The 71533-nt window shown below is 44.8% G+C and overlaps 3 protein-coding genes, 1 long non-coding RNA gene and 2 other non-coding genes across 6 annotated transcripts; 5 read left to right on the top strand and 1 right to left on the bottom strand.

The window, feature by feature from the left end:
- Positions 1–650: 650 nt before the first annotated feature.
- si:ch211-195b13.1 (STKc_SGK domain-containing protein) lies at positions 651–6589 on the bottom strand. The gene is made up of 13 exons (XM_036515841.1): positions 6407–6589; positions 5433–5508; positions 4115–4187; positions 3967–4010; positions 3807–3864; positions 3627–3710; positions 3087–3218; positions 2882–2994; positions 2463–2586; positions 2256–2351; positions 1719–1874; positions 1388–1477; positions 651–1247 (listed from the first exon to the last, which is right to left on the bottom strand). The coding sequence occupies exons 1-13, from the start codon at positions 6480–6482 to the stop codon at positions 1080–1082; spliced, it is 1290 nt and encodes a 429-aa protein (XP_036371734.1). The 5' UTR covers positions 6483–6589; the 3' UTR covers positions 651–1079.
- Positions 6590–29668: 23079 nt separating this feature from the next.
- On the top strand, positions 29669–31859 carry LOC118796262. The gene is made up of 4 exons (XR_005005880.1): positions 29669–29745; positions 30224–30285; positions 30646–30804; positions 31535–31859. It is a non-coding gene; the product is annotated as an uncharacterized LOC118796262 (long non-coding RNA).
- Positions 30393–30523, top strand: LOC118769321. The gene has a single exon (XR_005004491.1). It is a non-coding gene; the product is annotated as a small nucleolar RNA SNORA9 (small nucleolar RNA).
- LOC118769320 lies at positions 30847–30977 on the top strand. The gene has a single exon (XR_005004490.1). It is a non-coding gene; the product is annotated as a small nucleolar RNA SNORA9 (small nucleolar RNA).
- Positions 31860–32982: 1123 nt separating the features above from the next.
- Positions 32983–36274, top strand: si:dkey-154b15.1. Its single transcript, XM_036516146.1, has 4 exons — positions 32983–33056; positions 34098–34289; positions 34614–34702; positions 34829–36274. The coding sequence occupies exons 2-4, from the start codon at positions 34106–34108 to the stop codon at positions 36098–36100; spliced, it is 1545 nt and encodes a 514-aa protein (XP_036372039.1). The 5' UTR covers positions 32983–33056; positions 34098–34105; the 3' UTR covers positions 36101–36274.
- Positions 36275–40879: 4605 nt separating this feature from the next.
- Positions 40880–70310, top strand: myo1g (myosin IG). The gene is made up of 22 exons (XM_036555444.1): positions 40880–41010; positions 44975–45183; positions 45585–45678; positions 47224–47389; positions 47776–47829; positions 48118–48213; positions 48553–48669; positions 49006–49212; positions 49462–49607; positions 50172–50286; positions 50811–50981; positions 51546–51616; positions 53482–53556; positions 53967–54099; positions 54509–54675; positions 55808–56015; positions 56744–56967; positions 57598–57742; positions 59035–59139; positions 60116–60229; positions 62824–62981; positions 70136–70310. Exons 1-22 carry the CDS (start codon positions 40916–40918, stop codon positions 70296–70298), a joined length of 3033 nt encoding a protein of 1010 aa, XP_036411337.1. The 5' UTR covers positions 40880–40915; the 3' UTR covers positions 70299–70310.
- Positions 70311–71533: the final 1223 nt, after the last annotated feature.

Below are 71533 nucleotides of genomic sequence, written 5' to 3'. Positions count from 1 at the left end.
GCCTTTGTTCAGGATCACTGACCGAATTAAGAAAAAGGCACCAGGATTGGGCATTTTTCTCTCAGGACACGGTCTGACTGTTTCACATCAGATGGGTCATTCCCAGAATTATGTTACAATATATAATAAACAATGCAATATAATATATAAAATGCAAATGCTTTAAATACAGTCTGGCATTAGTTAAAGAGACTGCTGGTCAGAAAAATCCTGCAGCAACCCCTTCCACTGACAATACTTTTTTTTACAGTACTATTAATGCTGGTTAAAATTCTTACATGAATGATCCTATTTGCTGGTTACACAAATTTACTAATGATAGTTTATTAATACATATAATCATAACACATACAATACATTTATACACAAGCCGGAGTCCCATATCCATGTAAGACAGTGTCCTATATCATTATTCAAAGGAATGATTTCAACCAGTATGTGATGAAAAACAATAAGATCATGTAAGCGAAATAAATAACCCCGAAGGACAAGCATAGCTAAATGCAGAGTCAAGCAAATTATGAAAATGTGAAATATGATGTTCATTGATTTTTTTACAGAAAACTGAAGAATTTAGCATCCGCATGTCAGAGTGTGTAGCGACCCTTTCCTGAGCAAGACTGCGGTTGTGTTGTTAAGTGAAGGTAACTTGATGAGTGAAATTGTTCCCTGGATGGTGGTTTGTAAACGCTGGCCTTGCACGAGGAGGCTAGAGAGAGATTAACTTGTTGAAGGCTGGTGTTTCACTGAGCTGAATAGTCCTTTGCGTAATGTCCCTGCATGTCATGAAATGTCCCGATCTCCAAAGCTTGGCACGCTCTGCATCTCTTAGGCAGAGAAGTGTGAGTGGGTTTGAAATAAAGGAAGAACTCCCTTTTCACTCCCACATGGAAGGCCAACATGGAGATGTCCAGTTTTCTCTTAATTTTAGTGTGTCATCAGTCCTGATAACCTGTGCAGGGCCGGGTGCTCCCGGGCTGGACCCCTTCCCTTGGCTGCCCTCACTGTGCCTGCATGACTCTCCCTGGATGGAATGGCTGTAGGGGGCAGGGAAGGAGTCAGTATGGAGGTGGCAACCCCTAGTGGAAGCTGTGGTCAGTATGTGGCCCGTAGGAGAAGCCAGGGAAGGCGCCAGCTGCCTCACGCACACTGTTGGTCGCTGCGTAGGCGTCCGCGTTACACACGGAGGAAGTCACGGGGAGGTGGGTGAACTCAGGGTCAAAGTGCTGCAGGTCAGTGGGGCCATTCTGTGGGGTCAGAGAGGAGCTGAGTTAATACATACACCCGCACAGAAACTCATTCGAACATGCGCACTCACTCACACACATACACACAAGTATACATTCACTCACACACTCACGGATCCCTGAGCTGCCCCCAAACTCACCACGGATGGGACGAACATGGGGGTGATCTTCTTGGCCACGAGGTCATCCCAGTTAATGGGGGAGAAGAAGGAGTGACACTTTAGCTCCATCTGGAGGAAATACAACAACATGACATGAGCCAACCTGCTGACAAGGAGATATATATATATATATATATACGTATACGGAGATGGATGTGAGTCTGTATTTGTGATAAATACTGTTTATGCAGGCAAAGGTGGACACGTGTATTTGTGTGATAGATACGTGGAGCCTGTATGCATGCTTGCATGTGTGTAGGTATGCCAGCGTGCACGTCTGTGTGATTATGTGTCCTTATTCTGTACTCACAAAGTCCTCTCGGGCCCCAAGCCTCTGAGTGCGGTTCTTGTGCAGAAGTCCCTCCAGCAGCTCTCTCCCGGCGTTGGAGACGTTGGGCTGCAGCACGGGCTGCTTGTGCAGGATGTTGTTGTACATCTCTGCCGTGTTCCGGCTGTAAAACGGAGGCTACGGGGGCAAAAGGAGACATGCCAGTCAGACTTATGAGGGGGGGGGGCTGTCTCTTCTAACACAATCTGTGACCAGTCAACTGTGAGAGTCAGTGAGTAACTGATGATACAATATGTAAGAGGTATGGCACAAGTGCAAAATCAAAGAAAACATATACAAATACATACAATACATACATAATCATCTTTTCTTTAAGGTCTTAAACTGCACAAAGAATACTGAGCAGGAATATTTTCAGATGTGACTTACAAACTTTATTATCCTGTCTACACAACTATGTGCAGATGAGTAATTTAAATTACACGATAAAACACCAGAGTAATTTTGTGTATTTGTTTAAATAATCTGTATGCATGTTACAGGCATCAGCAGACTCACCAGGCCGTAGAGCATCTCGTAGAGCACACAGCCTAAGCACCACCAGTCCACAGTGTGGTCGTAGGCCTGCTTCTGCAGCACCTCTGGGGCCAGGTACTGTGGGGAACACAGGTCCAGTCAGAGCCATCAACAATGCCAAATAAACAGGAGAGGCGTTTCGAATGCCAGATCAGTCAGGGGTGCGGGAGACGGGGGGAGGGGGCATACCTCTGGGGTCCCGCAGAAGGTCGTGGTGGTCCCGTTGGGCTCCACCCCTTCCTTACAGAGGCCGAAGTCGGTCAGGACGATGTGACCCTGAGAGTCCAGGAGAATGTTCTCTGGCTTCAGGTCTCTGTCAGTCGGGAGAGGGAGAAAGGAAGAGGGAGGAAGGAGAGGAGGAAGTCACTCAGTGGCACTCAGACACATGCAACGACATAAAACGCAAAAGGCCCGGTGTTATCAGAGCACTGCTCCTCAAATTCGCTAGCCTTCAGCCCCACATCCAATAACGTCACGGCACCGAAAAACACTTGGTTGCAGACTAGCGCTTTCGGCTAAGGTGATGGATGAACGTGATTTGCTGGACTGTGAGCCCAATATGTTTCCCTGCCTCCCCCCCTCCCCTCCCACACCCCCGGAGGGCACACCTGTAAACGATGTGCAGAGAGTGGAGGTAGCCCAGGGCGCTGGCGATCTCGGCGGCGTAGAAGCGGGCGCGCGGCTCCAGGAAAACCCTCTCCCGCTGCAGGTGGTAGAACAGCTGCAGAGACAGAGGAATAATCAGCACAGGGTTCCCACACCCAACACGCACAGCCACACACACACACACACGTGCGCTCGTAAACGGCTTACCTCTCCACCGTTGATGTAGTCCAGCACGAAGTAGAGCTTGTCGGTGGTCTGGAAGGAGAAGTGCATCCCCACCAGAAATGGATGCTTCAGGTTCTTCAGAAGGACACTGCGCTCCGCCATGATGTGCCTTTGCTGGAGAGACGCCGTTTAACAACGTTAACAAATGCTGACATCACCAGGATGAGCCAATGAGTACATCATCAGAAGGTGGCAACAATGACGCAAGTAACACCAGGCACCACTTCAAGACTGCCATGACTTGAAATTTGCATATTCAGCTTTCAAATTTTACGGCAACAACATTCACAATACGAAAGCTATTGTGTCATTTAGCTTTTTCAGACTATATCATGTGTAAATTAACACAGTGCCCGGTTGTGGTATATGGCATCCATTTTAGGCAGTGCAATTCACCATGCCTTTATTAAATAGACAGAGCAATAAAAATATGAATAATTACGGAATTCAAGATTCACAGACAGTAGAGAACTTTTAAGGGGAGGGGGCATCTGAGGGAGCCGAGAAGCACCCAGGTCTCACCTCTTTCTTTTTCAGGACAGCCTTCTTCTGCAGGACCTTAATAGCATAATACTTGGAAGTCTCCTTGTGTCGTGCCAGCAGGACCTGAGACCAGCAGAGGAGAAGAGGTCAGTATCCAGACACACTAATCTGAATGAAGACATCAGCCTGTGGAGAACGGTGAAGCTCACAGTCTCTCACCTTCCCAAAGCTTCCTTTGCCGATAATCTTCAGGTAGTCAAAGTGACATGGTTTGATCCTAGCAAACAGAAGGAGGGGGAATTGTGAGTTTCCTGGTGAGGAGTGTCTTGGTAGAGCCAGGTATGCTTAAAGTAGAGGGACAGAGAACTAACTAACTTACTGTGTCTCCTCTGCCAGAGAGCTCCTGGGGCCATTCAGACAGAACTGCAAGGGGGCGAAAGAGGAAGTGTTCAGGTTCTGCCGTTTTACAAGAATAAAAGCAATGTGATAAAACAATATTTTTCATCTTTCTGAGAACCCACGCTTACCATGCTAGATTCAAATTCGTCAATCTCATCACAGATATTGTCCTCAATCTTCAGGAAGCCTTTGACATTGGAGCTGGGGAAGAGTCAGAGAGAGGGTGTTAGTGCCATATGAAATGCACCTAGCACCCCCTGTGGACAATATTATAACACTCCATGGAGGTTTCCCCAAGCATAAAAATGCAATACTTGTATTTACCACTAGATGGCTCACAACAAGGGCTGACAGTCAAATAGACTGATGATGATAAAGGACCAAATAAAACAGTTTTATCTTATTGGAATGCACCTTTAATCACAAAATATCACCTGGCATTTAAGAATTCAACTCAATGTAAAAATAAATGTTCAGAAAATTTCCGAACAGCATCGCTCTGTTGAAATTCCTTGCAAATAGAACCAAGAAATTGCTGAGTGTTCTTCTCCCAAAATTAACACGAAGGAGACTTGACATTGTATTTTCCAACAGAGGGGCTGACATGTCATGTCATGCACCAGCGTGAAACCTGGATCTTTTAAAGCCAGGCTGGGCAGGTGGACAAACTGCAGGGTCAGACTCAGAGTTTGACACACTTCTGTGCAGTTACAGTAGCACGGAATGACCAAATACGCAACAAATAGGACCAAACTCAGAGATCTGTTATCTCATTACCTTTGACTGGCTGACCCAGTGAGCCCAGCTGATATATGTACTGATCCGCTAGACATTCTTAGAGGACTCAACCTGGCTGGTAACTAGACTGGCTATCCTCTTGGTGAGGCTGGATACAAAAAAACCACAAGCTTCCCACAGGTTTGCCAGAACCCAGCCCAAATATTCGTTTTGACCCCCTTGCAGACCGGGGCACTGTTTTTGAGGCACAGTGTGGCGTGGTGTTTTAATGGACTTACTGCATTATCCCTGTCTACGGGTCAGAACAGATTTACCGCTATTCTTGCCCTGTACCGAGACAGCCTGGATTAGGCTTTTCACAGCCCATAGTCACCTATCCAAAGAACTATTACCCTGCAGAGCTAGGAGCTGACTGGACTGGAAGCTTACTGACCTGCCTTATGTCAAATCAGGTAGGCAGCTTCACAGATAGGTAACTCTATAGGCATCAAAATACTTAACTACAGAACATTTAAGACATCAGTGCATGTAGATTCCTACAGAAATATGATACATTTGTGTGTTTCAGGTCCTAAAATGTAAAGGCGCTGATGAAAATTTAAGCACCTAGATTCCGCCATATCGCAACCCACTAACCCATGACAGTCACCCCGGTCCCACCCGCTATATCGGCACACACCACGGTGTCTTGCCCTGTCAGATACTTACTGCTTGCAGATATGAGGGCAGGACACCAGTTTCTGCATGAAGTCGTTCACGCCCATCTTCCTCTCCTTTATGAAAGCTGAAAGATAGGACCAGGCATTTGCGTCACTCAGAAGCCCCTCGAGAGTGCCATCGTAGACTGCAGCTCTTCGTCCCCAAACGCTGTTGGCACTAACCTATATCTTATGCATTTATTCACCGATACGTTGGATTATTCGACAATTTTCTTTAAAATAATCTATTCTTATTCATACAACCAAGCCAAACGGCAGTAACGGCGCAATCAATATTGATTGCTACAATTAATACATTTCGCAGTCTCGTTAATACGGTTGTCGTAGGTGACACAAATGTTGATTTGACGTCACCTGTTAGTTTATCCTTCCAAACCAGCTTTTGGGTTCTCAGAACCTAAAATCATGTTACGCAACAAAAGACGTTTTGCATCACTTGCTAATGCCCGGAGGGAAAGCTATTGACATTGAGACCAATGTAAAAATCATCGGCAGTTTTAAAAGTATCCATTAAACACAAGTAGACCAAGACGTTCAATATATCGATAAAACTGCTCAGGGGCAGTCATTATTGATATTGGACTGTGAAGCCAAATGCATTGTAAAAGAACAGTATCGAACTGATCTGTTGCAATCAAGTTCGAGACAGTTTTTTCTGTTACCCACTTCACCGCTCCGGAAATCATTAGTCTCACAAACCTTGTCTGTCTGAAAACGATTCATGCATCTATCCATGATCCGTGATCTGTTCGTAACTTTAATTATTTAAAGAAAATTATATGTCAACGTGATCCCTAAACGGGTAGAAAAGTCAGTTTAGACCTCGTCTTGGTCGTAAACCTTACAGATGTTCATGACGTTAAGGTGAGCAACATTACTCCTGTTGCAATATGTGAGAGGCAAACGTCACACCATTATGTGCTAAGCGATATTTAATATGGACACATGTATCCAATAACTCACCAGTGAGAATGGACATAATTCCTCTCATTCTGCAATATGTAAAGTCGCATCCGGTCTCAGCCATCAGAGCAGTCATAAATCCAGCAGTAAAAGCGCTAACAGAATGGCAAATATCGTTTGTAAGAAATGATTTCAAAATTAACCAACTAGCCCGTGCAAGAAGTACACCCTCCTACTCGCCTGCACAGCTATTCAGCACTGAGCGGTCGGGGACGGGTTACTTTATATAGCACGCGTCGTTCTACGGCGTGGTACTGACGTCGCTATTCCATGTCTCCAAGGTAACGGGCTGCCTAAATGACGACCAGTGATGTCATGGGCACCGCATCTCCCTGCCCACTCCCTGCTAGGCAGGCGGAAAAGGAATGTACTGGAGCACTCGCACCCCTCCCCTCCCTGTCCTTTTCTGTGAATGGAATGACTGTAATCTCTTTAGGGACCGGTGGATTAACTCTTTTCTCGGACTCTGTTGAATGAATGGAAATGAATGTAATCATGGGTGCACTAATGACCCCAGAACCATTGATATTCTTCTGGCCATAAATTTTACGCAGTGTGGACATTGTAGCCTTTTCCACTTCGCATGTAAAAGGAGATCTATACAGGGAGAGAGCATGAAACCTAAACCTATCATCTATGTTTGTCACACCCCTACTCAGCAACTGTATGTGAAATGATCCCTCACTGTGTGTGTGTATGCATCTGTGTGCGTGGGGGTAGCAGAAGACAGTCCTGAAGAAGTGTAAGAAGGTCTCAGGACAAGGCACTTGCTCAATTCAATGGGAGCTACAATGAACAAATATAAATTCTGTCAGGAAAGGCTGAAACCAGCAAATCAATAAGACAGGAAAGCGCACACTGTGAACAATGGCACACTGCAAGTGGTAACAAAAGAACATGGCGGGGGTTATAGTCACTCTGTCTCCTTATATAAACCTAACAGAGACCTCAATTTAGGAATATCTAATTCTGAAACCCATCTTTGCCTCTTCTGAGGCCGACACTTTGAAATGCTCAGGAGAGATACTCTATTATGTCATACCAGTCAGATTGGGTCATTGGAATGAGCGTGATTACACTAGAGGGGGGTGTGAGGAGGTGGTGGTACAAGGTCAGGCAAACTGATGTAACGAACATCATCGTGTTCCTTTAAAGCCCATTCCCCCACCAGCTGTCACGCATGTGATCTACCAACCATGCGAGTTACACAACTGCATTACATATATCAGACGGCAACATGACAATTCCGTCTCCGCCACGCACTGAGCATGGTTCGAGTCAGGTTGCCATGGGTTACAGGCACAGATGGTGCTGAAAGCACTGTACCGAGGTTTCAAAGGTCAACATTGGTGGCACAGCTGTTTTCCTGGAGGGTCATTCAATTTGGAATGTTCTTCACCGGATAATGCATGAAAGTGCTTTCAGATGTGAGACATCTTAAGCTGTCATTCAGCTTCTGAGCTACCTAAGCCAAAATATGCACTATACCTGAGACACCCAGTCACACACTGTAAACACCAGACCCAAGTAGGTCATACCCTTGATAAACTGAATGTTTTAAAAAATGATAATTCAGAGTCTGTTTCCATATATAATGTCATGTCATATTATAACAAATACACAAGCATAAAATGATATTTATTTTATATAATATATTTTGACATACAACGTGCCCCTTTTCCATTGTGGGGGGTGGTGAGGGTGTTGGTGACAGGGCACCAGTGAGAGACAATATGAGGTGGGTGTAATGAGGTCACAGGGAGAGGCGTAACATGTGGGTCTATTTCCACACAGATGAGGCCGGTGTTTCCGATCATAATGTCAGCGGAGAGTGGCCAACCTCAAACAAGGCTCATGTCCTAAAATGCCAAGGCTCATGTCCAAAAAAGTGTTGGCATTGTAAACATCACAAACAGAAGCTCATTATATAACATTTCCTTATGATTGCATCGTTTAGAAAAGATGGCTCCAAGACTCTTACCAAACACACAGAGAAATGACTGAAGAGAATTAAGTTCATATAGCTGAAAGGACACAAGGTGGCTATGAGTCAGATGAGTCAGCAAAGATGTGAGTATGGATAGAGCAATACAGCACAGACTGAGGAAAGTAAAAGAGATAGGAAAAATTATGAAGAGCACTTTAGCTGTGGGTATTTTTGCTTCAGCTCAGCCTTTTTTTGTGTTTATGGTGGCTTTTTGTGAGTGGAAACTGACCCACCTTCGTTGCTGTATCTGATGTGCACAGCACGTATGTTTGACCGTGTGTGAAGCGTGGTATGTGTGGATGGAGGTGATGCCGTGTGTAGGTACAGAGGACAGATTTCTGAAGAAAACCAGTGACCGTATACAACCTGAGATGAATCAACATCTCATGGGGCGGTGGTGAAAGGGGTCTTCAAGTATTTTTCCAATCCTGGCTCTTGACTTGCACAATCTTCTCTTGAAAAAATGTTGGATGATCCATTTTGTTTTAATACTGATGACATACGCCAGATATAAATACAACACCTGTAACTAAGTTGATCTGAATGAGACACAGCCATCACTAGACTGGAGACCAGCCAGTTCACAATCTGACATATATGTTTTTATTTGGATCTAAGGGGATTGTCAGAAGGTCCAGGAGTACTCATACTATTGGCAGGAGTGGAGGAGGCAAGTTGCACCACTCAAACACCTCCTCTCTTCCAGCTCTGGCACTGCATGACGTTCACAAAGACCTGGAGCCAAGGACCCTAATTATTAAGAATCAGAACCAGAAGCAGAATCAGAATCAGAATCAGAATCAGAATCAGAATCAGAATCAGAATCAGAATCAGAATCAGAATCTATTGGCCAAACATGCTTGTACACATACAAGGAATGGTAAGGTATTTCAGATACGCTTTCAAAGGTGTGGGTTAGTGTAGTGCTTCAGGAAATGAGCTTGTAATTGAAAGGCTGCAGGCACTATTCCCATTTCGGGCAATGCTATTGTTACTTTGAGCAAAGTACCTAACCTAACAAACCTTGGTAAATACCTGGCCTTACAAAAGGGTAAAATGAAGATGCAAACATGTTTTGTATTTTTGTCTCAACCAGCGCAATAAACCTTTGTTGTCCATATACAAAGATGAAACACGGCACTACACACGTGAGAAATGCCAGAATGTTTGGACAAAATAGATTAAACCTGATTAGGTCTGCAGCGGTACATGCGGTAATCCATGTTGTGATACGGGAACAGAGAGATGTCTTGATTAATCCCCTAGAGGTTGTCTGGCGGCTGTTCTGTCTACTCATCACAGGATCACATTGGATGAATGATGCTAATGCCCCCAAGAGCCAGACTGTGCCTGGGAAACTGCTGGTCTGAGATCAGTCATAGACAGAGCCGGGAGACTCATCGGTCAGGAAACCGTTGTTCAGAGATGGGTCTTCTGCACCACAGACAGCGTGCTCAAATCCGTCCCACATGAATGAATATCAATCAATGCCATTACACGAATGGGCTTGTTTCCCCTCTAGGAAATTGCAGAGCCCATCAGGGAAGAAGTTGCATTTGATTAGGCCTTCATCCGCAGTAGAAGTAAATAGGGACAGAGGGAACAGAGGAAGAAATTGAGAGTGAGAGAAAGAGGAGAGACAAAGAGGGAGAAAAAAGAGAGAAAGAAGGAGAGGGAGAGACAGAGAGAGAGAGAAAGGCGGAGAGGGAAAGAGGAAAAGAGAGAGACAGTCTAACACACAATCTGTCCACAGAAAGAACAATTCCTTTTAAAACTACCCTGGGTGTCATAGTACGTATTTCCTATTGATAACATGTGAAATGTGCTGACACTTGCCTGCACAGAGGTATATTTTGAAGTCATGTGTGTTCATGTAAAATGCATGTATTTAAGATACGTTTGGCCCTTGCAAGGCAACAGCATGACCACTTGGCACAAGACCCTACAACAAAGGCCTAACTAACTGTGAGACCCTGGCACCAGTGAGCAAGGCTGTGGGTGTGGGATTGGCACTGAAATCTGCAGACTCATCTCCTCTCAGCTGAGAGGAGTCTCAGCTGAGCAGAATCCTTGTGGAGTGGAGTTATCGGTGAGAGAAGTCAGAGCCAGGTCATGGTTTGTGAACAGCTTGTACAGTCGAACATTCTGTAAATAGCAACACGTGCCATATTTAGACAGATTATCCCATAAGATGGAAGCTCTGCCGAATGTGGCGTCTCGCCTCGCTGACTTGGCCTTCTTGGCTCGGTGCACAGGTGTAATATCACAGCCACTCTCCCTCACACCTTGTCCATCTGTCTCAGGTGCTCCCAGCCAGCTAAGCGTGGCCACTGACACCCCCCCCCCCCACCTCCTACACCAGCAGAGCACAGGCCCTGTGCACAAGCTTCATGTCCTCTGTCCTCCATGGATTCTTGGCCCTCTGAGTGCTGTGGCCCTGAAGCTTGGATCCCATGAATCATAAAAACTGAATCAAAGGGCTTTGTAATGAGGGGAGGCTTATGGTAAATAAGCCTAGTGAAGGCTGCCTGTCAAATTGACAGTTATAAAATTGTCTTACAAAAACCACTGGAGATATAGTGCCCGTCAAAGGTTTGCACACACCTACTCATAGAAGGGTTTATCTTTATTTTTGCTATTTTCCACATTTTAGAATAACAGTAAAGACATTAAAACTATGAAATAACACAAATGTAATTATGCAGTAATCAAAAAAGTGTTAAACAAATCAAAACATGTATATTTTAGATTCTTAAAATTAAAGTTTTTTTAAACAAATTCATACATAGGCATCAGCCTCACTATTTCTATTTGTCTAAGGAACAAATTTCAAGCATTTAAGCATAGGTCTTTAGATCAAAATGTCTTTGACTGCATGTTTCCCATCATCTTAATCAGGTGTGTCCAAACTTTTGCCCGGTACTGTAGTTCAGTGCAAATTATTACACTATTCTGAAGGGTTTAGACACGTTTCTGAAGTACTAATGGAAATATGGGGGCTGCATCTTTGTGATATTCTAATAGTGGGAGGGGGGACAAATGATACATGCCTTGCCCAGTCAGATATCTCAGACATCCGTCAGCTGACTGCTTCAGCCTGAAAAAGATCTCTTGTAGCATTCTGGTTTTACAAGGCGTAGTACTTTCGTGCTGGCATAAACCTTTTCAGATGCATCACCCAAAACAGACATCAGATTTTGATTATTATTTTAGTGTAATATAGTCTCATCTGCCCTTTTAAAGCTGGATTGCGTAGCCAGCTGTTTGCTCCGTATTTAGTCTGAACAGGAGAGGAGAATGTAGATTGACTTCACTGTGCATCTTGCATCTCTGCTCCCCTGCATTCCAGTGATCTTGGCTAAAATAACTTGTAATCAAGATTAGCCTTTCACATCCTGTCCAGACCAACATCATTAGCCAATTGGCCCAGAGGAAAATAGCACAGAATTAGATCTGGGTAGGTTATCACACAATCACTTGACTGAGATCTTGTCGCTCTATGCAGTTTTGTGGACGCAAGTTTATAAAATGCATATTATACGTCACCACCGAAGACAGATGAGATCGAGCCCTTGTCAAGGTGACACACCCCTCTATAACTCGGGAACACTGGATTATAGTTACACGACACCCAGAAAACACAGAGAACTCTGTGTTCTCTCTGAGTTTTGGGTCAGACGATGTTTCTCCTCATTCACACAGCTTTGTATCTCACACACTCCCTCCAGATGCCTGCCTCCTGGTTCTGATTGGGTGAAGAAACCACAAAGGGAGTGTGTGTTTGGTTGCCATCTGGGATGCTGGCCATCAACAGCTCCACTGTGTAAATGCCAACCTCATGTAAATTCAGCACAACGTGCATATACAGTACCAGCAAAAAGTTTGTACACACCTGAATAAGATAAGACTTTTGCTTAAATGCTTTAAATCTGTTTCTTAGACATATATAAATATACATTTTATTGTGCATGAAATACTCTTGTTGAGGAATTTTAAAGCCCGTCCCTGGAGGCAGATGGTTTATAGTACAGAGTTCTCCTACAACAGCACCAAAGCCAGGGCAGCCCACTGTGTTTCCGACCAAAGACATTCAATCCAAGACAACATAAAAGGCATAGCTGTAGATAGGCCTGGCGCTATGGGGGTGCTTAGGGGTGCATTACACCCCCAGATGGACCTCACTGCACCCCCAGATGTCTCCTTTTATCCCGATGTCTACATAGTATTTATGACTTCTCGTGCACCCCTGTGGATTACAGTTGCACTCCTCTGCATTTTCTCCTGATGCCGAGCCTGGCTGTGGACCAGAAGCAAGGGTGATGGAGCGAGGGAGGGATGGGACAAGGGATAGAGAGAGTGAGGGAGAGAGAGGAATGAATGTAAAAGGGATAGACAAAGAGGGAAGGAGGGATTGAAAAAGGAGACTAGTTTTGCTGCATGTATGTGGCAGATTAGTTCTAGCTGGGAGGTCATTACATGAGGGGGTGAGGGAACTGGGTTTGTAACCAGAATGTTGCCAGTTCAATTCCCAATGGTGGCTACCCCTGTGGAATGCTTCAACAAGGGTCCACTGTGTCACTCACTGATCAAACGAGACAGAGTCGTAGAAGGAGGGGAAAGTAGGCCATGGCTGTTACATTCTCAACAATGAAAGAGAGTAGGGGGTGAAACAAAGTGAGTGAGAAAGAGAAAGAACCCTCACATCATCCAGCTCTCTCTATCATCCCTGTCTCATTTCTGCTGAATTCCCAGATTCCCACTGACGTCAGTGTGTTTGAGTGCTGCTCCTGTTTTTCATATGAACCTTGATACTGCAGCAGATATCAAAGGAAATTAAAAAAGGCTTTTAAACATAAGCTCCTTTTAGCAGCTGCAGGATGAGGGTTCTCACACAAACCCTGATGTTTGTCTGCGCTGCCTCTCAGCCCACGCACGAATGAAATTCACTCTGCTTCGAGACCAGATCTGGGTTAATGCAACACCCTGGGGGACTCAAACTCTGCTGATCCATAGCATAGATGGAAAGTTGCCAATCGGCCACAGTAAGTATAAAATACAGAAAGTACAACAATACAATGTGCAACTTCAAAATTTTGTACCACAATGTAGAGAATGAAAAAAAAAATAGCTAGAGCCTCAATAAGTATTACAAAGTATATCTGAGATTATTTTATCTAACATTTAATGACCTAAGGCAGTATGAGGTCTAACTGTCCATGGCGTGGGCTGCAATGATTGGTCGTGACTCTGGCTGACTTGGATGCTCTCGCCAGCTGACTGAGGCTCAAAATAGCAGCGATTCAATGGCCCCCTGCCCTCTTTCTTAACAGAGTAGAGTTAAAAAAAAGCGTTCATCATTTTATTGCTGTCACACCCTCAATAGATATGGCCCTGGAGCAACTGTGGGTTTTAGGATGGCCTGCTTGCCCCCCTGCAGATTTAGGATTGGTTACTTCTCCACTTTGAGTTTATGGCTTGATGTATCTCCACTGTGAGTTTAAGACAGCACAGATCCAGACAGTGAAGTCTTTTCCTACAGATTTCTGGTTATCACATTGCACCTCATCTAAAACTGCTTTAGTGGGATGTTAGATGTTTTCTTGTTTCTTATTTTTTCTCGATTATACTGTAATTACCCGCAACAATCCCATAAAGTGAATTGGAAAGCAAGCAATGAAACAAAGGAATGAGCAGACATGATGAGATTGGACAACTCTCATTCTGACACATTAATTGTGAAATGTAGTGTATAGTGGATGCTGGTGTGTGCAATGTGCATGATCAATGGCTGACTGGTGATCTGCCCCTCTTGCAGAAAACAATTACCACTGATGGGCTGGACAAATGGGAACAATCTAGAAGCCAGTGGAGTTCAGTGCCAGATGAAGGTCTGCAACACTGATGCCCGTAAGAAACAACACGTCCAAAATTGGAGGTTACCTTCAACGATCTTTCCAAGATGCCTCTCCCGTCGCCTTTCTTATTCAAACCCTTGTACCTGCCTGCAGTCTTGTGCACAACAGAGTGATTTAGCTTCATCAGCTACCCGTGGAATTTCACTGATATGTGCACGTGCAACAGTGCACACTAAATATTACAGGGTAAAAGCATTCAGAGCGCTGCTGTCAGGAAGTGTTGCTGTTGAGGCCTGTCGGTGACACAGGCTTCCTTTAAATGGGGGTGTCCATGTTGGCCCGTGGGCCACAGTCTGGGCTCTTACTGTGAGATCGTCCTCACATTTAAAAAAAAAATGCATATGATTCATCCTCTGCCTGATGCAGGGATTTAAGCTCCCTTTAGTGGGAGGAAATGAAAGCATGCAAGAGCTGCATAAGAGGTTTTAAATATTAGGTAAGCCTGCAACGGAAAAAAGGACCGGATTAGCACTGCGGTTCCTCTTTAGCACTCTCTCAGGCCGATTTAATGTCACTGCACACAACTCTGTGGAGGCAGCAAGATCTCAACACGTCTCATCATTTTGATTTCTTCACACCTTGCACCCCCCCCCCCCTTCCCCCCTCCAATGATGACACCTTGTCCATGTTGATACTTGAATTGGGTCACTGTGACCTGCCTGTCGGGTGGGTTCAGAGCCAAGCTCCCACATGGCTGTTTAACAGGAGCACTGTCCCACATTCTGCCCTCCCCCCCATCTAACTCTCTTTTGCTGAGACATATTTAGACTGACAGGGGTGTGGCACTGGAGTAGAAGAATTGGTGGGAGCTAGAATAGAGGTGGCACAGCGCTATGGCAGGACTGCTGCAAGCTTGCTCTAAACGCATGCACCACGTGGGTCATTGACGTGGTAATGAAAGAGCAGAGATCAAGTCCTGCTCTCTTCCCAGTGACCTTGCATGCCCGCCCTCAAGGTACTTCTCGATGATACCTCCAGCTGTGTTCCTCTTGCTGTGCATTCTAAAGCGGATTAATATGGAGCAGAATGAACTTTCCATCTGGCCGGAACAGCTAGTCATGCAGACGAGGGCTATTGTGGGATTGATGGTGTTCTGCCTCACACGCTAAATAAATAAATGTAAGCCCATGAACATGGGCTCAGTGATTTTCGGGAGGGTCAAAGTGTCAGGGGTATCGCAGGCTTGGGGGCCAATGTGTGGAATGTGGCCAGTGGACCCAGTGCTGCCCCCTATCTGTAAGAAAATAAAAACGTAAAAGCCTCACTACATGCTCACCCCAAACATCTGTTCACCACAATCAGCCATCTCTCAAACTCCAAATCTGCCACAGTCTACCCCCCATCCTTTCCTCTTCGCACCTGTAGCCGAACTGTCCCATGCAACCCTATCTCAGCACTAGGACTTCAGTCTCCCAGGGGACTGAGGGCCACTGTGGAACTGCTATGTCAGGGAAGTGAGCCTTACTTACACAGTTTGGCTATGGACAGATTTACACTTCCTTTTTATTTTTAGAAGCCTACCCCCCAAATGTGTTTTTGAGTGCATTCTTCTGAGGCAATATTTGTATTAGAGAATGCGTGGAGAAACCCAAAGCCCAAAGGGCTAGCTGTGGGATAACATAGCGGGGATTCCAGGGAGTGTTGGTGGGTGTAATTCAGGGCAGTAGGACATGTTCCACTTTGAGGGGACAGGGGAGAGGGGCAGTAGAAATGCAATAAGTTACTTTAGAATGGGATGGACTCGCAGCCCACTGATTGGTTGAGGAACTCCCTCTTTTCCAGGGTTTCCATCTTGTTGGGAACACAATGGCAATGATGATAGCTATGATGGCTAGGATATGACAACAGAGATTCAACTTTGAACTTGCCTGTGCACTTCAGAGTGGCAGTTATAAAGTACTGGGCCCAGAGAGGCAGTCCGGCCAAAGAGGACATATAGACCATGCCCATGTCACTTGGAGTATCAGATCTCAGCCAGTTCACCATTCTCATCTTTCACACCATGGCTATAGTAGGTTTTCCAAGCTTGTATTGGAATGCAATGGGTCAAAGGGGGTTTTGCTGTTTGACACTGAGCCATTCCTCCCCTCATTCGAGACATTTCTACTGCATCTTAGAGGCACAGTCTTTTCCAGTGACAGCCAGCAAGACGGGCTGTGGTGATATGCTAACTGTGGTGCAGAATTGGGACGGCTTCAGATTCAAAGAGACACGTGCAGAAATTCGCAGATCCTGCCCCGAACACTGAGGCCTCTGTTCACAATCAGTTCACTGCTTGAAGAAGAAGGTTTGCTCCATAGCTTGTGTTTATTAGAGAGTTTTCAGAGGGAACATCGCTGGGAGAGAGTACAAAGGGGCCTTGGTGAGCGGTGCCACCCGTACCATCTCAGAGAGAAGTGGGATCCGATCCAATGGGAGAACAGAAACGCTGTGGGCTGTCTGTGAGGAGCAGTTTCTGGACCAATGGGAGCACAGGAAGGCTAGAGACTGTCAGAATGACCTCACAGGAGTGCTACTCAGCTCTCCAGCTCTAACTGCCACCCCCCCACCAAACATTTCACACAGCTGGTTTATGTTTCATATCACGTACCTGTCAGATGAAACATCTCGATGTTTTATTTATGAGTGGAAAATCTGGTTTGTGCAAGCTGTTTTATGCCTGGTGTTGTTTTAGGCACGTCCTTCCTTTGTAGTCCTTACAGCTGATTGGATCAGAGTCAAGAAAAGACGTGATGGAGATGAAAGAAAGGGAAGCGCTGTTCTTTTTTACATACACTTACGATATGAACCGTGACACCTACTCCTTATGGGCGCTGGGAAAACTGCCCAATTTCTTTATTCAGTGCCTTGGAAAAGAACAGTGAAAAGCCCCTCAAAATCAGCCAATAAATTTCAATCTCTCACTTGCCACCCATCACAGTAAACTATAAATGCCAAATTATTATAGACCACATGTGTCAAAATATGACATATTCAGAGTATAATATATGCAAAAGTTGCATATATATGCAAATTTTAGCATATATTTTACAATACATTGTACATCCTGTCACATTAAAATGTCCATATTTTGCACAAGGCATGCAGACTGCAAAATAAGTGGCTTCTGAGTGATGCAAATGCTTGGTCCTATCTTTCAGCTTTCATAAAGGAGAAAGATGGGTGTGAACAACTTCATGCAAACAGTGGTGTCCTGCCATCATATCTGCAAGCAGTAAGTATTTGGCTGGCTGTACCATCAGGCAGTACAGAGCATAATCTTTTCATTGCAGGAATTTGTTTGGCTGGTACATCAATGTTCACTGACCCAAGGCTGTTACAGACAGCTGTGTACTTCACTGCCAGCATAACACAGCTTAGCTTTTTACATCTTCGTCAAATCTGGGAAGAACAGATTGATTGAATCAATATGGTCTCAAAACTCAAAATAGCATGCATCACACACAAACACACACACAAACATACACACACACACACACAGATTTGTAAATACACAGATTTGTAAATACACAAGGACACACAGATGCACATTTCCGTGAGCACTTAGTGCTATTTTTAAGACTGGTATGTCTGTTTTCTGGGGCAAATGAATTTCATTTAAATTAAATTTGCTTCAAAAAAGGCTTGTGTAACCAGCTGAAAACATCAGCTGTTGCTGATGTAATAGGCTTTTGATGCAACACTTTTAACAACTAGATCTACAGTATTTATATTTTGCTTCACCCAGATGGATTTCCATAAGGTGACTTTGATCATGAGGACCTTTGGAGATTTTTATGGAGGATAACTTTTTCCACATTCTCTAAAATTCATACTTTTTTTCCTTCTGAAAACCTTTGGGTTTTCACAATCCTCTCCCTTTCCTTAATGAACAGAAGGTTGCAGTTTCATATCCAAAAATGTGGCCCTGGGACCCCATCTGACTTTGGAAACTTTATGGGTCACATGAAAGTGCACCATGCAGGAAAGTGTCAGTGGAATGTACCTGGGCCACTAGACCATAGGATACCATTTGTAGTTTTATTTTAAGTTATACACTGCATGTTTGAGAAGGTCAAACCAATGCTTGGCACACTGTTTTATGTAGCAAATAACTTGCTGTTATCATAATAAAGGTACTGCCTTTTTCATACCAGTAATCACTGTTTTTTTCCTAGTGCGTGAAGATCAAGTCTGTCATCTACACATGACTTGGCTGGATGGGCTTCCAGCCACATCAATGATATGTGGGTAAAAGCTGTGGGAGTTTCCCTAGCCTGCAAGATGATCAAATGATGTGATGCCTTAAAGAATGAAATGAAATGAAAAATGCTAGATTAAAAATATATATTATTATATATTATATGGGGTGAGATGGGGATAACTCCTTCTGCAGAGTTCCTTTCAGCTGCTGAAGATGAAAGGAAGCCACAGCCAATCAGAATCCTGCCTCGTACAACACTGTGCCAATCAGGTGCTTCCATCACAGACAGGATGTGGCCTGCAGGCCCGAGAGGGCGATGCGGAGGTGACGTTGCTCAATATCACCGGATGCCAAAATCTTGAAATACCACACATGTCCCTGAGTGTGGAGGTGAGGTGGGGGTGTCATGGAAACTGAGCTCCATCACCACAATGTCTCACTGCATTCTCCCCAGCTGGAGGCTGATAACCATGCCAACGACACAGCTAATTGGTCCAGGTTTGGATGTAAGAAATCCACTTCAGATGGCAAACTCGTTATGAAACTGGAGCCATGGGGAGCCCAAAGATGAAAAAGTCCATCAAAGAGATACGAAGACGGAGGCAGGCAGAAAGAGAGCGAGAGACACACGGATGTACAGAAGGAGAGGAAATGGACTTAAACCGCTGTAGGAGTCTCCCTGACCGTGCGTGGTCAGTTCACAGTAATAATCGTTTCCTCATGAAATGGCCTTGGTGTGCAGGTGCATTTTTTTAAAAAAATTTACTCCATAGTCATTTAGGACCCACTGAGTTAGTACTGCCTATTTAAACACGAAAGCACGGCTCAGGGGAATGCTAGGACGGGGCAGGTGTAGCTGATGGCTTCAGAGCTGAATAATAATTTTGAGGCCATGAACTGAATTAGTGTCAGATGTTTTGTCACCACCTGATGCCTAAATTAAAAACTCTAAGCTGCCAGTTTGGCAATCTGTATAATTTCAGACAAACACATGACTCTGGCTATCCTCCTGAACTCTTAAACTAAATTATAGTCAGCAAACTTGCACAAGAGCCGCAGTTTCAAAAAGAGCATTTGAGGACACAGGAGTACACAGGAAACACAGAAGCTGGTACAGTGGCTGCAGAGATTACATTACATTTACTTAGCAGACACTGTGACTCAGAGCAGCTTTCATTGCTCACAATTTCCACTTTATCCATTTATACAGCTGGACATTTACTGTTGTAATTTGGGTTAAGTACAACAGCAGCAGTCCACCTGGGAAACAGACTGGCAACCTTTGGGTTACAAGCCCTGCTCCTTACCACTACAGCACACTGCTGCACAGATGCCGGAGATTCATTTAAGCATATTAAGGTCATGTACAGGCCTGATGCTGACCATGTAAAAGAGGTGTAAAGGAGATGCTAAGTATGCTAAGTGTAAGTGCATGAAAGTAATATGTGTGTACATGTTGGTCCATGCATGTCCATGTATGAGAGAAATAGTAAATGTGTGTGAGTGTTTAGGTGCATGTCTGTATGTGCAAGTGTGTGTTTGTAAGAAAGAGTATGTGCGTGCCCCTGTGGTATGTATGCGTGTATGTGTGTGTGAGCTTGTGTGTGTGTGTGTGTGTGTGTGTGTGTGTGTGTGTGTGCATGTACATGTGTATGAGCATGTGTGGATATGTGCCTGCGTGTGTATCTGGTGGTGAGGAATCCATGTGTCTTAACACAGTTGTTTATCACTGTAAATGTCTTCATTCCACAACAATAGATACTGAGGCCAGATATTCTGCTGTAATGATTTACCCTACATCAATGAACTCTCCTCTAAATATTACCAATAATGTTACTCTTATGCCTTACCTGACATCAGTGAGCTCTCTGCTAAGTGTCACCGGCAATGTTCTGCTATGTAGCTCATGCAAAACTGTGACATTCTGAAATAAATGTGGTCTGATGGATTTCAAAACGAAGGGCAAGCCTTTTATTTTTATTTCCCATAAGTGATATTCAGTACCTCTCTGTTACCCTCGAACCTGGATGATCCTCCAGCTATGAATGGAAATTCGTGATCATTCCTGTTCCTGTTTCAGTCTGAAGGTGAAACAGCAAGTTCCTTCCATTTTCTTAATCTGACCTGTGTGGCCTGTCTGTGCGTCAGGCGGCTAGGTCTTCAGTCCCAGGGAACATCCCTTCGGTACAGTGAGTCTATTAGACAAGGATCGGGACTCCAGAAATAACCTGGATTTAAGAGGCGCTCACGGCAGGACAGGAAGGAGGAAGTAGAGGAGAGTCAGGAGAGCGAGGGAGGGGGGAGAGAGGGTGATTGAATTTAGGTCGCGTTCACCTATGCATGATTAATTCAAAGGGAATTTGATTTGTCTGTCTCTTGTCTTCCAGCTCAGTGGCACGCTTGGACAACAGTCTTACTTCGAGGAGAAAACAGAGAAAATGCCCCCGTTCAAAATCTGGTTTAAAATTTGAAATAAATTGCAACGGAATGGTTGGACATTGTTTGTGCTAGGTATACTTAAACAACATGAATTAAATTTTAAAAAAAATCAAATACAGCTTCAGTTATGTTGGTCACAAGTATGATTTTACAAATGTACATTTTTAATATAAAAACTGATGGAAAAATAAAATATTGTATCTGTGCTATGGACTACCAATTCTGGTATGGTGACATATGCTATTGACCTTTATAAATTCTTAAACAACACAAATGCCATATATGTGAACAAACATGAGCCTGCAATAACTTTGAACTGGAGGCGAATGTATAGCCCATATACTGTAACGGCTTTAGTGTTTAGTGCAAAGAGACTTGCCTTGTGATTGGGAGCTAAGACTGATAATTGTTTACTTTAGTACAAGTAAGTTTCCTGCAATGGGCAGCTGGCTGGCAGTGATACTGTAGGCTTGCTTATCTTGGTGGCCAGAGAGGATCCCTGAGATACTGTTGGTCCAGAGGAACCATGTTTCTGGTAGTGTTCTGGGGATCCAGGCAAGAGGAACTGGGTTAAATCTAACCTCCTGGTGCATCTCAGTGTTCCAGCAGTGTCTGATATGAGATCGAGAACCTTTAGGGGACTTCTGGCTCCCTCTGGTGGACTATTGGGTAAAGTTTTTAGTGACAACAACCGCAGATTTAGAAATCAGATATGGTTCTAGGAATCCTTGATAAATATCTGCAGAGCTGTACCCCATGTCTCGCCCCTTAGCACGCTCCTATCTTCCTGCCTCTCCACATCTCAGTGAGTCTGTATATGCATGTGTGTGTGCATGCGTGTATGTGTATGTTTGGGAGTGTGTGTCCATGTGTGCATGCGTGTAGATGCATGTACATGCATATGCACATGTGTGTTTGTGTGTGTGTGTGTGTGTCTGCTCCTGTGCTAGAGAAGAATAAAGAACATAAGCCAGGAAACCACAGCAAGCTCACTACCTAATGTAGAAATGAACCAATCAGAAAACATAATCAGATAACAATCAACACAATACAGATAATCAAAGTTAAGATAATCAGGCTTGCGACTTAGGTCCAGCCCCACTGAAAAAAGAGATAAAGGACAGCATACAATACCTGCTATCAACAAATACCTTCTACCAACAGTATGTGTGCTGTTTACATAACTAAAATCATGAATCATTAACATCAGATACTAGTTTACTGGAAAATATTGGTTCATATTCGAAGCTACAGTAAATTTCAGTAAATTATTGTTCAGTATGCACAATTTACAGAGCTGCTCTAAGTAAATAAATGAATAAATATGTAAATACAACTCCAGACAAGCAGTGGCACAACCTCAACATCCTATAGCCAGGCAGGGAAATGCATTAGAGCTGTTAGAAGCAGACAGGGACTTTGTATAAGATTACAATCTGTCTCTACAGTTATGTGAAAAAAGAGAGTCTGATTTCTGGCCTAGAATGTCATGCAAGTGATTAAAGGCAACCATGTGGCAACTTGACTATCCCATCCGCTCCTCTCAAACACGATCCCTGTCTGTACTGGTCCCTCGGTGGTGGAATCACTGGCCATCATCTGACACAGACTGAGGACCCACCTCTACAGACTGCGTCTCAGTTCCGTCTCAACACAGTCAGTCACGCTGTCCATCAACTGCTGTGGCTTTTTTTTCTTGCCTTTTGTGATAGCGTTAAGATGAGGCGTATAACCTCATCCGTGATCATGCAGGCATACAGAGCGGTTGCATTGCTGAGTGAGTGACACAAAATCTTTTACACTTGGATCATCTCATTAACTTTGTTTTCTGTCATATTTTACTGTATTGTAGTCTGTTGCATTGTATTTCTTTTACATTTCTACAAAAAAAAAACATTGATTTGAGTTGAAATTGTTAACTGTTTGTTGGGGTGAATCAAAAATCAGTGTTTATGGCGTTGTGAAAAAATATATGTTCAGGTTAATGGCACACAAATTCATGCAAATTATTAGATAATAAATTCAATTTAATTCAGGTACAGTGCAGGAAATCTTAATAATAACTTATGGCTAAATAGACCATTCCTCTTTTGACCATTTTACTGTACAAAAATAACAGCATCAGAGTTTTGTTTGTCAAAACAAATATAACACCAATAAAATTTTATTTTGCTGACTGTAAAAACGTTGTATACAAAAAAAAGTTCTGTCATCTATATGCACATTTATATATACATTGTGTGTGTGTGTATTTGTATTCAGAAATGCACAACAGTAAATGAGTGGCTGAGTGAAACAATTTGTGATGGCTTGTTCATTAGATACTTAACCTTTTTTTTTTTACTATACTTCCAGTCTTTCATTAATTTATTTATGTTACTTTTTGTTGACTTTAATGTTTTTAGTTTGGTGTTACATTTATTTCTCCTTGTGTTTCAGTACTGAGTCTCATGACCAGATCTGGACAGTGTCAAATACGTAAGTATATTACAGGCAAAGGGCAAAGAAAAGCGGCAACAAAATGTCTTTGGGTGAATCCTGGGATAAATATGATAATATGTTACCAATTCCAATTGTGTTGATGCTGAGAGAAGTGTGTCTTTGTACGTGCAAATTTTGACATAGTATCATCAATCTTTAAAAGATGAGACCATAAACCAGCAATTCCACTAGTTTTTATTTGCAAGTCCAGGATAACATTTTGTCCCTGCACTAACTCCAAAAGTTAAAATTTTCCCATACAAGTTCCTGGTGAACATTTTGATTTATTTCTGCATTGTCTGTGTTGCCAAAGAATAAGACTAAATCCAACATGCGATAGTGGCAACAAATCCATCACTACCAGCCTTCAGACCTACATGTTCCATTTGTGAAAATGAAATGATTAACTGAGGTACCACTGAGATACTATGATGGGATAATTATTTAACAATTACCTTAGCATGAGACTATATTGACTTCTTGGTTGGGGGTGACTTAAATACATGCCAGAAAACAAATGCAGAAAAACTCGAGGTTTGGCTAGCTGATTAACTGATCGATTGAACTGATTACTAATCTTCATGTTGTCATAATAGCTTTGTGACTAAACTGGTGTGGCTCAGCAGTTCATAAAATCAGAACACGTTACATTTTGAGATTACCAATGGGTAACACCATTTCACATTTTCCCCAAAATAGGTGCTGTAAATCTTGGATTGTATCTATAAAGTTCTCTCTTCTCTTCTCTTCTCTTCTCTTCTCTTCTCTTCTCTTCTCTTCTCTTCTCTTCTCTTCTCTTGTTACAGGGAGAACTGGGCCTGTCCTGACTGTGTCTCCACATGGGCAGGTATATGAAGGTGAACCTGTCGGTCTGATCTGTAAGGTTGCTCTCAGCTCGGCTGGTTTGGAGTATTACTGGTACAAGACTACACAGAGCAGTAATGGAGATTCTTACACGCCCCTCTTTGGCAGTGGACGTAAAGACTCCTATGCTCTCGGCCCCGCTGCTCTGACACACTCAGGGGAATACAGGTGCCGAGCTGGAAAACAAAACGTGGGCTGGTTCACAAAGTACAGTGCCCCAGTCCAGATACACGTATCAGGTGTGTGCTGATTGATTCAAATATACCTTGAACAAACACTTTCCATGCCCCAGAATGCATTGGGGATTGACAATAGCACCACTTTATTCATGGCATAACGAAGCTTTGATCTGATTGGTTTTTGTGTTATACTGTGTAATACTGACATTACCCCTGTGGGTAGAAGAAGGTTTACATTGTCGTGTGCAGATAACATAATGAGCTGTAACTGTCTGTATTCACAGCAATTCCCGGTGCCACTCTGACTGTAGAGCCGCAATGGCAACCCCTGTACACAGGACAGACCATCACCTTGAAGTGTGGGGCTGACACAAACAGTAACTGGTCATATTTTTGGTATAAAGACCAGTGCCTGATGGCTGTGTCCCAAACTGCTGGTCACATTATACTTGGGGACAGGTACACTATCACTGCAGCTGCTGAGACTGATCAGGGGCAATACTGGTGTGAGGGGAGGCTGGAGGGGAGAAATGTGACATCACAGCGCAGTGCTCCTGTCACTCTGACTGTGGAAGGTGAGTGATGAACAATACAACCCTGACATTATGCAAAATTGTGTCTTTTACATAGAAGAAAATGAGATTCTATTTAGCAGTGTTGACCTTACCTAAATTTAGCTAAACCTTTTTTGGTTCATACTTTTGATGAGGCCATTTTTTGCGAAGATGGGGGACACATCTCGATCTGTCCTCGTTGTTACAGCCAGGCCCCGAACTGTCCTGACTGTGTCTCCGCACAGTCTGCTATATGAAGGAGAATCAGTCACACTGTACTGTGCGGTTACAGTGACCTCTACTGGTTGGAGGTATTACTGGTACAAGACTGAACAAAATGGGAATGTGCCATTTTCCCGTGTCCTCTCTGGCAGTGGAGCTAAAGGCACCTACACGCTCAGCCCTGCATCTGGAAATTATTCAGGGGAGTACAGCTGTGGAGCTCAGAGGAGAAATCCCATTTATTACACAAGGTTCAGTATCCCAGTACAGATACAGGTTGCAGGTGAGTTCTGATTATCTTCAAGGAATAACAATGCAATGATCCAAAATATGCTGGAGTTGACAGCAGGAAAACCACACTGTTTCTGGCACAGCAATGCTTAGACCCTGTTGCAATGGCATTACCCCAATCAAATTCTAGATTATTTTGTCAGCAGAATTCAGTCTTACATACATGGCACTGACAAAAAGTGGTGTGACTGAGTCTGTTTGCGTCCACAGCACTGCCCAGGGCCACTCTGACTGTAGAGCCACAACAGCGCCCCCTATACACTGGAGAGACCATCACTCTGGAGTGTGGGGTTGACACCAACAGTAACTGGTCATATTTTTGGTATAAAGACCAGTCCCTGATGGCTGTGTCCCAAACTGCTGGTCACATTATACTTGGGGACAGGTACACTATCACTGCAGCTGCTGAGACTGATCAGGGGCAATACTGGTGTGAGGGGCAGCTGGAGGGGAGAAATGTGACATCACAGCGCAGTGCTCCTGTAACTCTAACTGTGGAAGGTGAGAGTTTGAGGTGCATTTCAGTTCATTCTCTTGAGCAGTTGTCCTTCATTTAACATTCTTTTTTTTTTTTGCATCTGTTGCTTTTTAACCCCTTACTTTGGAATTTGCAATTGCGCATTAGCATTGACTCGCCACAACATCCTTTGCACTGGAGAGCTCCGGTGCAGTCACTGCTGAGATGGAGAGATGGCGTTACAGAACACTTTTCTTACCTTTTTCTCTGTCATTCCTTAGCCCTCCCCATCACTCTTCTCATTGCCCTGGGGGCAGGAGTCTCTGTGATTATGCTGGCTTTGATTCTGCTGCTCTTCCTGAAACACCGCAGGAACCGAGGTACAAGACCGTTGTGTCGTTGGGCTCCTCCGTTCACATCCACTTATTTTCATTTATATCAGTTTATAGTGTGGGTGTATGCCCAACCCCCCTTCATTGGCCTCTCTTTCCGTCTCTTCTACAGGGTTACGATGGCATCCCTCTGGACAATCAGAGTAAGTCAGTGTTGCATGTAAAATACCCTACCCTGAAGATGGACTTTATATAGAAGAAAAAAAAAAAACAGTGGTAGAACCAGTGTAGTTTGTGAGCACTTTAAACTATGTGTCAGGAGGTCAGATGTCTTGTTCATACTGGATATATGCAGGTTATATTCCTGAGTTTCTGAACCAGTAGGTGAAGATGGGTGGAGCTGAAAGCATTCGAAAAGTAACTTTAAATCTAACTGTATTCATGAACAGTAAAGTTTTATCATTGGTCAGTCTAAATATGTGGCTCTTTCTCTCATCTCTCCTGTATCTCTTTCTCTATCTTTCTCTCATCCTCCCCTTTTCCCCATCTGTCTCCCTCTCTCATTCTCTCTCTCAGTACCTCTTTGAGGCAGACCCAGACCAGTCAAGCATTTGAGCTGCAGCTCTCTCGACAGTCAGCTGGTCAGTTATGTTCTCTTCCTCAATGTTTTTAGCTCAATAATGCTATTCCACTAAGGAGAACCTGTCCTTCAGAGACCTGAATGACTTGTACAAACTCCACAAGGTTGCTATCTCTGCTTTCCTATTTAACAGTCAGACTACAGACTACAATATCTGAGGCCATCTTCCTCTCTTATGTGTCTCGGTTTCAGACCAGCCTGTAGCGTCCAGCTCTGAGGTCCTGTACTCTGTGGTTGGTGTGATTAATCAGAGGCGTAGCAGAGGTGAGTCCATCCTTCCCTCGCTGATATCCACTTCTGATTCTAAATCTGAACATATCTCCATGATCCCCACAATTGATTTCTTTCATGTGATACTAGAACCATGCATGTGCGCGTCATACTTTGGAAAAATTATAAGATGTCATTTAGATGTTATGAAAAAAACAGCAGACGATTTTTTAGTAGTTGTGTTCATATTAATTTCAATTTCACTCTTATATTGTGATTAGATTACTTAAATTATTTCTGCTGTGGAAGCTACAGAAACATCTGGAAGTAGAGCAATAGAATACACAGTGTTCAAAGAGGTGTGTTTCTTAAAGGAATTCTTACAATCTAGTGGTGAATTGTTTCATTTCTGTATGATTTACAGAATATTTTGGATTTTAGAGATTAAGATCAAAGCCATTGAGACTGCCTTTGAGAAGACAGTGTTTTCCTGTTTCTACCTTGTCTTAATATTCCTGACAGAGGGAGCTTTGACACAGTCCATCTGTATCCATAACACTTTGGCCCTTTGCCACTCTCATTCTAGAATACGTCCCATTGTTGCATATTTCAAAGCACTGCATTTAAATGCGTGAGAATCTGCACACATGTATGTTAGTCTGTGAATCTAAATGAAAATGTCTCCTCCATCCCTGTTCTTCTCTTTATTTCTCTCCCTTTTTTCTTACAAAGGTGAAATGTCTCATATTGAATTTGAGCATAAGAGAGTATGGCAGGCGTTAGTGTCTGGGGGTTGCTGCGTATGACAGTGTGTGAGGGAGGTATCCATGTGTGTATAAGTATATACAGTACATGCATTCTTGGAGTAAGAAAAGCATGCAGATGTGTATGTGAGTGAGAAAGCGGTGTGTGTGCGTGTGTGGGGGGTGTGAATATGACGCGTGAGAGTACTTGAGCTCTTCACCTCTTTTAGACAGTGACTCTTCAGACGTGGTCTACTCCACAGTCAGGACTACATAAAGAAATGAACGGTAAGTCTCTGCTCCAAATTAAACCCCACCTCCTCCAATACAAACCCTCAATCAAGCCAGGGTTTATTTCACTCTGACGACAATTTGCATTCAAAGGTAGGCTAAAGGGTTCAGGTTTTAGATCGTATGATTTGTATGGTTATAGAATTAACTTGAAATTGGAATGAAAACCTGATTCATATCAAAGCCCTAGCACTAATCAGCTCTATCACTGGTACAGGAGGGGATGTAAATGTTTCTCTCCCTCTCTCTCTCTCTCTCTCTCTCTCTCTCTCTCTCTCCAGGAGGCTCCTATCAAGCACAGCACAGCTTTCTCTTCTTTACCGTAGTGTATACGTGTCTTTACAGTACATTCATTGCTTATATACAACCATATGAAACTTTACATCTTCATATCTCTTAAATCTAAAACGCAAGTATTTGCCACTCATTTCTTCACTGAGAAAACTCAGGTTAAGTAATTTGCTAGAGGATAAAGCAGCTGTGTGCTGCCAGAGAGTCTGACATGCAACCTTCTTAGACCTGGCTGGGTATGCCACGTTGCTGTCATTTCTCTCCTTGACTGTAAAAGTGCTTTTGTAACACACAGAGGAATGCAGTAATTTTCCTTTGTGTGCATGTACCATGTACCCTTTTTTGCTCTGCATAGCTCACATGGCAGTCGATAATGTTTGCAGGAAACGGTATATTGAAATTACCACTGAAGTGCATGTGTCATCCAGTATGTTCTGCACCACTATTTCCACAATCTACAATGATTTTTCTGTAAAAGCTGGTTAGTTGGTTATGTGTTTCAAACCTAACTGTACATCAAAGAAAGTTGTCTGCAAATCTGCAATTTTGTAAATAAACTATTTTGCAATTGTGTTCATTAAATTTAGCTGATATCTATATCTTATCTTACCTATATCTTTTTAAGAAGGGGAATATCACTGCCAAACAACCATATAAACCACACAATTTTGTTTCCACAAGATTTTAGTTTTGTTCCCGCTCCCTGCCACTAATCCAACTGTGTCCCATCCCTCCGCATTCCTGGAGGATGTGACCCACATATACACAACACAAGGCTGTATAACACCTGCTACTGCAGTTTTATCTGTCTTCGTGAGAACCGCAGCACATTTTGGCGAGAGGGAAAAGACTAAAGAAATTTTAGTGGATATTTCTGGAACTAATCAGCTTTTATGGTCAGCATCAAATAACACATAACAAATATTTCTGGACTTGTAGAACTTGATATGTCTAAAGCAGACGGTTTTTCACTGATTAACACTGCAATAAAGGCATTCTGTTCATTGTTTTTTCAATTCACATCCTTCATGGAAATGTTTCTTCTCACTCTATAGCTATGTCTTTAATCTATTCTCACGTGGTCTTTGACGCAAATAACATTTCTAGCCATTTGTGCTTCGGAAGCGTCTGCGCATGCGTCCAAAGCAACTTAAATCTCGCGCAAAGCACCGCGGTAGCTTCTGTTTGACCAAGGGAACCGGCAAGGGTGCAGCAATGGCAAGAAAAGTGCAAACCTGTCCGTCCTGTGCACGTACAACGGTAAGATCATATTCTCTAGTTGGTTTTGATACTCCATCAGAATGTAAAACAAAGTGGCTAATCGCTTTTCCCCCACGAAAGTTAGTTTCGTTTAGCGAGCAGCCTATCTAGCCATGGATAGCTAGTCTAGCTAGCTAACGTGGCGTAACCTTAGTTCAAAATAGTTCAATACTTATTATATCTGAGTGTGTTTTTCCGCCACGAAGGTGAAAGTACGCTTTTGGGCTCCTAACATTTTGCAGATAGGGTACTTCTGACTAGCTAAATAGCTCTTGATGCACGGAGACCCACACCACGTGGTGATTTATGTAGCTACAGTAGCTGGATAGTCGCTAGACATTTTATTTTATGTGACGGGCAAGATGACCAGTTTTGGTTGGTCTCAACATAGCACTGTTTTAGTGTAAAACAAACTAAATGGTGAATTTGTAGTCGTGCCAGTATTCCGTTTCATAGCCACCTCTGAATCGTTTTTCAGATGCACGTGTTGACAGACGCGAAAGCAAAATGGAACTGAGGGAACGGTCCTTCCCGCTGTTGGTAAGATTCTGGCGTTTGATCATTTAGTCTATGGAAAGCACGGTGGCATTTTAACATGCATTTTCACATGCTCACGACACAGCCGGTGCTTCAGTGTAACAGGAGTTGTGCAGGCCGTTCAGCGAGGCTGGGCCTGCCGTGGTTCTGTCCTTTCCTGTTGTGCTTGCTAGAGCGAGTGGGTTGGTTTGAGGCCTTGCCGTGATCCCCTACGGCAAGGTTGTATAGACCTCATACATTTAACATTGCGAAATACGTAACACTATCAATATTATAAGGCAACTGTACAACTACTGAACCTGTGGCGTAACTTTTGAAATGATTTTCTGAAATTGCAAATTTTGTTTTAAAATTCCGTTTTAGGACTTCCACTGCTGCCATGATTTCTAGGTAGCTGAAGCCCACCAAGGGGGGAAGGTGGGATCCCTTACCTCTATGGGAGGTTTTGGAGAGAGGCTGCTGTTCTTCAGGGAGGTAGATGCTGATGGGACATTCCAGGCCTTCGGGTTGGTTGACAATGTGGTACGTATGTCAAAGTGCAGTCCGTCCCCTTTCTGGTGGTCCGTGCAGGCCGTTCAGCGAGGCTGGACCTGGCGTGGTCCTGTCCTTTCCTGTTGTGCCTGCTAGAGAGACTGGGGTGGTTTGAGGCCCTGCCGTGACTCTCCACGGCAAGGTTATAGAAACCTCACACAAATGACGCTTGGTGCATGCCACTGGCGTGGAGATCAGTGGTCCTCCTTGAGGACTTGCAAGCTCAAGGTTTAGCCCAAAACAAGTTACATTTACACTTAATTTGGCAGATGCTTTTATCCAAAGCGGTTTACAAGTGAGGCAGAGTGCAACACGAGCAGAAAAGCTATTTTAGGAATGATTCAAAGTTGTCTCCTGCTTTACTTTTTTATATTGATGGCATGAAGAAACTGCTTAAATATGCCATATTTATTGTCCCTTGGAAATTTTGTTCCATCAACCTATTTGTAGTAGGTGTAAGACATGAACTGTATATACAATGTGAAAAACACACCTGTAATACAGCAAGATGCAACAGACAAGGTTGTAAATGCAAAAATGAGCCTAGCCTGCTGGTTCACTGCTAATGTGTAATGAATAAATGAGATGAAATGCGTAGAAAGAATGCTAGAAAATTCACTAGAATTTCCTATCACTACTTGCACGAATTGCATGTCTAATGCATTTAAAACAAAATCCAATGTAATTCGATCTTTCAAACAAGTCCTGTTTTCACTTCCAGGTGGCAGCATGAGGTTGGGAGCCCAAGGAGCTGATGCAAGACGGATGCTCTGGAGCTGTGTTGAGGAGCATCCTGAAGCATTAGAACTAAAATGATCAATATGCTCGTTTAACTTGCAACTGTTGTATTACACCAAGACTTCTGCTCAGCTTCTGCACACAGCAGGCTGTGCGAATTATGTGAATTTCTATGCCGTTGCACCCTTGCTACATGTGAGGTGCTTGCTCTCTTCCTGAGGGGCCTGGGGAGAAACCTGTCATGTTTCTGTGCAAGGATGATGGTGCTCAATTGGGCAAGGAGTTGGAGTCGATAAATAAAAAATACTTTTGCCAATAAATGGATGTTAGCCTGTTGTATACTTGTTCAGTGGTTTCTGTGATTGTTGTCTTCACCCTGGTGCCAGTTTCAGGCACCAGGGTGAAGAGTGTGCTGGCTATAAATGGAACTTTAAAATGTTAAATCTTGGGCTATTTGTGGTGTGTGGTTTTTTTTTTTTTTTTTAAATCCTGATCACTCCAGACCTGTTAATGACTGGATCAAACCTGATGTCCTTCGATCAAAACGCTTCATTCAGTGTCTTGCAAGACCAGAGTTGTGTAGCCGTTGTGCTTTGTCGTTCTGAGCGTCTTCTCTAAAACTGAAAAGTGCTCGCTCATTTTGAGTTTTTGCAGATGCGTAGCTCTATGGAATAAGAGAAATCATGATTGTGTCTACACACAAAGTAAAAAGTGAGGTCTGTCAAGATCATCAACTTGCATGTGATAAGCACCAAAAATGACAAGGTGAAAGTGACATTTAAACTCCAGAGACTGGCACACATCTATTGCAATGTGACAATTTTCAAAAATTATGTCCATGTTCGCACACACACGAGTTGTATACCGCCCTCTACTCTTGCCATAATTCGAATGCATGTCATCTGAAAAAAGTTAGATGGTTTAATGATGGGATGTGAAGACTTCAGTAATGATTCTTTGGACCTGTTGTAAACTGCAAAACTCCCCGAGGTAAGTGTGTGTGATGCTGATGCTGTATGGCTTTTATAACTGCCTGCAGTTTCTTTTCAAAATGGAAGCGATACATTTGACAGACCCCAGTGTTAGGGCTGTGTTCCAGGTTTTGGCGAATGTTTAGAAAGTGAATTGTATTTGGAGCTCAAGTTACTGCCGGCATTATGTGCTGATTTTTCGTGAATGGTCACTTTAGTCAAAGTGACACAAAAAATAAAAAATTCAAAAAATAAATATTCTTAAAATCGTTTCATTAAGTGTTCTTACAGATATGTGCTAACGAAGTCCGACAGATCTATTAAAATATTCGCGGAAGAACGTAGAATTTGGTGCAGCTGGAAACATGAACGAGCCGCTGGAAGCTGATTTCTGCAGCTGCATGAAAGGATCATAGTGACGTCCATGAAGAGTGCTTTTACTTTCGATTCGCCAGAACCATGACGGTTATAAACAAGTATCGAGAGTAACCAAACTGTCTTAAACTGACCAGGAATTGTGTTGGAACCAAACAAGTAGGTTATTATTGTTCCTACTTTTAACGATATTGAAATGGTAAGCAAGCAAAGTAGCCAGCTACACTTAACCCGAGCTGGTCGAACGTAAACTCTTGCAAGATTGAACGAACTGGCCAGCGACCTTTCAACCTGTTCACATGTATCACATCGCGAAATTGTTAATATTGTTGATGTCGTTTATTGTTGAAGATTATATCGTTAATTTAGAGGTGAGGGTATTTTTATCCTTGCTAACAGATCAGCTGTAGGCTAATGCTGTTAGTTTCATCATTAGGAACTCGACGGAGCGTTTGGGGCTGCTCTCAGATGATGTAGATCAGGTTTTATGCGAGTTTATGCATGTTTCCTTTCGTGGGGGGAAAATCATGGGGTCGGTGTTTTTTTTTTTTTTCCTTTTTTTTTCTCGGTGACTGTTGTAAACTGTCGGAGTTGTAAATCTAAAGTGAATTAGCCCACTGCACTGTCTCATCTTATAGTAGAATACAAAGTCGCGCAGACACACTTTCACTTTTATTATGAGACAAGATTTTGCTTTTTGAAAATGTTATTATTGTTCACGTAATCACGTCCGCACGTCAGCAGAAACTTCCTTGTGTCTTTACAAATTACACCGTATAATTGTGCAAGTGTACAACCACTGGGTTTATTTGGGTTTATTTATTTTCACTCAGTTTCCAGCAGCTGCTCTTGGTAAATCGTTACCATTCATGTTGTAATCCAATGCAGTTCTTATGAAGAATGATAAAAAACAAACCGAGTAATCTATTCAGCTGCCTTTTGGTTATGAGCTCTGCTCCTTACCACGATGTTACACTGCCGCTGCACCCAAAACAAATGCGGGGAATGTGTAGGCCGAAAGGTAACAGAATGACCCTAGAATGTCAGTGGTGTAGGCTACATGATTACTGGACTCAGCTGAGATATGGACTTTTTAGGTCCAGATCTGATGAAGGCCTTGATTTGTTCTCTAGAAATCTGTTCTGGGTGTGCTACTGCACTTGCGGGTGTAGTTCACAAGTGTTAATTTTTTCAATGCAGGCATCACCATGGACACAGACTCCACCGTCATAGAAGTCCTTGGGGTTCCAAGTATACTCTCAGTGGATCAGATGATTGACAAGCTGACGATCCACTTCCTTCGGCCGCGGAATGGGGGCGGTGAGGTGGAGAGAGTCGTATACCCCGCTAGGAATAGTGACAAGGCGTTTATCAGCTTTGAGCTTCCAGAAGGTAATATGGATTGCTTTGAGGCCAAGAGCACTGCCTAAGTGCTTAGTAGGGGTGAACACAAATGAATGATTGGCTGGGGGTAATTGAAATGAGCGCAGTAGTATAAAGGTCTCAGATATAAACTGGATCAAATTGGTCAGTATGTGCATGTGCTGATCATAAATTCAGTCTTTCCTATCAGATAACTGGGTTCATATAAGCCTGCTGTTGAATCTCTGGAATCTGTAATATGGAATCTCTCTGTCGCCCCACCCTCTGTCTGTTTCTGTTTCTCTTTATCTTCTCCTGTGTGATTGTCTCTCGCTCCACTTCCTTCTCTCTCAGTGGCCACCCGTGTCCTGGAGCAGTCCCATGTGCTGGAGGTGGAGGGTGGACGTTTTCCTCTGAAGGTCAGGCGGATCCATTGCCCTGAGGTAGAGCTAGCAAGTCCTTCTCGTGGAACTTTATTTATCTGTTCTTTCACAGTCTTGTTACGATCTGCTTTACTCTGTGAATGCATCTCTGAATGTGTGTGTGCACGTTTGTGTGTGTGTGTGTAGGTGGACATGCCTGTGAGTACCACCCTGGACCTGGGGAAGTTTCGGAGTCAGACGGCTGTCAAAGACATTCTCACAAGACACAAGTTTGAGATATCCTATTTGCGTTCTGGGCAGCTTCTCCTCGTGGGGACCTTCCTCAACCTAAAAGCTGCCAGGGTAAAACTGGGAGAACTGCTGCTGTCTAGGGAGGCCCAGTCACAGAGCTCACTCCTGGGGCCCCACTTCAGTGCCCACACTGCAGGGCCAGTGTCCAAAACAAAAGTCTCACCAGACTCTGCTGTGCTGAGCTACCAAAATGGGGTTGCAGTGCATGCTGGGAGAAAAGGTGTGGAAGAGACTCGGGCAGCTGCAGCTTCTTGGTCCTCCTCCAATTCCACTTCAAGTCAGGAGTCGGGAGCTCCATACAGCCCGCCCAGTTACCTAGGTGACACCCCATCAAACTCCTCACACAGAAGACAGTACATGGCCAGCCACTACCGTGATAAGGTGTCCTTTGTCATAGATGCTAATGCGCTCAGGTATGCCCAGTGTTTTTATGGAGATGTGATACAAGAGACCCTGCAGACTAACCGAGTAGAGATGAAGTTGAAAGATGCTGAGAATTTAGAAGTCAGCACCATTGTGCTTGTGGGTAGTAACCCTGAGATTGCCAAAGATCGGCTGGCAGCTTTTCTCATGGAAGTCCATAGACTTCTCCGCGTGCAGGAAATCCCTCTGGCCTCACTGACCCAGGAGCAGCGTGTACAATTGGACAGGCGCATTCGGATACACAGAGACGTATATAAGGTGCTGGTACAACAAGTAGGGGACACCCTCCAGCTGTTGGGCCCCTCCAGTGACAGTTATGAACTGAAGCAGAGGATTCTGGGAGAAGAGGTGAGTTTGCCCACATCCAGGCGAGAGGGGAGGGCTCTAGAGCGAAGCAGAGTGGTCAGAAGGAGTTCCTCGTTGCCCCGGCAACTCAGCAAGGCAGGCAGCATAGACTCTGAGCCCAGATCTACGGTGGATCAGGGGCATTCTTGGGTGGGGCGCGGGGAAAGAACCCCCAAGCCCGCCTCACCCGTGATGCGCAGGACGAGAACCAACTCTGAATCTAACACCAAGGTGAAGGACGACAGATCTGTGCAAGGACAAGCGCATTATGACAAATTGCACTCTAGTGGGACTCCCAGGGCAGATGAGAAGCCCAAATCAAAAGAAGGTATCCCATCAATTACCCAACCACTCTTACTTTTGAAGAATAAGCTGTCACTTAAGAAACCAACCAAGTAATACCTTGAGAGCAGATAGAGCTGTATGTGCACAGAGGTTAGAAATGATCAGATCAATATAACTTCCTTCAATGTCAGCAGAATTTCAGGCACTGTAAAGCAAAACAAATGAATCCTGTGGAGCTATTATGTCATAAATTGACCATCTTTTAACCAGCTTACTCATTGATGCATGTCTGGGCCAAACACATATAGGCAGGTGCGTGCACAAAGATTGCACGCATTTAACAATATGACTTAATTTTGAAATAAATATTCTTAATGAAACGATATGTAAGGACCTTGGGTGGTGTAGGAAACTAAATTCGTAGATATGACTGTGTCAGTGTCAATCTAATTTAATGTGCTTTGCTGTTTTTAAATGACTATATATGTATATAAATTGTACATAATCCTCTCAGAGGGGTACTAGCAAAAAAATCAAGTTTGATGGTGATGGAGTTGATTCATAAGAACACACAATCCTTTAAACAATTCAGGCTTTTTTAAAGCACAGTGGCTGTATAATTGTGTCAGCTGTCAAGGTATTTGTCCAGCAGGGCTCATCTTGACCTACAATGCTATCCATAGGTCATATAATTTTGCTAACAAGTCTACTATAGTACCCATGTTTGACTTTACTAAAAAAATCAATTAATCCGCCATAAAGTGGACACATCAATGGTTTTTTGCTAGTTGATTACAAACTGGTGTTCCGCACTCTCTGACTGACAAATTAAGCTTCTAGGTAATGTACATTGTAATGTTGTCAGAGAAGGTTATTCTACTGTGTGATCATAATTTTTCTGCAATAAATAATATTTCTCACAGGAGATGGCTGCTTTTGTTGTTGTTTTATTAGTATTAGTAGAGGTATTATAAATTTGAATAAGGTGAAGGTGTAATTGCATGAGTTATCCTAAGGGTGGGAGCCTTGAGTTTTTTTCCTACCTTACCAAATATGTGCCACTGATATAACAGTGCCTTGGAGATTACTGCATACAGAGGTTATTACTGTAGGCATGTCCTGATGAAAAAAAAAAAATCATTTTCCTTTTTTCAAAGTAGCTCTGTCATGACATCATAGGCCCCATGCCCTCCTACTGAGTTTTCATGACTCACCAGTAGAGGTAAAACTGAAAATGTGACAAATGAAATTCTTTATCACACAAAGACCCATTGCTCTTGGTCAGTGTCTGTCTGTTTCTCGGTGTCAGTCATTGCGTCCCTCTTTGTGTCGCTCTGCCTGTCTTAAGTACTTGAGCTGCCTGAGGGGGAGGAGCCACAGAGCAGAGGAGTCAGTGTTGTCATGGCTGCCACAATGCACACATTGCCTGCAGGAAGTGGGAGGGGCCTGTGCTGGGCATATGGGGAGAGTAGAAGGCCTGAATGACCAGCGGGCAGGGGATGGAGGGGTGTAGGGGCTAGGCATGGGCACGGTGGGATACAGATGGGGGAGGAAGAAGGTGGACAGAGGGGGAGTGGGATAGAAAGGGGGAAGGGGCTGGGGGGAGGGAGGAGATGATAAAGGGGAAAAAAGGGTCCAAGCGTTGGTGTGGGATACGGGTTTGAATCCTGGACAGAGAACTGCTTTTGTACTTTCGACAGGGTACGTTTCCTGTGTAGGTCCAGCTGTACACAGCTCAAAAGCACTGGAAGTCTGTGAAGTACGCTCACCTGCTGTGAATTCCACACAACACACCCAGTGCTTCAGATTAACCTTCTGAACAGCTATAATGAGAGACAGATGAATGACCTCCGACAAAATAATTAAATCAATTACTGAATTTATTTAAGCAGAAATACACCAAAACAAGTTTGCTTTACTTGAGACATGTCTTGAATGCTTTTTCTGAACATTTAACAATGCATTAATAATTTATTTAAACATTTATAATTATTAATTATTAATAATTATCATTAACAGTTCAATTCAATTGCACCACTATTATTCATAACGTTTATGAATTCTCCATATCTTCTTATGACAAAAACCATAAAAGGGCATGGTGTAAATGCCTAACCAAGCTATGTAAGGTGGTGTCTGTTTACAAATATAGTATTATTGAATTGTGTTAGAGCTGCTGAATATACTATGTAGATTAGAAAAATCCCACATAATACAACACTTACTGTTCTCTCTCTCTTGTGACATTCATGTCCTCAGAACTGGTGCTGTTTGTCTCATACAGCACTAATCCTAGGGATTTGGAGTTGTAAAAGCACATTGCTTCATTCTATTTCTCAATCAGTGTGTTAATTGCCTTGCCATAACAGAACCTGTCCACTGTGTGAGAAAACTACACTAGGTTACTTCTGATTACAGTTCTGACTGAGCTTCTTTTCTTCAAAAAACACACAAAAAACAAATAATAATAATGATAAGAAGAAGAGATTGCATTTACAGGACCAGTCAAAAATGGGAACCATGCATTCAAAGACATTTTGATCTAAAGACTTATGCTTAAATGTTGAATTTTGTTTCTTAGACAAATATGAATAGTGAAGTTGATGCCTATGTATGAATTTCTTAAAATATATATACATATATTTGGCTAATTTGAAGAATCTAAAATATAAAGTAATTTTGATTTGTTTAACACTTTTTTGGTAACTGCATAATTTCATAATAGTAAAAATAGCAAAAAATAAATTAAAGAAAAACCCTTCTTAAGAGTAGGTGTGTGCAAAGTTTTGATTGTTAGTGTATATAGCTGTATAAGTATATGATGTGTAGCACCCACCTGGATAACTCACAGCAGTCATTTTGGGCCTGAAGGCACATTTAAAGATAAGGCGAGGGAGGGGGGAGTGGATTATTTAGCCAATTAAACATGGGGGTGATTACATGGTCATATTTAAAGAACCTGATTTACAATGTGGTCAGAGTACTGGGACAACCCCTACTTTTTCAGTAAGTACCATGAGACCTTTAATGACCACAGTGAGTCAGTACCTTGAATTAATGCGTCATCTGAAAAATGTTCGAAAATCCCTGTGCTGAAGGGGGGTGGCAGGTGTATGTCTAATGGTGTAAACCATTTTGATTAAGTCTGTGTGTAGAGTTTCATTAACCCTCAAACAGAACAGCTCCACAGTTCTATCACCTTTAAGCCTTAATATTACACCTTGCCTGGCCCTCTGCCCACTATTCCTGTTATGGGAGGGCGGCAGTGTAGCATAGTGCTAAGGAGCAGAACTCCTAATCGAAAGGTTGTCGGTTTGATTCTCTACTCCAGTGCTGCTGTTATACCTTTGGGCAAGGTAATTAACCCAGAGGTGCCTCAGTAAATATCCAGCTGTATAAATAGGTAATGTCAAAAATTGTAACCTATCTAAGTTTCTCTGGATGAGAGTGTCTGCTAAATGCCAATGATCTAATATAATGTAATGGGAGGTGGTCCCCCAAAAGCACTCGATGGAGAGTACATACAGTATCTGCAGCTCCAGTCATGACCGTGGCCTTCCCCTGCTCTGAGGTTGAGAAATTCCTCTCTGAGGTTAGGAAACCCCATCCTGAGCTGTGAAACCCCTTGCGTTGAAGCTGAACTCATCCTCCCTTTGTGTAACAAAAGCAAGATCTCAGAGACCTGCACAGCCTATAATCTTACACATCAACATTTCGCCAAGCTGTTTTTCCACGGTTTTTATTTCTTGGCCAGTTCAAGGCAGTGCCCACATAACAACCCTGCAAGTTCCTTTGTGGTGGTTCCCTGCTCTCCTGTTGCGCCTCTGCCTAGTTGCGACAAAAGACTGAATTCTTGCCACTTGTGGTAAAAATGGGCTGCTGTTCTGGGTCAGCTCAGTCTTGAAGTTAAATCTTCAACTCCACGGAGCAGCTAATGACATGAGGGAGACGTGTACCAGCCGGAATGAAGGGCGGAAATGGCATTTTTATGTTGGGGAGATAAGGTTCCTCTTTATCCACCCTATTTCCTGAAGTGGTTTGGCGGTGATGGAGCTGGTTCCCAGTGAAAATGGTGCCTACCCCTATTGCCATCTGGATTGCCCCCCAAGTTTGGAATTACCCTGCAAAAAGAATGAAGTCATTCTTTTCAAGGGGGCGAGGCATCAGGAGGGACCTTACGGGAGACGCCTCTCTCTCTCTCTCTTCGTTCGCTGCGGTCGCCCTCAGAGACAGAGGCAGGAGGTAGCGAGTCCTTGACAGGAAGAGAGAGGAGGAGGAAGCAGACACCCGTTTAATGACAGCTCTTTGCTGTCCAGCAAAGACAGACACACACACACACACACACACACACACACACAAAACCATTCAAGTAAAAGTACTCATGAACACTTGTTCACACACGCAAACATACACACAGACACACACATTCACACACAGGCACTTGTACGAACTTATACAAGGGCAACATACTCATCCATTCACAAAAAAGACTTCATACACCGACACAAAAACAATACACACACACACTCTCAAACACTCATACTCATCACACACACACACACACACACGGGCGCGCGTGCACGCACACAGACACACTCACACGCATGTACACACATACACATGTACAAGCACATTCACGCCGGCTCTCAAGATACACACCCAAACACTCATACACACTCATAGGCGCGCACACACACACACACTCACACAGGCGCACACACGCGCTCTCCCCACAATGACGTGCCACAGCCTGTAGACCGCTGCTTCTTGACTTAGCACAGCCCAGAATCCACTAAAGTGCCTAGTTACGCCACACCTACTGCAGACTGCCTGCTACTCTTAGGTCCTGCCGAGTCTTCTCTGCCTCCTGTCTTTCTTCTCTTCCCCTTCTCTTTCTCTCCCTCCGCTGGTCTATCTGCTCTCTTCACCATGGCAGAACTGGAGGGCCTGGAGTTTGGGAAGTCGGACTTTGTCCTCCTGGACGAGGTAACCATGGAGCAGTTCATGGAGAACCTGAAACTGAGGTAAGTGTGCGCATGTGTGTATGTGAGAGAGAGAGATGGAGGAGGGTAGAGCGGGTGAAGTGCTCTCAGGGGAAGCAGACTCGGTTTTCTTTCACAGCTTTTACCGTTTACCGGCAACTGTTAAAAGTCTCAGTTTTGTCCGCATGGTGACAGGTCCACAAAAGATGGATGTGAGTCTAGGGCTGACAAGCTCTGTTGATCTTTTTTGGTCTAACTACCGGTGGATTTTACTGTGAAGCAAATGTATTAAACCACTAAACACGTCTTTGTCATAAAAAAAAAACAAAAACAAAAATCAGCAAACAACATTAGTAGCCTTATTTGCTTCAGTAACTCTACCTATTCCCTCCCGCTGCCCATTAGAATATGAGCAAAGACCATTGGATGAGTGAGAGGGAGGCTGACCGGAGAGGAGTGGAAGGAACGATGAGTCATATGTAGTTTTGACTTTGCCGCTGCTAACGGTGCCGATACGCGCTCAAACAGAACAGCTGGCCGCATGGCGGAGAGGGAGGCTGTGGTTAATACAAGGGCAGATGATTTTAAAAATAAGCTGCGGCCTTCCCCGGCCGGAATGAGTTGGCACGCAGCATAGTGTTTGTCCAAAGATAGGCTATTTACTAAGAACCCTGAAAAGTCTGAGTTTCTGTTTGAGTTGAGCTTCTGGTTTTCTTTGTGACGCCATGTGTTTGACAAGGATCAGGTGACCCCCCCCCTGCCTATTTTTGAATTGTGATGTCTTCACTTCTGTAAAAGACACTGCCCACACCTCTGCTTTTCTCACTGAACACCCTCAAAAGGCTCCAAAATTACACTCACATCCTTCCCATGACAGCATAGGTTCTTTTTCTCTCCCTGTCCATCAGTTCAATTTAGTTTAGTTCAGACATGCCTTTATTGTCGTGACTTGCACTTGGAAGTATTGCTAAAGCAAAAAAAAAAAAAAACAGTGAAATGGTGAAAATATGAGAAATGGCATGATAAAATAGCCTGTCAATTACATAAATTGTGCCAATAATCAATAATCAGAATCAGTTACAATGACAAAAAGCTAAGGTAGTGGCAATTACAGAATGAACTGAAGTGAAACTTGAGCGTTAGTCTTTATGATTCATATACAAATAATAAATAAAATTCTATTTAATGTATTATTTAATGATATTATAATAATAATATATGTGTATTTAATGTTTGAGGTTCATGTTATATGGTGTCACGTGCATTCTATATACGCTATTTACACCACTAATTGAGGTGTCTGTCGTGATATTTGTCACAAATAACACATCTACAATTAATACAGCGCTGTCATGCATTTTTTTCATTTTTAATGTTAATCTTTGAACTGATACTGTAACTACAAAGTGTTCATATTATGCCATACAAAGACCTATAATTTATGTATTTGTACGATAGGGGCATACGTTATTCCTCTTATAATCCAAAAAGTGATCATTTATATTTCAGTAAATACGTATCTTATCCTTAAATCTTAAATCTTAAATACGTATCCTGCTTATTAGAGGAAGAATACATGGCAGTCAGACCACTGCTGAAACCATAGGAAATCCACAGTGTTGTGGTAATTGGGATTATTGTGCAGTGTAATATGAAGTATACAGCGTGTTATGGATATTATAATTATTTTGCTTTGTAAAGTGAAAGTTGTGTTGTGTTGTCTATAGCTGTGATTAATGTGGAGAGCTGATACAGTCGGTCTGTGTGTTTAGTGTCCCTATTGGGTGTGTCATTGTGGTGAGGGTTTATGGTATGTCAGTTACTCAAGCAAACTCCTGTGTTTTCTCAAAGAGACCTGGTTTTTGTCCCATTCTACTGATCATGTCTGTAACAGTCTCTGAGATGCTTCAGTGAAGATGCCTCAGTACATGTAGATTCTTGCCTTCAAAGAGCATGTTCAGTCATCTGGCAGATTTTTATGACAAGGCAATAATATTCATAATTATCAGTGTACCAGAGAATGTAATGCATATACACAGAAATGCATTTAATACATACATACACATATATACACACACACGTATTCCTGTGTTACATTTTGTAACACATGTTCTTCTACCATAAACTTTTCATAATAAATTATTGCGGCTCATGATGAACACATATCACAACTCCCAGGGATTCGCAAAACATGATTCGCTGACTAAGTCCCCATCTTGGGGAACCAATTGCAGTCTTGCACTCAAGAGAGGTGACATCACCCTGTGTGGCAGACTCAGTTTGCTTTAGGCAAAGTCAGGGTCTCACTCAATGATCTCTTTTCTTCGGGGGGGGAACAGTCATCTACAGTGAGATTTTACACAGGTAACACCAACATCGCAACAACATTGCAAGAATGCTATGTATTTGCCGGGTTTGTGCCAAATGCTGTCATAGCGTGAATGGTAATAGCAACACTTGGAGGAAGCAACAGTGTTACACTCACCAGGACTGGAGACCAGAGTCAAAGGTCAAAGGTTGCCAGTTTTCTCTGAGATGGGTGGGACTACACTATACTCTGTGTGCAGTGCCAGCTCAAAGTTATTCTCTATATTTTTGTGTAATTATCTGTAGACTGTGATGATGTCTATAATTAGGGGTTTTTTTTAAAAGGAAATATGCATTCAGTAAGCTGTGTTTTAGTGGTATGCGGCTGTCACTGGCACATTTTGAACGCCGTTGCAGTAGGAGATCTTATGAGGGCCCTCTTAGTGTTGTGTTCTGTGCAGCAGTATGTCTAATTTAAAAAAAAACCCTAGATACCGAAGATAGTCTCCGGATGAGTGAGGGGATGTCTGTTCTGCGTGTGGTGGGGTATGTGAGAGCGGAGGGGCTCAACAGCAGTAACTAAAAGTGAATCCTAGATCACTCTAGGCGGAGGAAGTGCCACAAGATGAACTTCCTGTTCTCACTTCCCACCCCTCTTCACTTCCTGTTGCTGCTGGGCGGGGGCAAGAAAGAGAGAGAGAGAGAGAGCAAGAGAGAGCGAGAGACAAAGAGAGAGAGAAAGAGTGAGATGGAGAGGAGACTCGAATGGGTCGCTGTCCCGCATCAGACAGATACAGGGTGGAGTTTGACACGCACGCCACCCAGTTTCCGTGGCTGTATTATGTTCCAGCCGTGTGAAAAGGGGCTCACACCTCGCTGTGAGTCAACATCCTGTCAGCATGACAACATAGCTCGCCTGCGTCATGGTGCGCCTATTCCGGGTAGCTGTCCATCAAATGCACCAGCATCAAAAACTCCACCGTACTGACAGTAGGAGTATGGGTGCCCAGGCAGAGTTTAGATTGGTGAAGAACAGCAGCATCGGGCGGTGGTGTTGTGAAGCTTGGTAGCTGGCTCAAATCCCAGCTAGGATTGAGGTCAAGACCCAGCAGAGGAAATGGACTCTGAAAAGTGTGCATGGCATGAAATCACAGAGGGATACACTCTAAGACAATAAAAGCAAATAAGAATTTTGATGTTATTATAATGTACTTGCTTGTTGGATGCCCTCGTCTAAGGCAACTTGCATAGTTTACACTTTCTGTATTGCCCATTTATGCACGTGGACTTTCAGTGAAGTGATTCGGTGTCAAGAGAGAACAACAGCATTACATTACATTATGTCATTTAGCAGACGCTCTTATGCAGAGCGACTTCCAAATAAGTGCATCACTATGCTAAGAGTAGTTATCGAGAAGTATTACAAGAGGTCAGTAAGATACTGAGGTAGGGGCTAAACTAGTGTAGAATGCTTTTTTTTAATAGAAAATCAGGATGGATAGGACACAGAGATAGAGAGGAAGGGAGAATCGAGATACAGCTTGAAAAGATGAGAAAGTCCAGGAGTCCTTCAAATACGTTTCCATAGTGGTTACAAGACTTGCTCCCAGACTACAAGGCCATATCTCTGCGGTGTGAGCCAATCAGAGGTGCTGTTACATGCATCAGTGAACTAACGCACTTGTGTGTGTGTCTGCAGGTTTGAGAAGGGCCGCATCTACACCTTCATCGGGGAGGTGGTGGTGTCTGTCAACCCTTACAAACAGATGGATATATATGGTAAAGAGACCATTGAAGCCTACAGAGGGCGGGAGCTGTACGAGAACCCGCCCCACCTCTACGCTGTGGCCGACGCAGCCTACAAAGCCATGAAGAGAAGAGCCAAAGACACCTGCATCGTCATCTCAGGTCCGTCCACCTGTCTGCCTGCCTGTCTGTCTGTCTGTCTCTGACCATAACTTTATACTTGTCTGTACCTGTCTGTGTCTCTATTATTCTTGGAGCTGTCCTTCTATCTCCATCTTTGTTTCACTGGTACCCACGCTGTTGCTTGGTAGCCATCACCTGTGCCACCTTCATCCCAAACACTGTAATCTGAAACTTATCAATGATCAATATTTTATAAAACCTAATTTAAGTTACACACTAATCTTAAGCCTACTGGAAGAAAACTATTTGAGAATGAACAATCAGAAAAAGTTCCCTTCATAATATGTTTGTCAGACTGGTGTTTGATTGTGTATTCCAGTGTATAACTGTTATATCTGTTGTGTGAGTGACAGGACAGCATGGGGTTGTTGGTTTTACAGGTGAAAGTGGTGCAGGAAAGACCGAGGCCAGTAAATATATCATGCAGTACATTGCTGCCATCACCAATCCCAGCCAGAGGGCTGAGGTGGAGAGGTAAGTGGTCAGAGGTCATGGTGATACATAACAGAGGTGTGGTGTGGGATGCTGGGCACATACTTTATTTCAAGACACTTTATTTCTGTCTGTGGCCTGGAGACAGCAGTCTTAAAACAGTAGTCACACTCGCTCAATCACTCGCTCACTTAGTAATTAGTAGTAGCTGCAGTAGTTGAACAGTGCTTGTTCAATTCTTTTTCACAACAAAACAAACATTTTTTTTTAAATCAGTGCTGTTCAAACACACAGCTCTGATCTAAAAAAGACAAAAAATATGAAGCGCTCTGCAAGTCCCGGACAGCAGTCGTAGACAGTAACAGAAATTTCTCAAGTGGTGAAGATAATTACAATCAGAACCGAAAAAGGCACAGCTTCTCTGGAACTCATTCCAAAGAAAAGTTTTAGGGAAAATTGACAGCAGACTTCTGTTGCAGGTATACCACGGTGCCAAGATGCAATCTGTCAGGTCATGTCATTATCAGAATTTTAACTTTGTGAAGCTGGTATTTATGGTAGATTTGTGAAACTTTTGAAGCCTGTTATGTTGTGTTTTTTTTTTATTTCCATCTATCCCTGACATTGAACTTCAACATGCAACAACAATTCTACTTTCCTGATGCAGTTTTTCCTTGGTTGGCCTCTGCTGTCCGGATTTTGACAGGATTTTGAACACGTTAAATAAATTTGACATTTCAGTGACTGATACCTCTGCAGTGTGGGCATCAACTATTTGACCTCATTCTGAACCTGTTATATCTCTCATGTTGCTTTACAGTGTTGATGCATCTTTTAGCATAAAGAAAATATTGGTATATTATATATATTATTATATATATTATATAATATTGGCATATTGGTAATGTCAGGGAAAACTGGCAGTATATTCATTATAGGTGTTTCTGAAAGGCTACATGCTCACCTTGTCATTGGTTGGCTTTTAATTATTTAAGCATTTGTTTGCTTCATGTAAGTAAATAACAATGTAACATGGTTACAAAGGGACCTCATAGGTAGGGGCCTGGTAAACAGAGGTATTCCAGTCTCTAGCTAGAGCAAATTTTCTTTGATTCAGTGCTCTGTCCCAACTATGCACAAGGCCAAAAACTCTAAATATGACTCTGGGGGACTCCTGTCACCTTTCCTGTGTCTCCAAATCCCACTTGTGTTTCAAACAAATGAGTATGAGTGACATACAGAGAAAGATGTAGAGTAGAAAGAGTACCCCCTGAAGGACAGGGGTTGAAGTTTCTGCTTCAATTACCATATATTTACACATGTCCTTATCCAAAGCAACTTACGCCACTCATGTTTTTAAATCATATCTCTTCATAGAGCTGGGTGTTTACTGAACCTACTTCAATTAAGTGTACAATTCACACTTTACTGGTCCTAAAGGCAGTGTCTTAGCCACTAGACCACACTGCAGTCTTGGTGACCTACTGACTATCTTTAGCTGTCACTGGTGTGAGGTGGATCTGAGTGTCCTCTCTCTTTCTCTCTATCTCTTTTCTCACGCTTTTTCACATGCACACATGCCCACAGCGTGAAGAACGTGCTCCTCAAATCGAACTGTGTTCTGGAGGCCTTTGGGAACGCCAAGACCAACCGTAACGACAACTCCTCCCGCTTTGGGAAGTACATGGACATCAACTTCAACTTCAACGGAGATCCCACCGGCGGGCACATCAACAACTACCTGCTGGAGAAGGTCAGAGCTGCTTCTGGCACAGGGAGCCTAAGGAGAGGAACTGGGGAGGTGCCACCTGGAATTAATCTCCTAAAATGTCACTCCTGCCCTTTCAGAGTTGTTTTGTATGCATTACCTCTCCCCGTAAGACTGAGAGCTGACCAATGGAGAGAAAGAGATGAGTCTGAGCACTTAGTCCTTTGGAACCACTGAGTCGTTAAGGACCACAAGCATGCCACAGATAAGGAAACTGTGGCGTCACTCATTCTCCACTCATATAAATACCAGTCTGGCTTTGTTCAATAAGGGATTAGCAGTAATAGTGTATATGTGTTCACCTCTCTCACACCTTCTATTCCAACATCTCTCTCACTCTCTCTTTCTCTCTTTCTCTCTCTCCCCCTCAGTCAAGGGTCGTACAGCAGCATCCAGGAGAGAGGAACTTTCACTCTTTCTACCAGGTGAGGGCTGCAGTGTTCGCTGACTCTCAGAGGTGCTGACACACAGTGACTCCTTAAAAAGGTGATGTCACACATGCAGTTATAATATCACATAGTCTCTTTATCAGGCAGTGATATCACTCAAACAGTGACTGTATGGGGTGCTAATGTCACTGTCTGTGATTGTATGGACAAGGGTTTTCTTCTAGTTTAGTGACCAAGGCAACCGCTCATTGACAGAGTGTGTTTTGTGTCACTTACATATTGATGGAGATGCATATGTTTGAACCTGTTTGTCTTCCGTTCCAGTTGCTGAGGGGAGGTGCTGACGACATGCTGAGCTCCCTGCACCTCCAGAAAGACCCCGCAGCTTACGTCTACACGCGGGAGGGCGCTGTCTGCACTGTGAGTCCCAGTTCCAGATACTCTGAACTGAAAGAGAGCAGCATTTGTTCCATCCACTGCCACTGTGTGGCTTCACAATCAACTATTCCGTGTCTGTAGAGGTTGAGTCATTTCCTGTTTCGTGTCACACAGTCTGGCTTCCAGTTCCTTATCTGATTCCTGTTGAGCGCAGACAGCACTATTCTTATTCAGCGGGATGCATTTGATAAAAAAAAAAAAAAAAAAAAGATTTCATATGTGAAAAAAGTACGAATGAAGTGAAACAATGAACCCTAGAGAATAACTCTCTCCAATCTCCAATTCCCCCCCCCCCCCCCCCCCCCGCCTTCACCCTCTAAGACCTCCAGCAATGATGGCACCAATCACAAGGCTGTGCTGAGTGCGCTGAAAGTGATTGGCTTCACAGCTGAGGAGATCAACTCGATCTACAGGATCCTGGGGACCATCCTCCACCTGGTGAGTAATCAGCCCTGCCCCTGTGTCAGCTGGTGTATACACACAGACTCAGAACAGCCATTCATTGCCAAAAGCTCATATCAGTCTGTTGTGGTTGTTACTTGATACTTGTGGAGACACATGATAAGGTTTCCAGATTACCCTATGCCCACTGAACGCTTCATTGCAATACAGCCAGAAGTGAAACGGCTCCACCCTACCCGACTATAACTGTCCCCGCAGTCTGAAGGATCGTGGTTCAACCACGAGGGGGGAGGCGAAGAGGGCAGAGAAGTTTTGGTATGTCCTGTCCCTTCTTTATCAGGTGTAGTCATCTGTACTTCTGCGTTTAAACAGGGGAACTTGGAGTTTGAAACTGATGCCGAGACCGTCCAGGTGGTGGGGGAGGAGTCTGTGAATCACATCGCGGCGCTGACCCGCACCGAGCCTGATGACGTCAACAAGACCCTGCTGTTCCGTACGGTGGCCACCGGGGGTGGGGAGGTCATCGATAAGGGTCACAATGAGCAGGAGGCTTCATATGGAAGGGATGCTTTCGCCAAGGTACTGCCTCTTCTGAACACCAGGGGGAGCTTCCCCGAATTTATACATGTGGACTGTGTGATTTCAATAGTGAAGTTCTCTCAAATCATACATTGAATATTTGTTTAATAAAACACAATAGATTGGTGATGTTAGAACATGGTTCTAACTCTTTCCCACTATGTCTACCTGTCCTTCTGTCTCTCTCTCTCCCCCTCTCCCTTTCTCCCTCTCTCTCCCTCTGTCTCGCGCTCTCTCTTTCTCTCTCAGGCATTGTACGAACGACTGTTTGGATGGATTGTCAGTCGTATTAATGGTGTGATCGAGGTGAAAAACTATAACCCAGTGCTCCATGGAAAAAACACTGTCATCGGAGTGCTTGACATTTACGGTTTTGAGATCTTTGACAACAACAGGTTAGTCCTCTACAGATTCTTCTCTGTCCAGTACACAAAAGACTTTACTGCCCTGCCCAGTCCTCTGTAGTCTCTGCCACTCTGTCCAGGCATTGTCTGACCTCTCTCTCCACTCGTTACTCCACACATGTATGCATTTGAGGACGATGTCAAGGAGAATAATGAAAATTTAGAAAATATAATCACAGCATGATCCTGAAATCTATCCTGCCCCTGACCACATTCATGCAAAGTGTTGTGCTGAAAGTCAGCAGGGTCTGTACAGCCAAGGCTGGAGTCGATTTGGACATGGGGACCGATTTTACTGGGGAAACTTTACCCTGCCTGGCACAGACATTTCATCTAGAGCCAATCCATGTCCCTTCCAGCTCTCTCATCCTGTACAACTGTATCAGTGAGTCTTGTATAAGCCTGCGAATTGATCTGATACCAGATCGTGCACTTCCATGAGGAAATCAGTTGCTGCTTGAACGTCTGTTAAGATAATTAACTCCAATTAATAGTTGTAGTTGTGTAGGTACTAATTATTCCAGGGAAAGTGATCCCATTCTCTGCCTCTTCCAGTTTTGAACAGTTCTGCATCAACTACTGCAATGAGAAGCTGCAGCAGCTCTTCATTGAGCTGATCCTCAGACAGGAGCAGGATGAGTACCAGAGAGAGGGCATGACCTGGCAACACGTGAGAGAACTACACACACACGCACGCACGCACGCACGCACGCACACACACACACACACACACACACACACACACACACACACACACACGCTCACACACACACACACACACACACACACACACACACACACACACACACACGCTCACACACACACACACACACACACACACACACACACACACACACACACACACACACGCTCACACACACACACACACACACACACACACACACACACACACACACGCTCACACACACACACACACACACACACACACACACACACACACACACGCACGCACACACATACACACACACACGCACACACATACACACACACACACACACGCATGCACACACACACACATACACACACACACACACACACACACACACACACACACGCACACACACACACACACACACTCATATTCACAAACACTAATGTGTTCTGTGTCAAAATTAGTAATAAGTAATAATTACTAAGAACTAATAATAAGTAATAAGTTCTCTGTGTCTGCAGATTGATTACTTTAATAATCAGATCATCGTGGACCTGGTGGAGCAGCCCCACAAAGGTATCATCTCCATCCTGGACGAGGCGTGTCTGAGTGTGGGCAAAGTGACGGACATCATGTGTCTGGAGAGCATGGATACCAAGTTGGGACAACACCCACACTACACCTCCCGCAAGGTCAGAGCGCTGCACCTCCTATTCACCTCCTTCACCACTGCACCTCCCACTGCTCCACCTGCCACTCTCCTCCTCCCCTGTTCCACTTCTCACACTGCGCCTCCTACAGGAGCTCTGCTGCTCCTCTCCACTCACCCCTTACCACCATCCCACAACACCTTCTCCTGCAGTCTGCAGTCACTTTGTCTTAGCCTCAGTGTCCTCCGTCTTTTCACCCAGCTGAGGCTGAATTACTCTGATTGTATTGTCACTGCAATGACACCCTGTGGCCAGCAGAGAGCAGAGTTCTCCCACAGAAGAAACTTTCTCGTTGAGACGTTCATTGCGGAGATCAGATGTTTTTTTTGGTTATTCTCATTGGACCATCACTTATAGCTGAAGGCACCTTGTGATTGCTCTCCTCTGCAACTTATTACTAATTTTCACATATTTCTGACTCTGATATTCTGAAATACTGGTGCAGCTGAAAGCATCATTATCCATGTTAATGACACTTGGCAATGATGGAAGAGGAGAGATGAATTCACCGTGTGTTTAACGCTGGGCACAATGTGATTTCCACAGCTCTGCCCCACTGACAAAAGCATGGAGTTCCACCGAGACTTCCGCATCCGCCACTATGCGGGAGATGTCACGTGAGTCACCACAAAGAAGATGTGTGTGTTTTTGTATGTGTTTCACAGAGGATGGGCTTACTTTCACCACTAAAGTGACTCTTTAGGTGGTGGAGAAGTGCAGCATAGAGGTTTGGGGTGGCAGTGTAGTATAGTGGTTAAGGAGCAGGACTTGTGACCGAAAGGTTGCTGGTTCAATTCCCCACTGGGGCACTGCTGCTGTACCCTTGGGCAAGGTACTTAACCCTGAATTGCCTCAGTAAAATATCCAGCTGTATAAATGGGCAACATTGTAAGTCGCTCTGGATAAGAGCATCTGCAAAATGCCAGTAATGTAATATAATGTTTAGATCAAAACCCATCTTGGCTGTGAGAGACATATGGTGCACTGGAGCCAAGAGCGCAGATACTGAATCAGCTTGAATCAAGGTTATGATGTGAGGTTAAACATCAGCTATAGCTGGGTGCATGGCCTACTCTGAATGTGGAGTGTGGCTCTGCGCTCAGACTGTTTCCCCCAGTGGCTTTGGGGATCAGTCTGTCCTCAATTCAAAAACAGCATGGCCCAATCTCAGAGAGAGAGAGAGGGAGTTAGAGGGAGGGAGAGGGAGGTAGGTAGGTAGTGAAGGAGGGAAAGGGACTTGATGATGTGTCAGCTCACTCTGCTACAGACGAGAGAGCACACACAGGGCTTAACTTTCACAGGGACCTTTTACTTCCTCTCTAAAACCTAACTCCTCTCACAACCCCCAGCCCCGTCTCACACCACCCAACCAAAGTCAGCTGCAGCGTGGAACAGTGGTTAAGGTGCAGAGAGAGGTGTAGCCATTTTTTGTGTGGGACTGTGCTCTATGCATCAGGAAGATGTGTTGAACACAATCCCACTCCTGTAAAGACACAGCTGCATGAATGAAGACGGTACTACAGAAAAAACCCTACAGTGCTAGCGGAGTGGATTTTCTAATTCATTAAAGGCATTACAGACATCATCCTTCCCCCGGTTGCCAGACTGTGGGCCAATGACAATGAGGCACTTACGCCTCTCAGCTCATGAGCACCTTTTTTAATCTGGTCTATTTCAGTCTGTGTGCGCCGGGGGGGAGGAAATGAGAGTGCGCTGATGTGAAAGCGTGGCACTGACGGACTCCCTGTCACTGCCTTCCCCCCCCCCCAAACCCCCCCAGGGAAAACAGAGCTGTCACCTCCTGCGCTCAGCCCTGAGTGGCTCCCATCCTCCAGTCCCCCTCACACTCCTGCTAAAAATACCATCACCCCGGATGCCCCACTTCCGTCTGTTCCCCCCCCCCACCCCCCCAGTACAGCCTGTGACCTACTTCCCCACCCCCCCAGAACTCCTTCCCCCCTTCTCGCCTTCTTCTGAAACCCCTCTCCCTCATCCATCTCTGCCTCCATAACCCTCCCCCTCTCTGCCATGTACCTGCTTCCTGAGCTTTACCTTATCCCTGCTCCTCTAAGTCCCACCCAACCCTCCATTTTTTCAACCCACAACCTGCACCTGTGCCCTGACTGTGGCCCCCCTGCCCCCAGACCCCCCCCACCCCCACACCCCCCACAGCTCTATCCCCTCCACCCCTCCTCCCCCCAGACAGAGAGTGTACAGCTACAGGGACTGCTCTGTGTTTCTGCACACGGGGGAGCACAGTGCACCTCATTTTAGGCCAGGGGGCGCTCTTGCTTCTCTCCTCTTGAAGTAGGAGAGGAGTGACTTTTCTGCACAAGCGTGGTAGATCTTACTGGTGCATTCTGGGAGTCTGCATGCGCACCCTGATGCTGTGAATGGAAGCTTTGAAACAAGGCCTGCTTGGCTCTCTACTGAGCACGCTAACACTGGCCCTCCTCTCTCCTTCTCTCACCCTCTCTTTCAGTTATTCAGTGGAAGGCTTTTTGGACAAGAACAAAGATCCCCTCTTCCAGGATTTTAAGCGCCTCATGTATAACAGGTATTGTAAAATGTGTATAAACACATGCAGTCCTGCATACACACAGATAGACTGCACACACACACACACCTACCCACACATACACATGCACAGACACACACATTCAAACACACCAATACACACAGACACACACAGACACATACACGTTCATGTGCGCGCATGCATGAAAGTACACACACAGGTGCTTTTTCTTTCCACAGAATCACCTCTTCTCTCTTTTCCTCCATCTCTCTTTCTCTCCCATCTTCGCCCTCCATCTCCTTCACCTCACATCACCCATTGTATAAGCCCCAGGCTTCTCTGACTGTAGACTGTCTGGTTTTGTATTGCTACAGAGACACGAATGTCTTACATGTGTCTGATCTCCCCCTGTTTCTCTCTCCCTCTCTCTCTCTCTCTCTCTCTTCTAGCGCTGACCCTGTGCTGAAGGAGATGTGGCCGGACGGACAGTTGAGCATCACAGAGGTCACCAAGCGACCCCTGACCGCTGCCATGCTCTTTAAGAACTCCATCATTTCCCTAGTTGACAAGCTGGCCTGCAAGGTGTGGGACACGTGAAAACAATACTGTCGAAGGCCAGACTGACCACGCATCAGGCTGGCAGACGTACTGATAACATGCAGACAGCGCCCTACAGACTTACGCAAAAATCACGCCATACACATAATCCCTGAAGAGAGCATCTCTTTTCAGCAGGGCCGGAACAGCAAGTTATGCAACAATGAGTGTGTGTCGAGACACTTCCTTACACAGCGACAGCTGAACATGTACAGAGAAGCGTAGTGTGTCCAAAGTCGTATCAGACATGGTGAAACTGGTATCAGGAAAATATACATCTGCAGTCGAATGTCTTGTGCTTAGATCCATCCTGCTGGACAACAAAGCAACATTATGATGTTCCTCTGGATTTAAAGGTCATTGTTTTTATGTGCTTGTATGTGTCCCTCTACAGGAGCCGTACTATGTGCGCTGCATCAAACCCAACGAGGTGAAGTCGCCTGTACTGTTCGACGACGCCCGCTGCCAGCACCAGGTGGCGTACCTGGGGCTGGTGGAGAACGTCAGGGTGCGGAGGGCCGGCTTTGCCTACCGGCAGCCCTATGCCCGCTTTCTGCAGAGGTCCTGTCAAATTCCAATTCAGATTTGAAATTCAAATGGAATTTGTTTGTCAGTGTTCTCAGACCGCGGTGATGGGTGTTTATTCAACCAGCTCAACAAATGAGATTTTAATGAGACGTGATCTAGACGTTGAAACAGCCAAACACAGAAGGTGCTCTGAAAGTCATGTCATTAGCATCACTGGTATTTGTTTAGCTGGCAGAGAGCTATAGCAGATCAGATTCAGAACATATCACATTACATTATATTCATTAAGCAGAAGCTCTCATCTAGAGCGACTCCCAGCACGAAAGAACAGAAGTGTATCCGTTCAAGTTGAATGAGCAAAAGTGTCAGTCCAGGGTAACAACACTCCCAATCCAGTGAGTGTCAGCATAACACCATTCAAGCACTAGCCTAAGTTAACTTGTGCAACCTGACTAGACAGGGGAAGCAAGTATACCACCATACATCACAGTCACTAGACATTAGAATCCACATAGCAAAGAAGCAAGTACAGTATTACCCACAGCCATAGACTAAAAGATCTATCTGAAAGATAAAACAGAGCCATCCTACCCAGTTCCCACATAAGTCTCTGGGCGTAACTAACTTGTTTTTGTTTTTATTTAACTGTCCCGCTGAAGCGTGTGATGTGTGTGAGGCAATGCTTAGACACTGTGTAATGTACAGTAGGGATGAGCAGACAGTAAGGTTTGGCGTCATTAGGCGAGGCCACTATTGACTGTAACATCCAGCTCTTATTTCTTCACCTAATGAACACATTTTACACAACCCTCTTTACCTTCCCATGTTTATGTGCCATCTTGTTCTGTCATTCTCTCTTACTCTCCTCTTCTCTTACTCTGTTTCCTCCTCTTTCTCTCTCCCTCTCATTCCTCTCTCTTCCTTTCCCTCCTCCTTTCCTTTTCTGCGCATTCTCTCGTTCCTCTGCCTCCACCTTCCTCTTCCTGCCTCACACTTTGAGGGACTTTGAGAACTCCTGTGAGAACCAGAAACCTTCATTCTCCCAGCTCCTTAATTCACGTGTTCTTGCCCGGTCCTGTTCACACCTGTTCACACCTGTTCACACCTGTTCACACCTGTCATCACCTGTCATCACCTGTCCTCACTTGTCCTAATCTCTCCCCAGGTATAAAATGACCTGTGAGTACACCTGGCCTAACCACCTGATGGACACTGACCGGGAGGCAGTCAAGGCCATCATTGACTCCCACGAGTTCCAGGATGATGTGGCATACGGGCACACCAAGCTGTTTGTGCGCACACCCCGCTCCCTCTTCACTCTGGAGCAGGAGCGATCTGCCCTCATACCAATCCTGGTGCTCTTCCTGCAGAAGGTACGAAATGGCTCTGGGATGGGGAGTAACATGGGTCTAACAGGGGAGAGAGTATGTTGTCTTATGTTTTATCTTACCTGCCTGTCTGTCGTACATAAAAATTACATAAGGCAATAGTGTAACACAGTGTTAAGTACCATGGCTCATAACTGAAAGGTTGCTGGTTCGATTTCCAGCTGGGTCACTGCTGCTGTACCCTAGGCAAGGTACGTAACTCAGAATTGCCTCAGTAAAATTCCAGCTGTATAAATGGATAATGTAAAATTGCAAGCTAGGTAAGTCACTCTGGATAAGAGCATCTGCTAAATGATAATAATGTAGGGTACATGAATTGTTGCTCATTTGACTCATTGTTGAATGCAGCGCTGAGTATACATGTACTTGCATGTGCCCCTACTACAAACTCTTACATGTGAAAATCCTACGTAATATTTCTGGTGAAAATGAAATGAGAGATGATGATCATAATAATGATAATAATTACAATAATGGCTGTAATTATAGGAGCGCTTAGATCCGTTTATTCAAGCATTGGCTCTTAGGTGCGTCCCTGTTTGTGCGGTGACCCAGTTACGCAGCCGGGTCTAAACTGGGGCGATCCAGCTGAAATAACTCTCTCAAGGGCACGCGTGCAGTGTCCCGGCTGGGGATCTGAACCCACAACCCGCTGGTGAAAGTGTACGATGCGGCCTTACCTGCCCTCTGACCCCCTCTCCCTCCCCTCCCAGGTGTGGCGGGGGGCGCTGGCGCGGATGCGGTGCCGGAGGATGCGGGCCATCTACACCATCATGGGCAGGTACAAGTGCTACAAGGTGAAGGCCCACTTCTGGGAGGTGGAGCGGCTCTTCGGCAACGTGCGCAACATGGCCGACTACGGCAAGAGTGTGGAGTGGCCCACCCCGCCCGCCGCCCTCGCCCAGTTCCACAGCATCACCAAGCAGCTGCACCGCAGGTCCGTCACCGTAGTAACTGCAGCTGATCACACGTGTGTGTGTGTGTGTGTGTGTTTGTGTGTGTGTGTGAGTGTGTGTGTGTGTGTTTGTGGCTGTTACCAGTTTTTCACAGCAGTTATTTATTTAACTATTGTAACTATTCTAAGCATTCTAGAACATAAAAAGAAGGAACACATATGCAGTGTGAAGATTTCTGCAGCAAATTTTTTGGATGCTGTCATATATGTAATTCCATACACCTGCTGTAGAATCACTTTCATGCATACATGATATACAAACATATATGATATACATAGAATATACAAAGAATTGCATATGACAGCTGGAAATACTTGATGTTATACGGGGTATACAGGTATTTCAGTATAATTTACTAAAATAAGGGTCTTACTTTTTAAAGTCATATTTTAGATTATGTTTCTGTATACAGCTAGTTTGGTCATTGTATACTAGCCATTCATAAAGAGCTATGGAAATGTACATGTGTGTTGTATCCTGTATGGTTGGGGAACATTAGGGTAGGGTCACTGTCTGTGTGTGTGTGTGTATGTGTGTGGGTATGTGTGTGTAAGACTGGGGGACTTGTATTAGGTGTCCCATCCTCAGTACCAGGACTCTTTGTAAACCAGGTGGTGGGCGAGGCAGGTCATAAAGAACATCCCGCCCTCGAACATGCTGGAGGTTCGAGCCAAGGTGGCCACCCTGACGGCTCTGAGGGGCGAGCGGGTGGACTGGGGCTGCAGCCGCCCCTGGGAGAGCGACTACCTGGGCAGTGTAAGTTTGCAGGATGGGGATGCTGACCTCCAGCAGCCAAACACTTTTGAGCCATTGGGCCTTAGCCTCCTAAGAACACATTTTCACTTTGGCCCATTAGGGCTGATTTGTTCAGACCTCCCCAAAATGGCAGCCTGTGTATCTGATTTTGTGAACGGAATTACATGAGATTTACATCATTTCCTGATGCCTGATTTCTCCTGGAGAGTTTTAAAGCTCCTGTGTTACTCTCCAAGACTAGTGGAGTGATCTAATCAGTCTGGCAGAATCGAGTAGATGAAGTTCTGAGTAGTGGGGCTAGAGGGCGCCATAGTTGCAAATGGGCAGATAAAATAGCTAATTTCTTCTATAAGCAGAACTGAGCCCATAAACAGTGACAGGTTGCATCTGGAGCTGGAAACAACACTAATTGCTCCAAAATAAAAGATGCACTAACAGTGTAAAGCCTTTACCGCTGACATTCTCTGCATTTTTTCCCCAAAATGACCGCTATCACATCAGTGATTTTGACCCACTTCTAGTCAACCGCAGTTTAATTGACCTCAGGCACAGCTAGTTTAGGAGATAATCGAATATCTCTAGACATGAAAGGGGGCTCTCCCGGTGTGGTCACCCACCAGCGCTGACCGGGTCCTGTCACTCCTCATCAGAGCCATAACCGGATCAGCGCACGACCCAACCAGCCCCTGCTTCCTCCTCACAATCGCCCACCTGTGTGCCCGCCACTCATCCTCTCTCGTGCATCCCATTATCCAATCATGGCTCACTCAGCTCATTAAGCAGCCAATCAGGCTATTCTGAGCGGCCCCTCACATGCGATGGAAGGGGATGACTGCAGATATGTGTGGGCACATACGTTTGAGCAGGAAGCTCACAATGGGAACTTAAATTACTGCACTCAGAGGTTCACTGTAGCCAATCACAGTCAGCAGATGAAAATCACTGCAAGCTAATTAAAAACGAGCTAATTAAGAGTCCCGTCACATGATGGGAAATGTTGCTCATTTGTGGTCATCTGTGTCTCGTGTCACCACCAAGTTTATGGAATATACATGTATATATATATACACACATACAGTATATACCCTCACAACAATGAGATTGTCTGTTGTTTAAATGTGATTAATTGTCAGATGTTTCAAACGTTTCCCTCCCACGTCAGTAGCAGCTTTAACCATGGATGGCTGGTATATACACTAGAAACAAAGGCAGTGTAGGTCACATAGCCTGTGAATTGTGGCACTAGACGGCCTCTATCTCCTTGCATGGCTGTGCTGTCTCTTTAATTTCAGGCCAGAGATTCCCCCCAGACCTGCTCCCACTTCGTGCGCATCTCCAAAGAGCTGAAGAACAAAGACCAGTTCAACAGCATCCTCTTCTCCGGCTTTGTGCGCAAGGTACGCGTCTGCTCTCACCCTCATACATTATCTCTGCTGCGGTAAAACACAGTTGTGTGTGTCCTGTGCATACCTGGAAGGCAGCAAAGAGCCAGTGTCACAGATACGTTTCATCATAAACGCAGAAGAAATTGGGACATGCCTTTTCCATTTTGCTCGTAAACAGGGTGTGTTACATCATTCTCACAAAGAGGAATACACTGTAGCTCAGTACCTGCCCTATCTTTGCCTCGTGTAAAAATAAGCTGTGCGGAGTTAGGAGACAGCCACGTTTGTCCTGATTCAGAGCTATTTTTACTCTCGTTGCTGGTGACTGCGGGATGAGGATCGCAGAGTGAGATTTTCTCTACGCTGAAACTACAGTGAAAATGTATTGCACAACTGGAGAGACCTACATGTAACACACGTACGGAGAATGCAGGAAAAATATGTCATGCATGTGCAAAAGCTACAGGAAAGATCTCTTGCAAACACAGATTCTTCAGGAAAAAGAGGCACACAACAGAAATGCAGACTATCAGAAATATATCTGACACAAACAGAAAGTAGGCCTACATCACAAGAATGTCTCATGCAGACATACAGAATATAAGAATAACATCTCACAGAGACACAGAGAGTACAAGAATAACATCTCACAGAGACACAGACAATACAAGAATAATATCTCACACAGGTACAGAGAGTACAAGAATAGTGTTGTTTCAGCTTCTTTGATATATGTTAACCAGAACTCATTAGCATCCCCTTTTTCACTTGCTAAATTTGAAATAGTCCACAGACAGGGTCAAACCTGCCTTAGAACCTAATGACATTATTTTGTGATGCTTGGTCTACTTCATTTGTTGTGTGGGAGAAATTAATTTATTCAATGCTTTAACTCATTACAGCAAATGATTTCTGGATGATCTGTATTTACCCGAACCTCAGCCAGCTCCTATAGCCTCAACAGCCAATGCCTCTCTGTCTCTGCCAGGTGAACCGGTTCAATAAAAGCACAGACCGCGCCCTGCTCATCACAGACAAGCACCTCTACAAAATGGAGCCACGCAAACAATTCAAAGTGCTGAAGAGGGTGCCTCTGGACTCTGTGAGTACACACACGTACACACATCATCAGCGAGATGAGGAAGTCATACAGAGGAGCTGAGAGGAAGACCATGACTCTGATTGAGGGTGGTGGGGGGGGGGGGTGGGGGGGTGTCTGACCTACATTCCCCCGGTGAGGGAGGAGACGGGGCCCTCTGCAGGTGATCCGCAGTCACTGCGGCAGCGGCGGCACTGAACCGCGATGTGGAGGGAGCCAGCATGCCTCCGGCACTGATTTTAGAAACTGGATCAGAGGTCTCTGGGGGGTCGCTGTGAGGACAGACAGGGGCCGCGAAGCTAGAATATGCCCACTGGCCACAGTGCACAAAGCTGTGTTACACAGCGAGAGACGGACACCAAGCTGCACTCCAGAACACTTTACAGTACAGTACGGTATGCTGCAGTATGATTCAAAGCTGTACATTACAGTGCAGTATCATGTATTCAAATGCTGTATAGTACTGTACAGTTGGGTACATTACAGTATGGTGTGATTCATATTATACAATCCACTTTCATAGAGTACCAGCCAAAAGTTTGGACACACCTGATTAAGATAATGGGAAATGTGCATTCAAAGACATTTTAATCTAAAGATTTAAGTGCTTAAATGCTTGGAATTTCTTAGACAAATGTAAATAGTGAAGTTGGTGTCTGTATATGCATTCCTTTCCAAAACAGAGTTTATTTTTAAAAAGTATTTTTGGCTGCTTTGAAGAATCATTTTGATTTGTTCAACACTTTTTGGGGCCCTGCATGATTCCATTTGTGTTATTTCGTACTTTTCATGACTTCACTATTATTCTAAAATGTGGAAAATAGTAAATATAAAGAAAAACCCTTCTGTGTGTGTCCAAACTTTTGACTGGTACTATACAGTGGGCAATTATAGACTGTTTAGCACAGTATGGCCCAGACCAGCATGGCTCGGTACAGTACAGTACAGTACAGTAGGTACACAGTGTACCTGTGCCCCAACACCAGCACTGGCAGTGTGGGCAGGGAAGGTGGGGGCAGGTGGAGATTAACCTGTGGCCAGCTGTGTTTATGCATCCGGCTTTAAGAGGCTTAGCGCCCTGCAAATTTAGCCCTGCCTCGCAGGTCTGGCAGCGGTGCACAAGCACTGCTGGACTAAGCGGACAGCCGCCCCGCGCACTCCGTCCAGGAACATCCCACCTGTGTCAGCCGCTGAGCTGCAGCGGTGCGGGGCGTAATCTGACCAGAGGACGGAGGCTTCCGCTCACAAAGGATTATTAACACGCTTTTACTCCTCTCATAGAGGCCACCTCATATTAGCACACAGGACTCCCTCTCATGCTGCGACAGTTTGCTGAGGAGAGCTTCTACCATTCGCAAAGCAGTTAGCTCAATCAGTCGGTTCCGTGCTAGTTTGTGTAGCGTTACATTACATTCCATTACATTCATTTAGCAGACGCTCTCATCCAGAGCGACTTCCAGACCAAAAGAACAGAAGTGTACCCATTCAAATTGAATGAGCGAAAGTGTCAGACCAGGCTAACAACACTCGCAGACCAGTGTGTGTGAGCGTAACACTATTCACGCACTACCACAAGTCAGCTTGTGCAACAAGACTTGATAAGGGAAGCCAAATATACTTCCATATATTAATCACTAGATCACAGAAACCAAAACACCAAACCAAAACCAAAATAAACAGCAAAATAACAGTGTATCCATCCAGTTTAAATGAGCAACAGTGTCAGACCAGGCTAAAAACAATCCCAGACCAGTGAGTGTGAACATAACACTATTCAAGCCCTACCACAAGTTAACTTGTGCAATCTGAGGGAATCCAGAATACATCGCAATACTACATGTAAAATAGTTTGTGTAGCATTACATTACATTACATTAGAACATAGCACAATAGAACATAAGTGTATCCAATCAAGCTGAATAAGCAACAGTGTCAGACCAGGCTAACAACACTCCCAGACCAGAGAGTGAGAGCATAACGCCACTCACTGATTGTCACGCAGCCCTTCACAATGGCCATTGTCCAGAGAGGGTGAAAAAAGCAGCCAATATTGGGAAAACTGCTGAAATAATGATCATATTAACACATATGCACAAACAGACAAGAGAGAAGGCACTTTTTAAGCTAAAAGGCGATGAGTTGTCTATAAGCCGAGTTAGGTTTAGTGTATTTAAATGTAGGTCCACTGCGTCATCTCGGAGCCGGGGGAAGAGCTTAGGCAAATAGGCCGCCTGAAGAAGTTTGTGTGTGCAAGAATGCATTTGTGTATGAGTGGGTGCAAGTGTGCACGTGCATGTGTGTGTGCATGCATATGGGTGTATGAGTGCATGTACATTACATTGCATTGTTGTCGTTTAACAGACATTCTTACCCGGAGCGACTTAAATAGGTTACAGTTTTACATACTATCCATTTATACAGCTGGATATTTACTGAGGCAGTTCTGGGTTAAGTACATTACTCTGATGTACAGCAGCAGCACCCCAACAGGGAGCTGAACCAGCAACACTTTGGTCACAAGCCCTGCTAGTTACCACTATGCTACACTGCCATGCCTGAGAGAGTGATCAACTCTAAACCCGGGGCTGTGTTTGCAGGTGACAGGGCTGAGCGTCATGAGCGGAAGTGACCAGATGATGGCGCTGCACACCTCTGCGCAGGACGACGTGCTGGTGTGCCTGCAGAGGGGGGAGCTGTGCCCCAACCAGGACCGAGTGGGCGAGGTGGTGGGAGCGCTGAGCGACCACTTCACACGGTCAGTCCGAGGGAAGGCCGGGGGGGGGGGGGGGGGGGGAATCACTCTGATCATCCAGCTGGAACCTTCCTGAGGAACCATAAGGATGATTGATGACTGAAACAGGTGGTTCTGGGCTTACACCCCATCAGGGCAGGGGCTGACTCACTGAGGACTGGAGCTTGAGTTTGGGGGAAGGTGTAGTGTGAGAGTCAGTGTATCTCAGATGCAGCGACCGCTCTCAGATCACCTACACGCAGGTGTCAGAACTTTTTCTTAGAGCATCCTTGTTATTATGAACAGAGATGATAATTCTACACACTGGGCAGAGCTAAGCGTCATCCTGATTAAGTATGTATGTTGCTGTCAGATGTTTATTGCAGACAAAAGGATGGCTTTACTACAAACAGAGGAATAACGTACAGCAGACTGAAATGAATTCCAGCCGTCACACTGACAGTGCGGTCTGGCGGAGCGGCTCCTCACTCAGTGTGACTGAAAGAACACCCGTTCCTTATGTGTCTGCTGAACCTTAAAGCTACAAATCAGTCAGGGTACACCCACATCAGGGTCACTGCACAAGCACACCCATTCCTAAACACCCGGGGAACATCGAGCAGCTGGCCGGGGGGGAGAGGGAGGGAGAGAAAGAGAGACTTTTGAAATCCCTGCTTTATCAATAAATCAATCCAGGGCAGAATATTTATAACCATCAAATCTAAGAGCTGTGGCACACAGCTGTCTTGTGGATGTATTATATAAAAGAGAGAAAGAGACAGGAAAAAAACACTGCATCTTATGCTTCTCACACTTCACAAAACAGTTTATCATTTATGAACCTCCTGGCCTCCAGAGTTGTTTGTTATTTTATTTAGTGCAAATTCTGTTACAATTGTGGAAATGACCAGGCATTTTAACAACATCATTATGTCTTTCAGACTAGTGCTGTTGATTCTGAGCCTTCTGGTAGTTGATATGGCCATTTTGGCGTGATGCAGCACAAAACGTTTAACCTTAAACCAGGAAGGGGGTGTTACTCACACAGGGAGATGTGTGTGCTGCTCATTGTACATAAACATGATTGTCTTAAATACAGCTTGGAAAGATGGTAGCTGATCAGCCAGAAAAGAAAGAGAGGCACCAGTGTGTGTGGTAGACCACAAACATGTGCTTCACTGTCCCCTTCCAGCAACAAATGACTAATACTGGAATCAGCCCAGCACTGAAAAAATCCGGTGAAAAAGAGTCTATGGAGTATGTACTGTAATACTGCAGTCTGGGCATTTTGGTGGTGGAGGCCTGTGAATTGTCCTCTCTGCAGGGGTCAGTTTGACCACGCTGTCGCATATCTCTGTCTGTCAGGATCCCGGCACTGATTCACAAGCAGCTGCATGCTTCATGGTCATAATGAACTGATACAATGGCTTCTACTCGATCTCATTGCTGCTGGGGGGGGGGGGGGGGGGGTCACCTCTGAGGAGGAGATAGAGAGAGAGGAAGAAAGTGTGAGAAAGAGAGGGAGTCAGAGAAGGAGAGAGAGAGAAAGAGGGAGAGGGCTGACTCCTGTCTGTGCAAACTCAGCTGCACATAGTGGCATTTCTGAACACACAAGCGTGCCCTCAGCACCAGAGAGTGGCGGGGGGGGGGGGGGGGGGAGGCTACGGGGGGGAGAGGACAGATGGAGGGTGGAGCTGTGCAGGAGGCGCTCCGGTTGGGGTTGGGATTTTGGAAGGGGGGGGGTGCAGGGGGTTACGGGGGTCCTGCGGCAGCTGCGAGCCTTTGGATTTGGGGGCGACAGCCGGCATGAGACGGGCGTCCGTGGTTATTGAGAGGGGTTAATCAGCACGCCTGTCCCACCACACTGCACCGCGTGCCTTTGTCCCCCCATCTGGGGTGAGTGTCGGGGTCACGACCTCGGAGGGGCGCAATCAAAGAGGAGCTGAGTGCATGTGATGGAGGGAGGGGGGCGCATGACAATGCACTCTCTCACTCCCCTTCTGTAAGGAAGTGCCAATGAACACGGCCAAAGACACACACAAGTCAAATTAGTTTTCATATGAAAGCGTGTCCAATCGGCAGAGGCCAAGGGGGGGGGGGTCGTTGGTGGTGGGGGTGATAGTCAAAGCGTGTCTATTTTATCTCACTGTCTTTATCCCGGAGTCAGGCACAGCAGCTGAAAGGTTATTTAGAATCAAACAACTGCTGCTGAAGGTTGAGACAAATGCACACACACTTACACAACCACACAGACACACACACGCACGCGCAGACACACACACTCACACAAACACAGGTGCGCACATACACACACATAAACACACACATATGCTTACCATATGTACATAGTGTTACAGTGTTTTACGTTATACTACACATGCTCAGTTTTATTGACATTTTTTTGTCTCTAAAAACTCACAAATCTGAGGTCAGTGGGAAACAGAGGTCACACAGGCCTGGGGCTAGTCACAGATCTGAGGTCAGTCTGCAGTGGATATTACTGATGTGAGGTTAGTTTGCGTTGATGATCGCAGACCTGTGCAGAGAGAGATACTCCATCCCTTCTCTCTCCGCCGCTTGTTTTTAGGTCGGGAGCGGCGTCAGCCTCACCCGAAATAGTCTCTTCCTCTCCCTTTCCCCTCTCCCACGGCGCCCGTCCTTAATGAAACCGTCTCCGCGGTGACAGAGTTGAGTGATGTCACGCCAAGGCAATTGGGGTCGTGTCCCTCCCCTCGGTTGCCGTGGACAGTGTCACTCCCTCCCTTCACGCGGGGCTGTGGGCAGAGCTGTCAGCACTGGGCTTGCCAGTCTGCATTACCCTGAACTGCCCATCTTACCTCCCCTGGCAGACTCCATCTTCCGGGCTGCACTCAGGGGCTTGCCCTGGAAAAAAACAAAAAAAAACAAAAAAACAAAAAACGCTTGCCTGACTCTGGACAGGACCTAAAAAAAAAAACCCCCACACAAAGTGAAAGATGAATTATGTCTGTTGAGAGCGAAAAGAGTTTCCGATTTTTTATCTTTGCTTGGGTGGGGAACAGTCTGCCTCAGTCTCTTTCATCGCTCTGAGTGCGGAGATAGCCTTGAAATCTTACGAAAACAAATTGCAAGCGAACCGAGCCGCAGAGCGACCTGGGGAGCCAGACGGCTGCAAAAATGGTCCTTGAAACTCCGCTTCAGATCAGCCGCTGTACTATGATTCCGCATGGCTAACAAAGATAATTCAAGATTTGGCTCAGATACAGATGCAGTCACATCTCTACATTAACGCCTAGCTAGGCCATCAGATATTAGGAACTCATTCTTTCCCAAGCACCGTATGAAAGTCTTCCTGTATAAGAAATGGCTGAAAAGGAGTCAGCATTCACTCGTACCTAACAGCAGGCAAATAAAGATTTAAGTGAATTAATACTTTCATGCGGAGTTGTCTGGCACTCCGTGAATGTTCATGAGAAAGAACTTTGGATTTGTTATTTTGTTAATTAACAAGTGTTTGAATACTGATCCAAAGTAATTATCAGTGATCTCGTGGTTGAACGTTTGACTAACCAAATATTCAGCCTCATGCTAATAACAATACTGCTGTCACACAGAGAGAGACAGAGCGAGAGTTCAATAATTGATGTGTGAGTGAGTAGCCATGAGCTCTGTGTTATGTGGGCGGGGCCATGTGTCATGTGACTGAGGAGGAGGTCAGTGGCAGGCTGGGACAGCTGCAAGGCAAGTGGGGGAGGGAGCAGCACATCTGAAGGCCTCAGCGTTATTACAATGATACAAAGCATCACTCACACACACACACACACACACACACACACACACACACACACACACACACACACACACACATACAAACACACATGCATGCACATGTACAGACACATACTCTCATCCACGCTCACACACACATGCCCACACACAACATACCCTAGATGTACACATATACACACACAATCCCTCAAATTGGGGACGGAGATGTACTTTTAACTGTCACTTGAGACAAGCCTTTTACAGTCTGAAAGCCCCCCCCCCCCCCCCCCCCCCGCCCCCCCCCCGCTTCGCCCCCATAGGAAGTGTCAGTGAGCACAGTGCGAGTGTGGGATCAGTGAGGTCTTTGTATGGGCCTGACAGGGGCTGGGTCAGAGTCTTATTTACCCGCTCTGCAGAACAACAAAAGGATTTTACAGCTCTGGAAGCTCTTTAGCTCAGCTCTGAAACGCGGGGAGATGTCGAAATGACCTCCTCAGCTTATTTTTGAAACTTCTTTCCTTTCGTTATTTTTTTTTCACATCAAAGCAACAAAACAAAGACATGAATTAATCTATTCATATCTTTCCCCAACCATGAGCGTCTGTGCTGCACGTCCATACACCACTAAAACATTACATGTTCTAGTAATTTATGTTAAAAACAACACACGATATGGGGCCTATATTTTAAATATATCAAAATATGTTTCCCGTATAACAACTTTACGCCTTACTGCAGCTGTTTAGCATGTCATGCTATGCGTATATTACAATATAGAATATAACGTGCCATATATAGCAAATATAATTGATGTACATATAATTTAGTATTTACAATATGACATGTTGGGCAGAGTAAGGGTGGAGCAGGATTGGGACCGCATGACATGCAGTCTGGCCACCTTATGGGTGGGGCTGAGTGGGAGTGGTCAAATGAAGGGTGGGGCACATTTAGGCCACATCAGTGTGTGAGTGGGGTCAGAGAGGAGGGGGCAGCACTTCCACCCCGCACACGCTTCCCGAGGCACCATGCCACATACTCTCACCCAGGCAGCTCCCCAACAATGTCCCCTCTGTGGAGATGCAGATGCTGCTGTTACCATAGAGATCGTTGCCAGGCAGTTCGAAGCAGAGCTCATTAACAGTGGAGCAGCAATAATAGGGCAGCGGTGAGGGGTGAGAGGGGGCTGTCGGCAGGGAGAGAGAGAGACGGCCTGAATGAGCCTCTGTCCTGAGCGCTGATGGAGAGAGAGAGCTCTGTCAGCTGTAGTCCTGGCCCACGTGAAGCTGCAGGGCAGCTCGGGGAACTCAGCACCAGAGGGGTGTGGGCTTGCGACTCTGGCGAGGCTGCTCTGTTGCATCTGTGGCTAAGACGGATTAATTTCTGAAATACGAGCTGGTGTTTCGGAGGCTGTGATGACTTTACATGGTGTTTCTGAAGTTGCGGTGCAGTCGTGCAGTGTTTCTGTGGGCGAGCTTGTGTGTGAGTGGCATTTCTGTGATTGTGCCCGCCTGCCCTGGTGGGTTCAGACATCCACGCCAGCAGTGAGTTGGCTGTTATTAATAAGGGCAAGAATCACTGCAGCTGTGCTCTGGTGTGACATCACGGGGGGGGGTGTGGGAGGTCAAACAAGGTCAAACAGAGGACCGTGACCCAGGTGTCTTTGACAGACTGTGGCTAATTTCAGTACACACCGAATATCTTCAATATCACTGTGACCTTTCATTGTAGCTCAGATAACATGCACTGGGAAGACGGTATTCAGGTATTGAGAGTTTTATGAAACAATCGGTGGATAGATTTGATTGGATGAAGTACTAAGCACATGCTAAGCTGACTTGTTACGGTTGACTAGACTTGTAACAGCCCCTTGTCTTTTGTGTCATTTCATTTTTACTTTTTCCATCTTAATGTCATGTAATAACATGTAGACTAATGTGTTATATAATGTTGTGAACACTAAACGTTATTGTATTGTATTGGACAGACAGGCATGTAAAAGGACTGCCAAGCAGAAGGACTGACAGACAGAGGGGGAGTACAGAACATTATGAGATATTTTTGGTGGTTATTTAACTATTACGGCACTTTGTCCATATGACATACTCCATATATCACATTTCAACAAGACCCAGTTCTTAGGCATCATCACGAGTCACACAATTTAATGAAAAGCATGGTGTATGAATCAAATCAAATACTGTTAACCCTCTCCTCTCCTCTGGAACTGCCACATGAACACAGTGGTGGAAAACTTCATTTTCTTTCATCACTACAAATAAGTCACCGATTTTTTTCATCACCAGAAAGAGTCTACAGTTGTGTATTGGAGCAGGATCACCTCACTGTTAAACATTTTCCGATCCGTTTCTGTGGCCTGCTTGACAGCCAATGAGGCCAGTTACCTCCACCTTCGTCTTGTTCATTACCTTTAATGTACCAACATGATGTAAACACAGACTGATTGTGGACTGGAATTGTCTGAAACCCCAGCTTCCAGTACCTGTGCAACCAAAACACGATCAGACAGCTCAAATGAACCCGAACCCGGATGGGCAGAGAGAGGGATGGGCAAGAGAGAGACAGAGAAGAAGGGGGGGGGGGGGGGGGGGGGCCTCCGGTTCTTAGACACCTTCAGGAGTTACTGCTGTGCCCCAGTTCTGTCTGTGCTGTTTCCACGGCGATGAATAATTCAGCTCCGCAGTGGCGCAAGGCTCGTCGGCAGACGGGAGCACGGATTTGTGAACGAGGTCAGCGTCACCGTGCTGTCCCCTCTGTTGGGTCTGGGGAGGGGATGGGGGGGGGGGGGGGCGCTAGAGGAAGAAAATAGGTTAAGAAATGACAGGAGATTGATACATTTTAACATTACTGCCCGCTGCGAAGGGGGTGAACTGTCAAAAGTATCTACTGTTTGGATGTCAGAAACAAGCACACACACACACAAACACGCACACACACACACACGCACACACGCACACATACACACGCACACAAACACACACACACACACACGCACACACACCCCTCTCCATTTATACTCAACCTGCTCTGTATTCTATTAGACTGCGCTGTGTAGACTCAGACTGTGCTGTGTAGACTCAGACTGTGCTGTGTAGACTCAGACTGTGCTGTGTAGACTCAGACTGTGCTGTGTGCACTCAGACTGTGCTGTGTGCACTCAGACTGTGCTGTGTAGACTCAGACTGTGCTGTGTGCACTCAGACTGCGCTGTGTAGACTCAGACTGTGCTGTGTACACTCAGACTGCGCTGTGTACACTCAGACAGTGCTGTGTAGACTCAGACTGTGCTGTGTACACTCAGACTGCGCTGTGTAGACTCAGACTGTGCTGTGTAGACTCAGACTGCGCTGTGTAGACTCAGACTGTGCTGTGTGCACTCAGACTGCGCTTTGCCCGTGTGCGTTTCTCAGGGTGACAAACGCTCCGCTGGAGGTGAAGGTGTGCAACGGTGCCCTCCATCTCCACATGAGGGGGAAGCCCAAGTGTGTCACGGTGGAGAAGAAGCCCGGCCAGGCCGCCGCCGACTTCCGCAAGACCCGAGACGGCTTCATTCTGCTGCTGCCCGCTCACTGACCCCCCCAACCCCCCCCCGCCGCCGCCGAGCGCTGCACGCCACTATGCCCACCGAACCCAGCTCACCGAGTGAAACTCATCTGCTTAAAGTGGGCGTTCAGTGCCGCTGGAGAGGGGGCCTCCACAACGCCACACATGCTCAGTGGATGAACTGCTGTTTCAGATGCTGTTGCCTCCTCACAGAGACTACCAATGATGCCAATGATGTGGCAGCCAGTATTGAGGATTGATGTGTAGATACTGTAGTTAGCCACACCTTTGCCTAAATGGAAAAGAGAAATGACTTTTCTCAAAAAGATGTATATTTGCATTTCAAAGATAAGTTTAATGTTTTTTTTTTAATCTCAGGAGCTGTCAGTGGATTTTTGTATTAATGTTCATTCTCACTCAGAGTATTCAGTTGATGCTCACGCTGAATATACTGTTAATGCTCGCTGTAGTGTTCATATTCACTCTTGAGGACAATGTCAATATTTACTCTGAGTATAGTGTTAATGCTTATTATAGCGTTCATGCTCACTCTTGGTATGTTGTTAATGCTAGTTCTAAGTATAGCGATTATGCTCACTGTGAGCAGTGTTAATGCTTGCTTTGAGTATAGTGATTGTGTGCACTCTGAAGTTCCTTTAATAGAGCATAGAGGCTTCTCTGAGTATACTGTTACTGCTCAAGCTGAGTATACATATGCTCACTATAGTGTTCATGCTCACTGTCACTATGAAAGAGTGACATTCTTCTCATAAGCACAGTTCTGTTTGTAGCTAAATGGATTTCAATGATTTTTTATGGTACAATATAAAGAATTGAATTCATATCACTGTGTGTACGTTAATGTGTGAGTTTATGTATACCTCTCCGTCGGCTGTATCCCTGCCCCTGTGGTTCTGCCCTGCCTCAGCTCCGCATCTCTGTCTCTTTGTTTGTCTTTTTAGCGTTCTCTTTCCCGCTCCGTCTCTCCCTCCGTCCCTCCTTCTCTCAGTTCCCGGGGACGTCTGTGCCAATGCCACTCCCTCCTTCTCATTCTCTGATCTGAAGTGACAGTCCTAGAAAGCTCCTTCTCTCTCAGTCTCTTTCTCTTTTTATTTTCAGCTCTTCTTTGGTCTTTGTCTCCTGTCTCAACTCCACTGCAGCAGGTGTCTGCCTCTGGTGGCTCTGATAATGACCATGTTAACATGGGTTGGGTCCAGCACAAGTCTGTAACCGCTGTGATGGTATATCTGGTTATTCCTGAAAAA

This window comes from Megalops cyprinoides, chromosome 21, assembly GCF_013368585.1.
Source record: "Megalops cyprinoides isolate fMegCyp1 chromosome 21, fMegCyp1.pri, whole genome shotgun sequence".
NCBI lineage: Eukaryota > Metazoa > Chordata > Actinopteri > Elopiformes > Megalopidae > Megalops > Megalops cyprinoides.
Note: the sequence above shows the minus strand (reverse complement) of the source record. Positions and strands in the feature narration are given on the sequence as shown.

Bases quoted from the DNA above. Each gene is read 5' to 3' on its own strand.
- si:ch211-195b13.1 (XM_036515841.1), bottom strand. From the start codon at position 6,482: ATGACTGCTCTGATGGCTGAGACCGGATGCGACTTTACATATTGCAGA. The intron at 2,587-2,881 runs GTGTGCCCTCCG...CCCGACTGACAG, and splicing joins TCTCTGCACATCGTTTACAG to AGACCTGAAGCCAGAGAACA. The intron at 1,478-1,718 runs GTGAGTACAGAA...TATTTCCTCCAG, and splicing joins TTGGGGCCCGAGAGGACTTT to ATGGAGCTAAAGTGTCACTC.
- si:dkey-154b15.1 (XM_036516146.1), top strand. From the start codon at position 34,106: ATGGACACAGACTCCACCGTCATAGAAGTCCTTGGGGTTCCAAGTATA. The intron at 34,290-34,613 runs GTAATATGGATT...CTTCTCTCTCAG, and splicing joins CAGCTTTGAGCTTCCAGAAG to TGGCCACCCGTGTCCTGGAG. The intron at 34,703-34,828 runs GTAGAGCTAGCA...GTGTGTGTGTAG, and splicing joins GGCGGATCCATTGCCCTGAG to GTGGACATGCCTGTGAGTAC.
- myo1g (XM_036555444.1), top strand. From the start codon at position 40,916: ATGGCAGAACTGGAGGGCCTGGAGTTTGGGAAGTCGGACTTTGTCCTC. The intron at 50,982-51,545 runs GTCAGAGCGCTG...TGATTTCCACAG, and splicing joins CACACTACACCTCCCGCAAG to CTCTGCCCCACTGACAAAAG. The intron at 54,676-55,807 runs GTCCTGTCAAAT...ATCTCTCCCCAG, and splicing joins TATGCCCGCTTTCTGCAGAG to GTATAAAATGACCTGTGAGT.